Genomic DNA, 71,714 nt, shown 5'->3' with positions numbered 1-71,714 from the left:
CTCTGCCCCTATTTCACACTATTTTTATCTAATCTTTAAAAAACGGGGTGATAGGTTCCCTTTAAGTGTAAAATAAAGAATCAAAATAAAAAATATTGATATACTCACCCTCGGACGCGCCCTGGTACTAACTGGCAGCCTTCCTTCCTAAGAATGAGCGCGTGAATGACCTGCGGTGACGTCGCGGCGGTCGCGACCAATCACAAGCCGCGACGTCATCTAAGGTCCTTCACGCGCTCATTCTTAGGAAGGAAGGCTGCTGGAAAGAAGCAGGGCACGTGAGTATATTACTATTAGGTATATACTCACCCTCGGATGCGCCCTGTTTCTTTCCGGCAGCCTTCCTTCCTAAGAATGAGCGCGTGAAGGACCTTAGATGACGTCACGGCTTGTGATTGGTCGCGACCGCCCATGTGACAAGCCACAACATCACCGCAGGTCATTCACGCGCTCATTCTTAGGAAGGAAGGCTGCTGGAAAGAAGCAGGGCACGTGAGTATATTTCTATTAGGTATATACTCACCCTCGGATGCGCCCTGCTTCTTTCCGGCAGCCTTCCTTCCTAAGAATGAGCGCGTGAAGGACCTTAGATGACGACACGGCTTGTGATTGGTCGCGACCGCCCATGTGACAAGCCACAACGTCACCGCAGGTCATTCACGTGCTCATTCTTAGGAAGGAAGGCTGCCAGTTAGTACCAGGGCGCGTCCGAGGGTGAGTATATCAATATTTTTTATTTTAATTCTTTATTTTACACTTAAATATGGATTCCGATACCGATTCCCGATATCGCAAACATATCGGAACTCGGTATTGGAATTCCGATACCAGATTCAGAAGATCGCCGACCTCATGGCCGACCCCACACAGGTGTCGGGTCGGGTGTCATGAAACCCGACTTTGCCAAAAGTCGGCGACTTCTGAAAATGGCCGACCCGTTTCGCTCAACCCTAATGATGAGTTCTGATTTGTCCACATTGAGAGGAGAAGAAGGATATGGATGATATGCACTCTGGGATTCTGGACAGCAGAGCGGTGACGTCTGGGCCAGAGAAGTAGATCTGAGTGTCATCAGCATAGAGGTGGTACTGGAATCCATGGGACTCTATGAGTTGTCCCAAGCAAAGTGTATAGATTGAGAAGAGTAGCGGTCCTAGAACAGAGCCTTGGGGAACTCCAACAGAGAGAGGGTGGGATGAGGAGGTAGTGTGGGTGTGGGAGACGCTGAATGCGCGGTTGGAAAGGTACGAGGAGATCCAGGATAGGGCGAGGTCTTTGACACCAAAGGAGGAGAGGATCTGTAGTAGGAGGCAGTGGTCAACTGTGTCAAAAGCAGAGGACAGGTCTAGAAGGAGGAGTACAAAAGTATTGTCCATTAGTTTTAGCGGTAAGTAGGTTGTTAGTGATTTTGGTCAGGGCTGTCTCAGTTGAGTGATGGGGCGGAAACCAGATTGTAGATTGTCAAGTTAGATGAGAGGTGGGAGGAAAGTTCAGCGTGGATGTGCTGCTCCAGGAGTTTGAAAGCGAATGGGAGCAGCGATATTGGGCGATAGCTAGATATAGCAGTTGGATTGAGGGTTGGCTTTCCAAGGATAGGTGTGATTGTGGCATGTTTGAAAGCCGAAGGGAACGTGCCAGAAGTTAGTGATAGGTTGAAGAGGAGGGTTATTGATGGCATAAGTGTGGTGGTGAGGTTGGGGAGGAGGTGGGATGGGATGGGGTAGAGCACACAGGTGGTGAGGTGCGATTTGGAGAGGAGACAATTAAGCCCCCCTTCAGTGATGTTGGATAGGGAGGTTATGGGTTTGGGCATTGGTCTGGTACACAAAGGGGTTGTGGTGGTTGAACAATGAAGACTTGCCTTGTCTAGTCGATCTTATTTTTAAAGTGTGTGGCAAAGTCTTCAGCAGAGATGAGGAAGGTTGGAGGGGGCAGTGGGGGGTGGAAGAGGGAGTTAAAAGTTTTGAATAACTGTTTGTGGTTGTAAGATAGGCTGTCATGTTCTCAATGGCAAGAGAACATAGCATCAGCATATATAGGAACTAGCTCTTGGAAGATGGGAACTGAGCTGACCATGAACTAAACCTAACGCACAACTAGCAGTGGCCGGGTAGCATGCCTACGTTGATTCTAGATGCCCAGCACCAGCCGGAGGACTAAATAATGCTAGCAGAGGAAAATATTAGTCCTAGCTCACCTCTAGAGAAATACCCCGAAAGGAGACAGAGGCCCCCCACATGTATTGGCGGTGAATCAAGATGAAATAACAAACGTAGTATGAAAATAGGTTTAGCAAATTTGAGGTCCACTTACTACATAGCAGAAGACAGAAAGGACACTTTCATGGTCAGCTGAAAACCCTATCAAAATACCATCCAGAAATTACTTTAAAACTCTGGCATTAACTCATAACACCAGAGTGGCAATTCCTGTTCACAAGAGCTTTCCAGACACAGTAACGAAACTACAGCTGTGAACTGGAACAAAAATGCAAAAACAAACATGGACAAGAGTCCAACTTATCTAGTAGTTGTCTAGGAGCAGGAACAAGCACAGAGAGGCTTCTGATAACATTGTTGACCGGCAAGCAACTAACAGAGCAGCAAGGTTATATAGCGACTCCCACATCTTGATGGGAACAGGTGAACAGAGAAGATGAAGACACCAGTTCAATTCCACCAGTAGCCACCGGGGGAGCCCAGAATCCAAATTCACAACAGTACCCCCCCCTCAAGGAGGGGGCACCGAACCCTCACCAGAACCACCAGGGCGATCAGGATGGGCCCTATGAAAGGCACGAACCAGATCAGAGGCATGAACATCAGATGCATTCACCCAAGAATTATCCTCCTGGCCGTATCCCTTCCACTTGACCAGATACTGGAGTCTCCGTCTGGAAACACGAGAGTCTAAGATTTTCTCCACAACGTACTCCAACTCACCCTCAACCAACACCGGAGCAGGAGGCTCAACGGAAGGCACAACCGGTACCTCATACCTGCGCAATAATGACCGATGAAAAACGTTATGAATAGAAAAGGATGCAGGGAGGTCCAAACGGAAGGAAACAGGGTTAAGAATCTCCAATATCTTATACGGGCCGATGAACCGAGGCTTAAACTTAGGAGAAGAGACCCTCATAGGGACAAAACGAGAAGACAACCACACCAAATCCCCAACACAAAGCCGAGGACCAACACGACGGTGGCGGTTGGCAAAAAGCTGAGTCTTCTCCTGGGACAACCTCAAATTGTCCACCACCTGCCCCCAGATCCGATGCAATCTCTCCACCACAGCATCCACTCCAGGACAATCCGAAGATTCCACCTGACCAGAGGAAAATCGAGGATGAAACCCCGAATTACAGAAAAACGGGGACACCAAAGTGGCAGAGCTGGCCCGATTATTGAGAGCGAACTCTGCCAATGGCAAAAAAGCAACCCAATCATCCTGGTCAGCAGACACAAAACACCTCAGATATGTCTCCAGGGTCTGATTAGTCCGCTCGGTCTGGCCATTCGTCTGAGGATGGAAAGCGGACGAAAAAGATAAATCTATGCCCATCCTAGCACAGAATGCCCGCCAAAATCTAGACACGAATTGGGTCCCTCTGTCCGAAATGATATTCTCAGGAATACCATGCAAACGAACAACATTTTGAAAAAACAGAGGAACCAACTCGGAAGAAGAAGGCAACTTGGGCAGAGGAACCAAATGGACCATCTTAGAGAAACGGTCACACACCACCCAGATGACAGACATCTTCTGAGAAACAGGCAGATCTGAAATAAAATCCATCGAGATGTGCGTCCAAGGCCTCTTAGGAATAGGCAAGGGCAACAATAATCCACTAGCCCGAGAACAACAAGGCTTGGCCCGAGCACAAACGTCACAAGACTGCACAAAGCCTCGCACATCTCGTGACAGGGAAGGCCACCAGAAGGACCTTGCCACCAAATCCCTGGTACCAAAAATGCCAGGATGACCTGCCAACGCAGAAGAATGAACCTCAGAGATGACTCTACTGGTCCAATCATCAGGAACAAACAGTTTATCAGGTGGGCAACGATCCGGTCTATCCGCCTGAAACTCCTGCAAGGCCCGCCGCAGGTCTGGAGAAACGGCTGACAATACCACTCCATCCTTAAGGATACCTGTGGGCTCAGAGTTACCAGGCGAGTCAGGCTCAAAACTCCTAGAAAGGGCATCCGCCTTAACATTCTTAGAACCCGGTAGGTATGACACCACAAAATTAAACCGAGAGAAAAATAATGACCAGCGCGCCTGTCTAGGATTCAGGCGCCTGGCGGTCTCAAGATAAATCAAATTTTTGTGGTCAGTCAATACCACCACCTGATGTCTGGCCCCCTCAAGCCAATGGCGCCACTCCTCAAAAGCCCACTTCATGGCCAAAAGCTCCCGATTCCCAACATCATAATTCCGCTCAGCGGGCGAAAATTTACGGGAAAAGAAGGCACAAGGCCTCATCACGGAGCAGTCAGAACTTTTCTGTGACAACACTGCCCCAGCTCCGATCTCAGAAGCGTCGACCTCAACCTGAAAAGGTAGAGCAACATCAGGCTGACGCAACACAGGGGCAGAGGAAAAACGGCGCTTAAGCTCCCGAAAGGACTCCACAGCATCAGGGGACCAATCAGCAACATCAGCACCCTTCTTAGTCAAATCGGTCAATGGCTTAGCAATATCCGAAAAACCAGCAATAAATCGACGATAAAAGTTAGCAAAGCCCAAAAATTTCTGAAGACTCTTAAGAGAAGAGGGCTGCGTCCAATCACAAATAGCTTGAACCTTGACAGGATCCATTTCAATGGAAGAGGGAGAAAAAATATATCCCAAAAAGGAAATCCTCTGTACCCCAAAAACACACTTAGAACCCTTCACACACAAAGAATTAGACCGCAAAACCTGGAAAACCCTCCTGACTTGCTGGACATGAGAGTCCCAGTCATCCGAAAAAATCAGAATATCATCCAGATACACAATCATAAATTTATCCAAATAATCGCGAAAAATATCATGCATAAAGGACTGGAAAACTGACGGAGCATTTGAAAGACCAAAAGGCATCACTAAATACTCAAAGTGGCCCTCGGGCGTATTAAATGCGGTTTTCCACTCATCCCCCTGCCTGATTCGCACCAAATTATACGCCCCACGAAGGTCAATCTTAGAGAACCACTTGGCCCCCTTTATGCGAGCAAACAAATCAGTCAGCAACGGCAATGGGTATTGATATTTAACAGTGATTTTATTCAAAAGCCGATAATCGATACATGGTCTCAAAGAGCCGTCTTTTTTTGACACAAAGAAAAAACCGGCTCCTAAGGGAGATGACGATGGACGAATATGTCCCTTTTCCAAGGACTCCTTTATATATTCTCGCATAGCAGCATGTTCAGGCACAGACAGATTAAATAAACGACCCTTTGGGTATTTACTACCCGGGATTAAATCTATGGCACAATCGCACTCTCGGTGCGGAGGTAACGAACCAAGCTTGGATTCTTCAAAGACGTCACGATAGTCAGACAGGAACTCAGGAATTTCAGAGGGAATAGATGATGAAATGGAAACCACAGGTACATCCCCATGAGCCCCCTTACATCCCCAGCTCAACACAGACATAGCACTCCAGTCGAGGACTGGGTTGTGAGATTGCAGCCAAGGCAATCCTAGCACCAAATCATCATGTAGATTATACAGCACCAGAAAGCGAATAATCTCCTGGTGATCCGGATTAATACGCATAGTTACTTGTGTCCAGTATTGTGGTTTATTATTAGCCAATGGGGTGGAGTCAATCCCCTTCAGAGGAATAGGAGTCTCCAAAGGCTCTAAATCATACCCACAGCGATTGGCAAAGGACCAATCCATAAGACTCAAAGCGGCGCCAGAGTCGACATAGGCGTCCGTGGTAATAGATGACAAAGAGCAAATCAGGGTCACAGATAGAATAAACTTAGACGGTAAGGTGCAAATGGAAACAGATTTATCAAGCTTTTTAGTGCGCTTAGAGCATGCTGATATAACATGAGTAGAATCACCACAATAGAAACACAACCCATTTTTCCGTCTAAAATTCTGCCGCTCGCTTCGGGACAGAATTCTATCACACTGCATACTCTCTGGCGACTTCTCAGTGGACACCGCCAGATGGTGCACTGGTTTGCGCTCCCGCAAACGCCTATCGATCTGAATAGCCATTGTCATGGACTCATTCAGACCCGCAGGCACAGGGAACCCCACCATAACATCCTTAATGGCATCAGAGAGACCCTCTCTAAATGTCGCCGCCAGGGCGCACTCATTCCACTGAGTAAGCACAGACCATTTACGGAATCTTTGGCAGTAAATTTCCGCTTCATCTTGTCCCTGAGATAGGGACATCAAAGTTTTTTCTGCCTGAAGCTCCAAATGAGGTTCGTCATAAAGCAACCCCAAGGCCAGAAAAAACGCATCCACATTGAGCAACGCAGGATCCCCTGGTGTCAATGAAAAAGCCCAGTCTTGAGGGTCGCCCCGGAGCAAGGAAATCACAATCCTGACCTGCTGTGCAGGGTCTCCGGCAGAGCGAAATTTCAGGGACAAAAATAATTTGCAATTATTTCGAAAATTCTGAAACCCAGATCTATTCCCCGAGAAAAATTCCGGCAAAGGAATTCTCGGCTCAGATACAGGTGCATGACAAACAAAGTCTTGCAAATTTTGTACCTTCGTGGCGAGATTATTCAAACCTGCAGTTACACTCTGAAGATCCATTACAAACAGGTGGACACAGAGCCAAAAAAAAAAAATCTCAGCAGACTTCTTATTTCTCTCCTTTCTCAGCCAAGGATTTTAACCCTTTAGTGGGCCGGTCAAACTGTCATGTTCTCAATGGCAAGAGAACATAGCATCAGCATATATAGGAACTAGCTCTTGGAAGATGGGAACTGAGCTGACCATGAACTAAACCTAACGCACAACTAGCAGTGGCCGGGTAGCATGCCTACGTTGATTCTAGATGCCCAGCACCAGCCGGAGGGCTAAATAATGCTAGCAGAGGAAAATATTAGTCCTAGCTCACCTCTAGAGAAATACCCCGAAAGGAGACAGAGGCCCCCCACATGTATTGGCGGTGAATCAAGATGAAATAACAAACGTAGTATGAAAATAGGTTTAGCAAATTTGAGGTCCACTTACTACATAGCAGAAGACAGAAAGGACACTTTCATGGTCAGCTGAAAACCCTATCAAAATACCATCCAGAAATTACTTTAAAACTCTGGCATTAACTCATAACACCAGAGTGGCAATTCCTGTTCACAAGAGCTTTCCAGACACAGTAACGAAACTACAGCTGTGAACTGGAACAAAAATGCAAAAACAAACATGGACAAGAGTCCAACTTATCTAGTAGTTGTCTAGGAGCAGGAACAAGCACAGAGAGGCTTCTGATAACATTGTTGACCGGCAAGCAACTAACAGAGCAGCAAGGTTATATAGCGACTCCCACATCTTGATGGGAACAGGTGAACAGAGAAGATGAAGACACCAGTTCAATTCCACCAGTAGCCACCGGGGGAGCCCAGAATCCAAATTCACAACAATAGGCCTGTTTAGCAGAGGTGAGGTCAGATTTAAAAGTCAGTGTTGTTTGTTTGAATACAGTGAAGTCATCTAGCGAGTGTGTTTTCTTCCAACGCTGCTCTGCAACCCTGGACAATTGCTGGAGCTTTTTAGTGATGTTATTGTGCCAAGGTTGTCTATTGATACGTCGCACTTTGCTATGGATGGGAGGGGCAACCGTGTCAATAGCTGATGCAAGAGTGGCATAACTGCTTACAAATATTGCTGCATTTCCCTTCCTTGACACTGAAGTCTGGTGTTGTGCTTCTGCAATGAACCTTGCCTAAGATGGACGATGTGGAACCAGTTGAAGTCATCTTCTTTCCCTTTTTAGGTGCACTTAAAGCCATATGGAACTCTCACTCACTGCTTGAGTATTGTGTCTAGTCTTTAGTCTTCTTCTAGTCTCTGCATTGTTCATATTGCTCATAGTGCTAAACATATTTTCCAGTCAATTAGAGGCTCTTTAATATTATGATTTGTGCAGCTTTTTTCTCTACAAATAAAGTTTCTTAGGAAAATGTTGCAAAGCTAGCAAAATCAAATTTCCAAAAACTTTGATCATCTTTACTTACAGTTGCAGCTCCCCTTAAATGACCTTAGATAGTCAAACCCAGATTCAGGTTCTAAATAATAATAATGGAAATACTTATGTATCAGTCATGCGTTGCCTTCTTCTACACCGTTGGATAAACCTTGTTTCCCTAATGTATAGTGGAACACTCAGGAATCTCTTGGCTTGAGACAAATAAGGCAGCTGAACCAGAGTGCAGGGTAAAGTCTGTATTATTCAGAAATAAACACAGGTGTAAGGCGTGAGCAAGTTCAAAAACACAGTAAATAAGGTGATAACAGTAGATGTACCTTTGAAGATCTGCTGCAGGCAGAGTCAGTATTTATATGCACTAACGTGGGTGCAACACATGCACAACAGTTCAAGAGCGCAGCAAACAGGGTGCTTCTTAGGAGTAGTTCATTCGCAGCTCTGCTGCAGGGAAAGTCTTATGGGCATAGCACTCACTGGGAAAATGCAGATCATAAGACACAGTTCATACAAGGGCTGACAGTCACTAGAAAAAGAGTCCGGAAGCAGTGCAGAGCTATGAGTCTAGAAACAATCAGATAAACTGGCACTGGATACCAAACAAGATTAGCTGTAGTAGGCTGAGCTTACATTTCCCATCAGGCAAGAGAAGAATGCAGAGTAACAGGCAAAACAGCTTGTAGCACGAGCACCACTGCGAGCTGGGAAGGTTTGCTGAAAAGGCAGAGCCGGAGTATCTGAAAAGTGTCTTGCAGCACAAGCCAGGAATTCTAGCAGAATACACAAGCAAGGGCTGGGAGGGGAACCAGGGTTATAAAGACAGGGAAGGTGGATCACATGAGCAGAAGTGAGGCAGCAGATGCCTTTTTGGAAAAGGGCAAAAAAGTACCACAGGTGAAACTGGGAATCCAGAGTCCTTGCACCTAAATAAGTGTTAGGGGTCGAGTTCCCGCCTCTGCACAGGGGGCATCTCAAGCTATCTCCTCTGTGGTCTCCCATTCCTCTCCAGCTGCAGTAGAGCCTGCTCAATGGAGACGTCGGTCCCAGCGTCTTGCTCAGCCTGATACTGTACGGATGGTTTCTGCTGCTTTCCCAGGCTCAGCCATTGTAGCCAGTACTGGTCAGCGGCGAGCAGATGTCTCTGGAACTAAGTCCTGCTTTTACCCTTCTGAGCATGCCCAAGGTAAGACCTCTCATTGGAGGTCAGAGGTCACATGCTCAGTACTGCTGCCGCTCCTATTGGTCCTCTAGGAAGGTCCTGAAGTTGCTCTGGTATTGTAGCAGCTCCCATTGGTCCTTTAGGAAGGTCCTGAAGCTGCTGCAGCAGCTATAAAAGGTTTGCATGGCCGCACGGCCATGCGCTACTATCACTTCATGTTATGAGCTTGCTAATTGTGGTTGCTCCTGTATGATTGTATTCAGGGATCCGGCTGAATTAAGCCCCAAGAATACCGGCACCTCTGGAGAGGAGTTTGTATGATTGTATTCAGGGACCTGGCTGAAATAAGCCCCTAGAATACCGGCACCTCCGGTGAGGAGTTTGTATGAATGTATTCAGGGACTCAGCTGAAATAAGCCCCTAGAATACCGGCACCTCCGGTGAGGAGTTTTTGGGTGCTTCTCTGTGTGCGTGACCACTGACTGCCATCAGCTCAGCAGTTAGCTGTGTTCCCCTATAATGCTAACAGGGCACAGCGTGTTCTTTTCTGTGTGACTCAGTGAAGCAACTGAGTTCACTTATACTGCCATATAGTGCCGTCATTTTCTAGCAGCAGGTTATCTCCTGCACGGTGGACCCCGGACTGCGAACGCACCAATTATAACATCCATATTAACTCGGTGCATTCCACCAGTCCTCACAATAAGCTTCAAAGTCATTGTCCTATGCTGCTTTTCTACATTTTAAAACTTGGAAAAACAATTCTATGTTTGTAAATTAAAATTAGACTTAAAGGCTTCTTTTGTGATCCTCTAATAGCACTGAACTGTGCAGTTAACTAAATTAGTCCTTCTCTGCCTCCATGACAAGTAATTTTTTCAATTGTTTCACCAATGTCCAGACCATACAACTGGCACTTCACAATACATAATCACCTTATTCGGACTTACCTATATAAATAGCTGAAATGAAGAGATCCAGAATAAAATAAAATGATACAATGCTTTATTAATAAATAATTTAAAAAATTACAACAATGCAGTATAATACAAAAGCGCCCTATCCAAAAGTGGGACGCTGAGTAATGTCAGGTAATCGTTTGGCAATCTTTTCGGTCACGTTACTCTTATTCTTCTATTCATTGGTGCCAGTTTGCTATAAGAACCCTGCATGTGACCACCCCAGACACGTCCCCCCGAAGAAGCTGGTTGCAAAACGTGCGTTGGGGTGAGGTGGGACGCTGTATTCGCTACAAGGTAGCTATTCATCTGGTCTTTGCTTCTGCTTACATATATTTTTATTCAATGTACTTGTGCATACTGAGGTAGCCTGCATTGAGGCAGATAGCGTAGACTGGTATACTTACCTTATGAAATGTACTTGATCTTGATATGGGTTTTTAAAACTGAATATAGTTACTCAGCATCCCACTTTTGGATAGGGCACTTTTGTATTATACTGCATTGTTGTAATTTTTTAAATTATTTATTAATAAAGCATTGTATAATTTTATTTTATTCCGCATCTCTTCATTTCGGCTATTTCAATTTGTAAGTCTGAATATTGTGATTAATTTTTTCAGTTATAGACTTCCGATTCCACAAATAAAGCCCATATCTTTCCTTCACTGCTAAATCACTTCACTCAGAATGCTAAGGAGGGTATTTCACTATTTTTCCACAAAATACATTAAATGAGAATAATTATTAAGTTATAAGTGCCACTTCTACACCATTTTTATCTTCCTTCTTTAATTCTGAAGTCTCTTTGAACGAGGGTATGTACAGACAATCAGTAATCGCTGCGGGTTGGACGTTGCGTACTTGTTCAGCATCCAACCCTCAGTGGCCAGATGTTACAGAATAGTGGATGGGATTTTGTGAAATCCAATGCCCAATATTCGTCCACAGATTCTCACGGCTCACCCGCGGAGACTGACATTCAGCACCTTTCCAAAACCGCATCATGTTAATTTCTCTTGTGGAGATGCTAGTCTCCGCAAGAGGACTTTCACCCATAGAATGTATTTAGCATGGTGAATCCTCAAGGTTCAGTTAACAGATGTGGATTCACCTGAGTTCAAAAGACAGAACATGTGCTGCGTCCAAAGCGCTGCTACTTCTGGATCGTGTGCACATTCGCTAACAGTTCTGGTGATAGGCAAAGCTGTAATATTAGTAGGACGATAAAGGTCGACACAAGTTATGTTTTCACACCTTCATCTATCAGTGGTTTGTTCTGGAGTTCACATTGTTATCATTATTTTTGCATATAGAAATAACAGAGCACAGTGAGTGTCATGATGCTGAGGTCTGGAGTGAACTGAGATCATTTGGAACTGATTAAGGAGGTGAGAAGGAGAGGGAGGAAAATGAGCAGCTAATTGCTGTCAACAATTTAATGGACTGGAGAGACTTGGAAGAAATGTTAGGAGTTAACTCTTCTACTCAATTATAACTACTTTGCACTCAACCAAAAATTGGTGGCCAAGATTCATAGAAATCAGCCGTAAACTATAAAATATTAAGATGTCATTGTGGGAGAAAGGCTACTTTCACACTGGCATTAACTGCATTACGTCGCACTCGCAATGCGTCGTTTTGCCGAAAAAACGCATCCTGCAAAAGTGCTTGCAGGATGCGTTTTTTCTGCATTGACTAGCATTAGTGACGCATTTGCGACGCAATGACACACGTCGCAACCGTGCGACGGTTGCACCGTGCTGTGGCGGACCGTTGGGAGCAAAAAACATTACATGTAATGTTTTTTGCTCCCGACGGTCCGCTTTTTCCGACCGCGCATGCGCGGCCGGAACTCCGCCCCCACCTCCCCGCACTTCCCCGCACCTCACAATGGGGCAGCGGATTCGCTGGAAAAATGCATCCGCTGCCCCCATTGTGCGGTGGAGACAACGCTAGCGTCAAGAACCTCGGCCCGACGCACCGCGATGGGCCGAGCCCAATGCTAGTGTGAAAGTAGCCAAAGACAGCAAGTAGAAAAAGCAAATCAATTGCAAAATTGCTTATGTTAATGCTTTTAAACAGTTCAAGCAACTTAACCCTAGAACGCATACCTGGGGCCTCGCAGGCCTGCCAGGTTACTTGTTTTCTATTTTCTGTAAAAGTACTTTAGTTAGAATTTTGAAAATCTAGGTAATCCTCAGGTATATAGTTGTTAGTAATTTCCAATTATTCATATATTTTTATGTTACAGACATTTCGGTATAACAAACTTTTTTTGGGACTACCCCATATTCACGCACCTGGGGCCTTTTAGGCCTGTACTAGGTTTACATGTGATACTCAGTCTTTTTGTCTGTATTGTTGCTGGGGAAGAACTTTTATGACTCTGCTATTCCTGGGAAGAGTGTGGATTCTGCATGACAACATTAAAAATAATAAAAATAATAAAAATAAGAAAAAAAAAGAATAAAAATATTACAATGGATAATTACTTTACCAATTTTGAAATGGCCACATTTTTGCTTCAAAAGCAACTCACACGTGTTGGTACTATGAGGCCAAACCGCCGCAAAATTCCTCCAATCATGAAGCACAATGCACAGCGAACAATCTACGAGAGTGTATTCGGTTTCTGCAATCAAGTAACAATGGTGTCTTATGAACTTTTGATGCCTACTATGATGGAGAGAAGCAGCATGATATGCTTATCAAGGCAAATTACGGAGTTAATGATCCGATGTGGAATACGCTTTCTGGAACATCCAGAGCAAAGAGAAAAAAAAAGAAAGCGCTGCTATATTTGTCCAGCAAAGAAGGAAAGAAAATCAGAGCGCTTCTGTTCTACTTGCGGACAAAATGTATGCAAGGAACATTCAGCCGAAAAAATAATATGCGAGAATTGTCGGGGGAATATGTAAAGTTACAAATAAATATTCCTGCACCAAGTTTGCTACAACCAAAAATGTTTTCATAAAAAAATTGCATATAGAATGCCTATATTTGGCGTGCCCGTTTACTTACTTTTTTGTTGTTTTATGCACATGATTATGTTTTGAAATATACACATCTTAGGCTGTGTTCCCAGTAGCGCTGGGGTCCGCCAGAAAGGGAACCATAATGGATCTGACCTCCTGGTATCTCCAGCTAAGGCTGACGCAATGGCGGGATTCCGCCAGCCTTAGCTGGGGTCACCAGGAGGTCAGATCCATTACGGATCCCCTCCTGGCGGACCCCTGCGCTAGTGGGAATGCATCCTTACTTTGCAATAAACTTTAACCCCTTAACGACCGCCGATACGCCTTTTAACGGCGGCCGCTAAGGGTACTTAAACCACAGCGCCGTTAATTAACGGCGCTGTGGAAAAAGTGAATAGCGCCCCCCAGAGTCGGATTTTCTCTGGGGTCTCGGTTGCTGAGGGTAGCCGAGACCCCAGAGAACATGATTCGGGGGTTTTTTACCGACCCCCGAGTTGCGATCGCCGGTAATTAACCGTTTACCGGCGGTCGCAACAAAAAAAAAAAAACGCGATTTGCCGTTTAATTTCTCTGTCCTCCGATGTGATCGCACATCGGAGGACAGAGAAATGTGGTCCCCGATGGCCCCCAATAGCCCCCCAATACTTACCTACCTCCCCCGGTGCTCCTCGTGTCTCCCCATGGGCGCCGCCATCTTTTTTCCGGGAAAAAATGGCGGGCGCACGCGCAGTGCGCCCGCCGCCCGGCACCCGGATGTTCTTTGGGGTCTCGGCTGCCGGGGGTAGCCGAGACCCCAAAGAACATGATCGGGGTCGATTTGCACCGACCCCTGCTTTGCGATCGCCGGTAATTAACAGTTTACCGGCGACCGCAAAAAAAAAAAAAAAAAAAAGCTATCAGTTATTTCTCTGTCCTCTGATGTGATCGCACATCAGAGGACAGAGAAATAGGGGGATTCGGGGACCCTATCATACTCACCCGGGGTCCCTGGGTCCTCTTCTGTCTTCTCCTGCCAGCCGGCTTTTTCATCATGGCGGGCGCATGCGCAGTGCGCCCGCCATCTGCTGCCATCTGCCGGCCGGCAGGAGAAGACAAGTTGGGGCTAAAATTAGGGTTAGGGTTAGGGTTAGAGTTAGGGTTAGGGTTGGGGCTAAATTTAGGGTTAGGGTTAGGGCTAGGGTTAGGGTTAGGCTACTTTCACACTAGTGTTTTTTGGCTTCCGTCGCAATGCGTCGTTGGAGAAAAAACGCATCCTGCAAAAGTGCTTGCAGGATGCGTTTTTTCTCCATTGGCTTGCAATAGCGACGCATTGCGACGGATTGCCACATGTCGCATCCGTCGTGCGACGGATGCGTCGTGCTTCGGCGGACCGTCGACACAAAAAAAACTACATGTAACTTTTTTGTGCGACGTGTCACCACATATTTCAGTGCCACGTATTTAAGTGACACGTGCCACGTATCAAAGTGCCACGTGCCACATATTTCAGTGCCACGTATCAAAGTGCCATGTGCCACGTATCAAAGTGCCACGTGCCACGTATCAAAGTGCCACGTGCCACGTATCAAAGTGCCACGTGCCACATATTTCAGTGCCACGTGCCACGTATCAAAGTGCCACATGCCACGTATCAAAGTGCCACGTGCCACGTATCAAAGTGCCACGTATCAAAGTGCCACGTGCCACATATTTCAGTGCCACGTGCCACGTATCAAAGTGCCACGTGCCACGTATCAAAGTGCCACGTGCCACATCTTTCAGTGCCACGTGCCACGTATCAAAGTGCCACGTGCCACATATTTCAGTGCCACGTGCCACGTATTTAAGTGACACGTGCCACGTATCAAAGTGCCACGTATCACGTATTTCAGTGCCACGTATTTAAGTGACACGTATCACGTATAAGTGCCACGTGTCACGTATTTAATTGCCACATATTTAAGTGCCACGTATCAAGATTTTCCATGGAGAACAGACACATCCAGAGATATGTCTGCTCTCCACGGCTGCAGCAACACACTGACAGGAGCCATAGTTCCTGTCGGTGTGTCACTGCGCATGCGCGAGCGAGTTTACCGGCGGTCATTGACCCCGGCACTCTCGCTTAACGGCAGTGCTGCGTGGGAAAGTTCAACGCAGCTGTACTGCTGTTAACCGAGACGCCGGAGTCATTGAACTCCGGAACAGTACGCGATACACTGCTAGGAGCTTCGCTCCTGGCAGTGTATCGCCGGAGAGCAGCCGATCGGCGTGGGACACTCGTTTTATGGATTCTGCGGACAGGGAGTATGAATTTGGTTTATTATTTTTGGATTTTTTCCTGGAGGATCGAGGGCTTCGCCTACAAGTGTGCTGTTGGTGAGTATATACTCTGTGTTATATGTTGTATGTACTGTGTGTCATGTATGTGTATTGTGTGTAGGTGTTTTGTGTAACTTTACAATTGTGCTAAGTCGCCGGACACAGGGACAACTCTCCCATCCTAATACCGGATGGGAGTAGTAGTCCCATACGGCGACTTAGCACAATGGTGGCACTAGCGTCGCATGGGGACACACACACGCACACACACGCACACACACACACACAGAAGGACTCCATGCTGCTTCACTGGGGGGCGGGGGCTTCCCTCTTCCTGTCCGACGTCACGTCCGGTCCTGGGTGTCAACCCCTCCGTACAAAGACGCCGACACCCAGGACAAAGGCGCTGTGTGTGGAAGGTAATATGGGGCCCTAGGGGGATACGCAGACACGCCGCTGCGTAAAGAATTGACATGTCAATTCTTTTTACGCCGGCGTGTTTGCAGACAAAAGCGCCGCGTTTTTTTTGCGGTGTGTCTGAACGGCAAAGTGAATTTCTCATTCACTTTGCCGGCAGACGAAAATGACATTGCGCATTTTTGAAAAGCGCCCGCAAAATAGCGCTCAAAAATGCGCTATGTCTGAAAGTAGCCTAAGGCTTCTTTCACACTTGCGTCGGTACGGGGCGGTCGCAATGCGTCGGCCCGATGTACCGACGCACGTTGTGAAAATTGTGCACAACGTGGGCAGCGGATGCAGTTTTTCAACGCATCCGCTGCCCAGTCTATGTCCTGGGGAGGAGGGGGCAGAGTTACGGCCACGCATCCGCGGAAATGGCGGACGCGACGTACAAAAAAAAGGTTACATTGAACTTTTTTTGTGACGACGGGGGCTAAAGTTATGGTTAGGGTTGGGGCTAAAGTTAGGGTTGGGGCTAAAGTTAGGGTTAGAGTTGGGATTAGGGTTAGGGTTTGGATTAGGGTTGGGATTAGTGTTACGTTTGGGATTAGGGTTGGGATTAGGGTTAGGGTTGGGATTAGGGTTAGGGGTGTGTTGGATTTAGGGTTTTGATTAGGGTTATGGTTAGGGTTGAGATTAGGGCTGTTTTGGGGTTAGGGTTGTGATTATCGTTAGGGTTGTGATTAGGATTATGGATCGGGTTGAGATTAGGGTTAGGGCTGTGTTGGGGTTAGGGTTGGAGTTAGAATTGGGGGGTTTCCACTGTTTAGGTACATCAGGGGGTCTCCAAACACGACAGCCAATTTTGCGCTAAAAAAGTCAAATGGTACTCCCTCCCTTCTGAGCTCTGCCGTGCGCCCAAACAGTGGTTTACCCCCACATATGGGGCATCAGCGTACTCGGGATAAATTGGACAACAACTTTTGGGGTCCAATTTCTCCTGTTACCCTTGTGAAAATAAAAACTTGGGGGCTAAAAATCTTTTTTGTTGGAAAAAAATATATTTTTTTATTTTCACTACTCTGCATTATAAATTTCTGTGAAGCACTTGAGCTTTCAAAGTTCTCATCACATATCTAGATAAGTTCCTTAGGGGGTCTAGTTTCCAAAATTTGGTCACTTGTGGGGGTTTCTACTGTTTAGGTACATTAGGGGTCTGCAAACGCAACATAACGCCCGCAGACAATTCTATCAAAGTCTGCATTGCAAAATGGCGCTCCTTCCCTTCCGAGCTCTGCCGTGCGCCCAAACAGTGGTTTACCCCCACATATGGGGTACCAGCATACTCAGGACAAATTGGACAACAACTTTTGGGGTCCAATTTCTCTTGTTACCCTTGTGAAAATAAAAATTTGGGGGCTAAAAAAATCTTTTTTGTGGGAAAAAAAATATTTTTTATTTTCACTACTCTGCATTATAAACTTCTGTGAAGCACTTGGGCATTCAAAGTTCTCACCACATATCTAGATAAGTTCCTTGGGGGGTCTATTTTCCAAAATGGGGTCACTTGTTGGGGGTTTCTACTGTTTAGGTACATTAGGGGTCTGCAAAGGCAACATAACGCCCGCAGACAATTCTATCAAAGTCTGCATTCCAAAATGGCACTCCTTCCCTTCCGAGCTCTGCCATGCGCCCAAACAGTGGTTTACCCCCACATATGGGGTACCAGCATACTCAGGACAAATTGGACAACAACTTTTGGGGTCCAATTTCTCTTGTTACCCTTGTGAAAATAAAAACTTGGGGGCTAAAAAATCTTTATTGTTAAAAAATATATATTTTTTATTTTCACGACTCTGCATTATAAACTTCTGTGATGCACTTGGGCATTCAAAGTTCTCACTACACATCTAGATAAGTTCCATGGGGGGTCTAGTTTCCAAAATGGGGTCACTTTTGGGGGGTTTCTGCTGTTTAGGCACATCAGGGGCTCTCCAAACGCGACATGGCGTCCGATCTCAATTCCAGTCAATTTTGCATTGAAAAGTCAAATGGCGCTCCTTTGCTTCCGAGCTCAGCCATGCGCCCAAACAGTGGTTTACCCCCACATATGGGGTGTCGGCGTACTCAAGACAAATTGTACAACAGCTTCTGGGGTCCATTTTCTCCTGTTACCCTTGGTAAAATAAAAATTTGGAGGCAAAAAGATCATTTTTGTAGAAAAAATGCGATTTTTTTATTTTCACGGCTCTACGTTATAAACTTCTGTGAAGCACCTGGGGGTTTAAAGTGCTCACCACACATCTAGATAAGTTCCTTAAGGGGTCTAGTTTCCAAAATGGTGTCATATGTGGGGGGTCTCTACTGTTTAGGCACATCAGCGGCTCTCCAAACGTGACATGGCGTCCGATCTCAATTCCAGCCAATTCTACATTGAAAAAGTAAAACGACACTCCTTCTCTTCCAAGCTCTGCGGTGCGCCCAAACAGTGGTTTACCCCCATATATGGGGTATCGACGTACTCAGGAGAAATTGCACAACAACTTTTGTGGTCTAATTTCTCCTGTTACCCTTGTGAAAATAAAAATTTGGGGGCAAAAATATCATTTTTGTAGAAAAAATGAGATTTTTTATTTTCACGGCTCTACGTTATAAACTTCTGTGAAGCACTTGGGGGTTCAAAGTGCTCACCACACATCTAGATAAGTTCCTTGGGGGGTCTAGTTTCCAAAATGGTATCACTTGTGGGGGGTTTCCACTGTTTAGGCACATCAGGGACTCTCCAAACGCGACATGGCATCCGATCTCAATTCCAGCCAATTCTGCATTGAAAAAGTCAAACGGTGCTCCTTCACTTCCAAGCTCTGCGGTGCGCCCAAACAGTGGTTTACCTCCACATATGGGGTATCGACGTACTCAGGAGAAATTGCACAACAACTTTTGTGGTCTAATTTCTCCTGTTACCCTTGTGAAAATAAAAATTTGGGGGCAAAAAGATCATTTTTGTAGAAAAAATGAGATTTTTTATTTTCACGGCTCTACGTTATAAACTTCTGTGAAGCACTTGGGGGTTCAAAGTGCTCACCACACATCTAGATAAGTTCCTTGGGGGGTCTAGTTTCCAAAATGGTATCACTTGTGGGGGGTTTCCACTGTTTAGGCACATCAGGGACTCTCCAAACGCGACATGGCATCCGATCTCAATTCCAGCCAATTCTGCATTGAAAAAGTCAAACGGTGCTCCTTCACTTCCAAGCTCTGCGGTGCGCCCAAACAGTGGTTTACCTCCACATATGGGGTATCGACGTACTCAGGAGAAATTGCACAACAACTTTTGTGGTCTAATTTCTCCTGTTACCCTTGTGAAAATAAGAATTTGTGGGCGAAAAAATCATTTTTGTGAAAACAAATGCGATTTTTTATTTTCACGGCTCTACGTTATAAACTTCTGTGAAGCACTTGGGGGTTCAAAGTGCTCACCACACATCTAGATAAGTTCCTTGGGGGGTCTAGTTTCCAAAATGGTGTCACTTGTGGGGGGTTTCCACTGTTTAGGCACATTAGGGGCTCTCCAAACGCGACATGGCGTCCGATCTCAATTCCAGCCAATTCTGCATTGAAACAGTCAAACGGTGCTCCTTCACTTCCAAGCTCTGCGGTGCGCCCAAACAGTGGTTTACCTCCACATATGGGGTATCGGCGTACTCAGGAAAAATTGCACAACAAAATTTGTGGTTAAATTTCTGTTTTTACACTTGTGAAAATTAAAAAAAATGGTTCTGAAGTAAAATGTTTGCAAAAAAAAGTAAAATGTTCATTTTTTTCTTCCACATTGTTTTAGTTCCTGTGAAGTACGTAAAGGGTTAATAAACTTCTTGAATGTGGTTTTGAGCAGCTTGAGGGGTGCAGTTTTTAGAATGGTGTCACACTTGGTTATTTTCTATCATATAGACCCCTCAAAATCACTTCAAAGGTGATGTGGTCCCTAAAAAAAACATGGTGTTGTAAAAATGAGAAATTGCTGGTCAACTTTTAACCCTTATAACTCCCTAACAAAAAAAAAAATTGTTTCCAAAATTGTGCTGATGTAAAGTAGACATGTGAGAAATGTTATTTATTAACTATTTTTTGTGACATATCTCTCTGATTTAAGGGCATAAAAATACAAAGTTTGAAAATTGCAAAATTTTAAAAATTTTCGCCATATTTCCATTTTTTTCATAAATAATCGCAAGTAATATCGAAGAAATGTTACCACTAACTTGAAGTACAACATGTCACGAAAAAACAATCTCAGAATCAGCGGGATCCGATAAAGCGTTCCAGAGTTATAACCTCATAAAGTGACAGTGGTCAGAATTGTAAAAATTGGCTCGGTCATTAAGTACCAAATTGGCTCTGTCACTAAGGGGTTAAAAAGTATTTTTATTTGAGTTATTCCATGATAATTGTAAACAGGCCTAAAAGGCCCCAGGTGCGTGAATGTGTAGATTTCTATGGGTATGCGTTCTAGGGTTAATAACTTGAGATTACCCATATACGAGACTGTTGAAATGGCTTAATAACAATTAGTACATTTAACTCGCTTTGATTAAAGTCTACTTTGGTCTTAAATGTCAAATCTTGTTCAATCAGATCATACAATTTAATATTAGGTACAGTAAAATGTTGCCTCAAAGAGTAACTGCATGAACCTGATTAAGCAGGCGTTAGACTCTTATTCCCACCTTCCTAATAATTGAGAGGATCTAGATCTAGCTGCCTGTATTATTGAAATCCTCAGGAACTTGGAGATTGGCGATTATATGCTATTTTTTGTAATTTTCTAGAGATTGGAGCCAACACCATGATCCAATATTCTACTTTTATGTGACATGAATTTTATAAAATATGGAATACCCCCTTTCTGACCAGGTAATTTTTAGTTTTTACACTTTTGCTTTTTCTTCTCTGCTTCCAAAAGCCATAACTTTTTTGTTTTCCCATTGACGTAGACATATTAGGGCTTGCTTTATGATGAGTATTGAATGACATCTAATCATTGCATTCACTAGAAAACAGAAGAAACAGATTCAACTGGGCTGAAATTGGGAAAAACAAATACAATTCAGAAATTATCTTTTTGGGTTTTGTTTCTATATTGTTTGAAAAAAAATTACTTGCGAACATCTGACTCCAAGTCATTGTGATTATGGCGATACCAAATTTGGATAATTTTTTTTTAAATGGTGGAAACAGACAAGAAATTTGCAAACAAAAAAAAAGTGACTTTTCTAATTCCTTGTTTTAATTTTTTGGTTAATGGAGTCGTGTTGTGTAAGGATTTTTTTTTATGTTGGGCAATCTGACATAATCATCTATGCGACATTGGGCTAAATACCACATTTTGACTGACTATTTTTGCATTTTAATGAAAAAAGGAAAACCCTCAATTTTTCCATTATGGTGTTTACCGATTGAGCTAATTAATTTTGCATGTTTATAGGTTGTATTTTTACATACGAATCAATGCAATATATATAGATAATGATAATAATAATTATTATTATTATTTGAAATGGGGTTTCATTTCATCTGTTTAGCAGTAAAAATTAGGACAGAGGTGTATTACACAAAATGTTTCCAGTTGTTTGTGATGTATGAAGAATAAAGAAAAAGGCTGGTATTAAGGTGCTGTTACTCTACTATTTCGCAGAAATATCAATTACCAATCACATTGAGTGACTATAAAGCAGCAGAACCTTCCCATCCTCGCATATCAAATTGTAAATTGCAAAAATTTTTGGGGACATGAAAATTGCTAAAATTCTTGGGGACCTGTAAATTTACGGAAACTCAACTCTGTGGATCAATCCACTCATCCCTAGTCACATAGCAGATGATAGCTCATTTTGGAGCTTCACTTAAATGTCAAGGAAATAATCCCATCTTCTCACATAATCTTAGAAATGGGAACAGAATAAATACAGAAGGGACTGGACGAGCAGCGCTCAGGGGCCCAATTACACATGGACAGAATTTAGCCATACAGTATTAACAAAAAAGATGTGTTGAATATTCCAAAAAAACAGATGAATTTCTGTGCTGATTTATCTGGATGATATTATAGTCGGTTTTGAAGGAGAACAGGATAAAACAGGAATGAAACAAATTTTGAATCAGAATTTTGAAACCGATGATCTTGCAAATCTAAACCATTACCTGGAAATTCAGATAGAGTCGGGAATAAAGCAGATTTCATCTGAATGTAAAGCACAAAATATAAGATATAAGATACTAAATGGAAGTATCGAAGAAAACCTGGTGCTTGAGGAAAATCATCATCCAAAATAATAATGACAGAGTACAGTAAGACAAAAAGGAATATTTCAAGAATTTAGATATTGTTAACCGTGCTGTTCACACCTCTAGGACATCAAGGCAAAGAGATACATATGCAAATACATATAGAAAGAAAGCAGCCCAAGACAAAAAACACCCCTGATGTGTATTACTAATGAGACTAAAATTAAAGAGAAAAATGTCTCTGCGCTACATAGTGTGTGTATATGAGCGGTAAATAGTCCTATAAGATACCATCCACACTAATCCCCATCAATTGTACAAATGCCGGCTAGATAAACTGAATTGTCAGTCACACAGAGCAAATTGCAATAAAAAAGGATATAATCAAAGCAATAAGCACATATAGTTAAACATCATACACCATGCAATAAAAATGTGTTATTCAGTAGCTGAAATTGTTAAAGCGAACACCACGGTTGGCAGACACAGTTTGTTATTTACCGAGACCATTGGTTAATGAAGGAATATTTCAACCCATCACCACTGCTAGAAGACTGGCATGACAGAATAGGAGGATGGAAATTGTCTATTGAAGAAGACATCAACTCTAATGACATCTACTGGAAGGAGCAATATTAAAAGTCAATATAGACCCCATAATGAGCCTTCACACATGACTTATGATGAAAGACAAACCAAAGACTCAATTTGCTGAAACAGTGTTTGGAGGTTTTGCCCCTCCTCAGCGCAGAACATGAGATCTGATTAGACTGCATAAGAGGCCACTGACGAAAGGAAGGTGAAGTAGGTATAAAAGTAGAGTAGAAACACTCTTCAGACACAAATTCAGTAATGCATACAACGTACTGAATAGTTTACAAAATCCACAGTTTTCTGTACGGCTTTTCTAATATCTGCATTTCTCAGACTGTATATAATAGGATTGATCAAAGGTGTGAACACAGTATATAGCAGAGATAGGATCTTACTTTTAGTAAGTGTTCGGCCTTTTGTTGGGACTATATAAACTATGAATATTGTCCAGTAATATATGGAGACCACAGTGAGGTGGGAGCTATAGGTGGAGAAGGCTTTCTGTCTACCGGTACTGGATGAGATCTTCAAGACTGTTAAAACTATATTAGTATAAGACATTACAATGATTGTGGTGGGAATTATTAATATTGGAATACTCAGTAAATAAATCTCTAGGTGAACTACAAATGTGTCAGAACAGGAAAGTTCTATCAAAGGAACAATATCACAGAATAAATGGTCAATGATATTATGTTCACAAAAATCAAGCTTTGCTGTTTCTATAATGTAAATTAAAATGAAAAACCACCCAAACATCCAACAGATGACAGTCAGTATGATGCAATGTCCACCCGTCATTATAGAGGTATAATGTAGGGGATTACAGATGGCCACGTATCTGTCATAAGACATCACTGTCAGAAGAAGACATTCTAAAGTTTCTGAGGCACCAAAAACATAGAGTTGAAAAATGCAGTTATTAAAAGTAATGGTTCCACCATTGTTCAGTAGGATATGGAGCATGTTGGGGACAATGTCTGTGGGTAGGATTATGTCACTGATGGACAGTTGTGAGATGAAGAAGTACATTGGAGTGTGGAGGTTCTTGCTGGTGGACACCAGGGAGATGATCAGGAGATTCCCACATATTGTCCCACAGTAAATGACGAAGAGAAGACAGAACAGTAAAATTCTTATACGTTGACTGACTTGAAATCCTAAGAGAAAAAATTCTGTGATCACAGTCAGATTGTTTTCCTGTGATTAGAACAAAAAGCTGTGAGTCTACTTTGTGTCATTTATATGGAGCCTCTGAAATAAGAAACTGATCCAATAGACTTACAGACGTAGACAAATGTAACTGTGCAAATAACTCACCATACTGATAACTTCTCACTTACACATGCTGTATTTCCCATATTTCTCAGGAACATTCACCCCGTAACTGTGCATTGTTATACATTACTACATCTATTGGCAAAGTGTCACTTGTAAATATAAGAATGTAAAACTATCATCTTTTAATAACATACATTTAATTACTATATTTCAGAATTTTAATAATAATTTTTCTGTACTAAATAATTTAATTTAAGATACTAACACCAGATATTTCTTTGCCCCTGTAATTCATTTTGAAATCAATATTTCTCCCCTTCCCTTCAGTTCTCTGGGGGTTTAATGATGATGTCAGGCAGCAGCGTGGTCCATGTCCAGAGTCAAGTGAGGCTCCTTGATGCTTCCTTGGATATTTATGCAGGATCAGAAGACAAGGTACAGTGTAGAACAACTCCCAGCAGTTATTACTGCTACAAACTTACGAGTCTCTATTGCTCTTGTCTTTGGGGAAAAACTAAAGAAAAATAAAAAAAAAAATATTTCAATGTCAATTAATTTACTTTTAAGAATAAATGATACAAAGTTTAACTATAAGTGACATCATTGTGGAGTTGGAAAGTTTCACAGTTAAGGAAAAAAGAAAAACAGGTTAGTAAGAGAATATAAAATACATTATACATAGACTGTTCTATTTAGAAGTAACATAGTTACAATATATATATATGTACTCTAAATATGTTGATTAGTGATGGGCGAACACTAAAATACTCGATCCGAGCAATGAGCCTAATGCCAGTCTATGTGTATCTATTTAGAGTCTCGTGCTTGGGTGCAAGGAAGTCACAGGAGACACAGGTTTAGTTAGGACTTGCTTGTATTATTTCATACAAGTATGCCACAGAGAAACAGGTTTTACATAATTGCAGGTACAGAGGTCCAGAGGCTGGAGACACGGCGGGCGACACAGCAGCCCAGAGTAAACCTGAAGTTCAGCATTAAGCACAAAACAGGTTCAGAATATCTCTGTTACTTCCCTGGTAATTGTTGTTTAACATGCAGCAGAGTTCCAGTGTCCACAAGTCTTCCAGAGATCCACAGTAGGAGATGGCTGAATTACTAAGTCCAAGACTTTCAGGAGCAGGTCACAGGCTGACTGCAGACATGATTCAGAAGCACTGATTGAACAGCTGAGGCTGCTTATAAAGGCAAGAGGCAGAGAACAGAGCAGAAACATAGAAGCTACAAACTCCATACTGACTCAGGGCAAAGTAGCTGCAGGCAAGACAAAGCAAAATGGCCGACGGAAAAACCAGGTTACAATAACAGAAAATCACAGCAGATATAGCAAAGAGACTGAGAGCCTTACACTATGCTAAACCCGAGTATTTCTACTGTGATCCCCCGGGGGTCCTTTTAAGGTCTAAAAACATCAAAAAATGATGGAAACACTGCTCAAATGACACAGAAACATCATGGGGATCACCCCTGGAAGCATTCCTGACTCCTAGGTCACAGCTGTAAGCATTGTTGTCAGAGTTTCACACCATTTTTAGGCGCACCAACAAACATACAAAAACTAAACCAAAATGGATTTTGCTGTGATATATGTTAAGGTACATCCTTTCCAGGCTAATGACTTGTATATGTGTCCTGCATTTTAAACTGCGCAAGCCCGGCCATAACTCCACCCTCTCCTCCCTAGGAGATTACTATGGGCAGCGGACATGTTGAAACACTACGTCCACTGCTCACGTTGTGCAGAAAATCACCACTGTCCGACGGTATGCTTTGTGACGGCCCCGTACCGACGTAAGTGTGAGAGAAGCCTTAGAGGTTATGTTTCGCTGTTTTCACTTGGTGGTGTACAGAAGTCTTGCCCAATCCAGACCTTGTTCATTTTTATGAGTCAGCCAGTCAGCATTTTCAGTTGACAGGCAGATGCGCTTATCTGTTATAATTCCACCAGAGGCACTAAAAACCCACTCTGACAGAACACTAGCAGCAGGGCAGGCCAGGACCTTCAAGGTGTAGAGAGCCAGCTCAAGCCACATGTCCAGCTTGGATACCCAATAATTAAAAGGCACAGAGGAATCCCGGAGGACGTTTGTACAATATGCAAGGTACTCCCTCAGCATCTTCCCAAACATTGCACTTCTTGTGACAGCACCCCTTGCCTCTGTGCTTGCACGATGGGAGGGTCTGAGAACACTGTCCCAGAACTTTTCCATTGTTCCCCTGCCTGAGCTGGATTGTATTTCAGTCTCTGTCACTTGGACTCCTTGGTTGTACAGCAAATTCTGACGTCTGCTGCCAGTGTTCTCACATGGAAATTTCCTAAGTAATTCCGCTACAAGGACCCTCTGGTACGGCAACATTTTACTACACCTCTCTGCCTTTGGTAGAAGAGATTGAATGTTCTCCTTGTAGCATGGCTCTAGAAGTCTCACAAACCAGTAATGAGTGTAATCAAAAAAATTTTGAAAGCAAGGGTCACTTGAAATGCAGTGCAACATAAAGTCAGCCATGCGTGCCAGACAGTTAACAGGCAAGACTTCCGTGTCCTCACCAACAGGACAACTTACCATGCTATCCTCCTCCTCATCCTCATCTTCCTCCTCCCTGTCCTCAGGCCATGCCATCCCCACTAAACAGATGGTATGACAGCTTTTCTTGTAGCACCGTCTATAACACATGAAAGTAGCTCCTGTTTTTCCTCCTCATCATCCTCCTCATTCCCTACCAATCCCCATTGGGAAGACATGAGGAGGGGCTGAGTGTAATCCCCTTGTATGATTCTTTGATCCATGTCCTCATGCTCTGCCTGCAATGCATCCTCTTTAATTGTGAGCAGAGAGGATTTCAGAATGCTGAAAAGTGGGATGGCAACACTAATTATGGCGTCATCACCGCTCACCATGTTGGTACAGTACTCAAAGTTTTGCAGGATGGTACATATGTCTGACATCCATGTTCACTCCTGAGGTCTTATGTGTGGAGTCTGAAGTAAATATTGATGGCCTTGATGATGTTGGTAGTCAACAACTGCCCTCTTCTGCTCACAAATCCTTTCCAACATGCAACGCGTGGGGACATCACACACCAGTCGATGAGCAGGAAGTTGCAAACGCTGCTAAAGCACGGCAGGCAAGGCTGAAGCTGTAGCTGACTTTCCAAAATGGACAGAAAGATGGCGTATTTTGAACCATGAGGTTAAGCACATGGGCCAGGCAAGGTATGTGAGTGAGCTCACCTTGCCTCAGAGCCACCACCAGGTTCCTGCCATTGTTACACACGACCATGCCTGGCTGTAGGTCAGCGGCGTCATCCAACTATCTGACTGCTCTTTCAGCTCTGTCCACAACTCTTCTGCATTGTGCGGTTTGTCACCTATGCAGATTCGCTTCAGCACAGCCTGTTGCGGCTTGGCTGAGGCAGTGTTGCAGTGCTTCCAGCTTCTGACTGATGTGTTGATTTCAGAGATGGAGGCTGAAGTGGAGGAGTAGGTGCAGGAGCTGTACACTGTTGGGGCAACCCTGATTGATGTAGGGCCTGCAATCCTCGGCTTGGGGAGGATGTGTTCCATCCCAAGGTCTGACTGGGTCCCGGCTTCCACTATTTCAACCCACAAGCACTTGTCCATGTGTCTGTGGTTAGGTGGACATTCCCAGTAACAGCATTGTTGAGGGCATGGGTAATGTGGGACACAGGCTGGTGTAATGCACGTATGGCACACTTGGAGAAATAGCGGCGTCTGGGGACCGAGTACTTTGGGACAGCTGCCACCGTCAAGTTGCGGAAAGCTTGTATCTCAATTAGCCAAAAAGGCAACATTTCGAGCACAAGCAGAAGAGAAATGTTAGAATTTAGGACTGTGACCTGTGGGGCATTGGCTGGGTAATTCCGCTTGCATTCCAATGATTGGGGTATGGATAACTGAAGGCTGTGCTGGGACAAGGACCTGGACGGGCTTGATGATGATGCTGCTAGACTGTGGGCAACAACAGATGCAGGGCTAGAGGCATCTTCACATGCAAGGTGGACTGGGTATTGGCTTCTATGCAAAACAGTGGAATGAGGAGTGGTGTCACCTGCACACAGTGTTCCAGGAGCCTGGGGTTAAGCCCACAATGTTGGGTGCTTTGCTGCCATGTGCTTGATCATGCTGGTGGTGGTCAGGCTGGTAGTCTGCTGAAGCGGGCATGGCAGGTGCTGCAAATGGCCTGTTTGTGGTTATCGGCAGAGTTTTTAAAAAATAACCAGACTTGAGAAGATCTAACAGTTGGAATGGCAACTTCCTTCATGTTGGTGTTATGGGGAATGAATGCACGCCTTCTGTCTGTGGCCACCACACTGCTTCTTCCTGCCTGTTGGGGTGATATGCCTCCTTCCCCAAGTGTGCTGCTGTCCTAGCTCTGCATGTCCTCCTGCCAGGTTGGGTCAGTCACTATGTCATCCACTACTTCGTCTTCCACATCTGCACCTGGCTCCTCCAACTGACTTTCTGGCAATTGTGTCTCATCATTGTCCTCCTCTTGTGACACTTTCCCATCATCGCCTTTTTGTGACCGTGGCTGTTCAAAGCTTTGAGAATCTCTACATGAGATCTCATCTGGCCCCTCTTTAAGTTGACTGGCCGAGAGTCTAGAATCTTGAAAGGGAAAACTGAACAGCTCTTTGGAGTGTCCAAGTGTTTGATCAGTTGTCTCAGGGCACTTGGCATGGTGGGAGGAAGGAGTATCAGGCTGAGGAATATCCAGTCCACACTCACGGCTACTTAGACTTGACCATGTGGAAGACATTGTGGTGGTGGTGGCTAAGTTACTGGAAGCATTATCCGTTATCCAACCAACAACCATTTAACACTGCTCTGGCTTCAATAGTGGTGTGCTGCGGTCACCTATAAACTGGGACAGGAAAGTCGAGAGAGAAGATGTGGTTCTTTGGTGTGGCCCACTTTCAGGTTGGCAACGTCCTAGTCCTCTGCATGCACCATTACCATCAGATTTGGTTTCCATAGCAATGTGTTCAGATTTATATGTGATTGGTTGTTTGTCTGACATTGTGATTTTTTGTAAAATTTCTTGTTGTATTTTTTTCTTTTTATGTGTCTTACGCTAATACTGTATTTGATTATATAGTGGGAATAAGGAGTTTGGAAAAATAATTGCTTATTATGTGTATATTTGTATTAAAGTAAAGTGTGCAGTACATTGTGAGTTATTGGTGTGCATGTGCCATCACACTATATAAGGCTGCCATTTTATGTTTTGTATATGCTTGACAAAGACCTATTATGGTTGAAATGTTGCATGATGGCAGAATAAAGCTTTTTTTATCTTTTATAATCTGGATGGGATGCTGTTCCTTTTTTTTACTGGACTTTGACTTCTCTCCAATAGGGTCATTGGATTGGAACGTGCATTCCTGCGCTGAAGTTCTCTCGGCTACAATTTATTTCTGTTTGAACTCTTTCCTTTGCGTCCTTTGGTCCACATTGAGTGTGATACACACAATGGGCTCGATTCTATAAAGTTCGTTTCTTTTTTTTCCGCATGCGAGTTTCATCTCGCATGCGAGCTGTTCTCGCTTGCTCGCGTGATTCTTAGAAGCTTGCGAGTTTAATTCCCTTGTTCGAATGGTTGCGGAAGTCGTTGCGAGATTTTGAAACTCGCTTGCGGAAATCGGTGCTTTTCATGCGAGTTTGCGAGTTCCGATGCGGATTTACGTCACAAACTTGCGTATTTTTCTGTGCAGGAAGCTGCTGGAGTCTCGTGTGTGGACAGGAAGTGCGCCCCTGCGGGAACAGCTTTACACTTGTGCATGCGCATCACACATCTGGTTTGATAGGAGAGAGAGAGAGATAGGTAGGAGATAGAGATAGAGATAGGTAGGAGTGATAGGAGAGAGATAGGGGAGTGAGGTTAGGTTTATAGTGCTCCTGCCCGCAGCTGTTGCCTGTGTATTAGCTGCAGCAATCAGTCACCTTTTGGCATGTCTTCCCACAGACATAATACACACAGAGAGCGCTCACATGCTGCAGGGAGACAGACTCAGCATGGGCACGGCAGTTCACGCCGCCGTAGTATCTCCAGGCATATAAGACACAGTGGAAGTAGCAGGAGACAGGAGTCACATGTCAGTTTGCCTAGCAACTCAAGCTCACGGAGCCACAGTCCTAGGCCCTCCACAAGCAGGGCAAGCACCAGCAGGGTACAGCATTCCTCTAGTCAGGCCAGTGGTGAAGTGCAGGCTGCTGGAGATCAAACACTGCATACTGACAGACCTGTCATGAGGCCAGAATCCTGCGCTTCCACTCCTTTGAGCCACTCATCACCTGCAAGCCATCAGTCTGAGGAGCTAGGTTCCAATTCCCCAGAGGAAAGCATGGAGGTTCGTTCAGCTGAAGAGCGAAGTGGTTCTATTCAAAAATACACCCGTTTTTCTCAGATCGAGAATCTTGTTTTGGCACAAAAAATTACGGAGCATTTCGATAAATTAATGGGAAGGCTGTCAAACCGGACTGAAATGTCCGTGAAAGCAAACCTCTGGGGTGATGTTGTCGATGCCGTAAATTCCGTTGGGAGGCAAAGAAGGAGTGTTGCGAAATGTAAAAAGAGATACCAAGATCTAAAAACACAGGTCCGTAAAAAGGTCTCAGATCTACGGAAGTACAGGTGAGCAAAGTTCACTTCAGTTGCTTAATGCGGATGTTCCGGCCAACAAACCAAATACTCGGTTCCCCTCCCCCAGCTGCGGGGCATCCCCTTAAGGGGTCATTGTGCAGGAGTATATGGACGCAGAACGTCCATAGACTCCTGTGAGGTGACGTCACCAGGGGATGCTGCACTTGGAGCATAGGCCCCGGGGGCTTAGGGCCGTGGGGCATCCCAAAAGGGGATACCCTGCGGCAGGGGTGGGTTTTTTATTTTGGATTTTTGGGTGGATCTTCCGCTGCAATGATCATGGTTATTCCTTCCTGCTGTTTGGTTATTCATTTTTCTAAATTTTTACGCTACCACAGTTGTTGCACTAAAAATGCTGGCTGCAGGGGTGCACCGTGCCTTGCAGATGCCAGTGGCAAGGAAAAGGAAGGTGTCCAATTTTTTTTCCGGGGGGGGAAGCCCAGGCTTAGAGGCTGTCATGGGCCCCATAATTCCTAATGGCAGCCCTGCCTGCGACCATGGCACACACACACACGTGCAGATATATCTGTCACCAACTGTCATAACTGGTGCTGGCTGCTCCACGTTCTAAATGCGAGCGTACATGCTGTTCTATATTCTTACCTTTGCATTACAGCACCGGCACTGGTGGAGGTTGCCCTCGGCGGTTGCTTTTGACCGACGCAGAGAAGCTCATTGAGGGCCTAATAAATCCGGCGACCTTGATTGGTCTTCCGCACACCATAGACACCGATGGTCCTGATGTTGCAGTTGCAGGTATGCTGTGCCCCACTGATCATCCTTTTAATCAATTATGCCATTGCAGTTATCCATATGCAGGAACATGATACATTTCTGATGATGTAAGACAGGCTGCTACTCGGCCAGAGTATGGCTTTTTTACCATGGCGCTTGGCCACTTTAGCTCTCCTTTCACACAGTGGACTGTTCGTTCCACATGGGCGCAACCTTGACACCCATAACCTGCCCCTGCAGTAGAGGCACTTGCAAATATTCTCAAGTCCGCAGCAGATGCAAGCACAGCAGACAATGCACCACTTACCTGGTGAGCGAGTCTACGCCGCTTGGCAACATCACAAGTGTTTTCCCGTGGCGTACCATGCGCACGACAGACTAGAGGGAGGGCCTGGGTGGGGGAATACCTCCTAGGCTGTCCCTCTACTCAGATGTCATTGTATTACGTTAGAGGAACCCACTGGCAGAGGCGCCGCCCAGCGCATACTCTGGCGGCGGGAAAGTGGTCTCTGTGCTTGCAGCCATGGCGGCAGGGCGAGAAAGTTGGGGCACTGCCACAGACGCTGCCTCTACTGCCCTGTATGCTGCTGGTGCTGGATGACAGCATTCTTTTTAACCGTTGTCGTTTTTTTTGCATAGGTCCGGTGCAGGAACATGTACAGGACAGTAACACGCCTTCAGAGTTGGACATTCCACCAGAACTGTCGTCCCAGCAGGACGAACGGGAAATTATTCTGCCCGTGGAGTTCATAGATGGGGACCAATGTGAGGTGCAGCGTCTGAATGAAGAACCTATTGCTGCACCCACCACATCCACCCCTGTAAGTAACACACGTAGGGGTGCGGTTGGCAGAAACCGAGCTGACCGTAGTGCTGGCCCCCCACCTAGTTTGCAAATGCAGTCGAGCTGTCGTTTCTACAGGATGCAACAGCAGCACCGCAAAATGTTGCAGCGGCAGCTTAACGGTATCCGGCAACAACAGATCGCTACGAACCTGCAGCTAACCCAATTGAACGAGCATTTTGGAACCTTGAACAGTTTGATTGGCCTTTTTTTGGCCGATCAAGCAAGCCGTTCTGGCCAGCAGTAAGTGCAGCTTGGAACTGGTTACCCCTACTTTTTTCTAAAGATAATTATGTTAACTGCTGCTGCATACTGTGCTTTTGGTGTCTTGGACGTCTTGTTTAATTGTTTGTGTTATGATTCATGCATGTCTCTGTTTTGTGTTTAAAACATGCATTTTTTTCAAGTAATTGTTTGCGCACAAAATGCCATTTCACAATGTTGTGAACCTCAACTTGGGGTAGTTATGCCTTAAAACATTAAAGTATCTCTGTGAGGTCCATATTAAATCCTGTAATGGTCTGGTCTTTCTAATCCCCAACTCAGGCAGCAGCATGGCCCGGTGCACCCCTGGTCATACTTCAAATTACAAATGGTAACGTGCAAATAGTGTGGGCAGTAACTCTGTCCACACATCTGACATCCACATTGTTCCTAAATTGCTGACCAAGATTAAACACTAGGAAGTTGTTAAACAGACATTACACTTTTTTTTTTCAACTGCAGTTGCTTATTTTTGAAAAAACAAAAAAAAAAAACACTGCTGCAGCACATAAACGTTTGGAAGGTGGGCTGTAATTCTGATGTGCAGAGCATTAACACTGTTATTTATCTTTAACTGACACATGTACATGTTTAGAAGTGGATCACCATTGGCCAATGTGATCGGATACTTTGCTCAGGGATAAACAAGGCATAAGAATTAATTTTTGGGGCCGTTTTTATACAAAAAAAAGATACTTAATAAGCAAAGAACCGATTGATCAGTTGTGCTCTTACAGAATTTCCCTGGTCATTGGCTGGTCCATCATACTGCAAGGCATGGATGTTCTCCACCATGCCCTCTTCCTCAGCAATGTAGTCCTGAACCCTGTGCTTAATTGCCAGATTGTGCAGCACCACACAGGCTCCTACAATGTCAACTACCTTGGGAGGTCTGTATTGTAAATAGCCACCGGACTTATCAAGGCACCGGAACCGTATTTTTAGTAGTCCAAAAGCCCGTTCCACCACTGCTCTGGTCTTCTTGTGGGCCCTGTTATATGTGGTTTGCGCTGCCGTGTCCTCACGCAGCATTGGCGTCATCAGCCACGGTAAGCAGGGATAACCAGAATCACCTAGAAACATATCAGGTTGTTAGCAACATTGTTTAGCACAATCGGAGAACACCACATGAATAACTTACCAAGCAGCCATCCTTCAGGGAGATTGCCATCCTCAAACTTGGTATATAGGCCAGAGTTCCGCAGAATGTGGCTGTCGTGACAGGATCCTGGGAACCCTGCCACTAGGCTCATGATCTGCAGATCAGGCCCAGCGACCATTTGAATGTTCATCGAATGGCCCATCTTCCTGTTACGGTAGATGTGTTCCTCCTCCACTGGTGGAATAAAATTGACGTGCGTACAGTCTATTGCCCCGAGGACATTGGGCATTTGTGCGATTTTATACCACTTAGTTTTCATGTGGCTAACCTCTTGCTCAGATGTGGGGAAGTACACAACTGTGGGCAGAATGCGTCGCATCCCCTTCAGAAAGTCGTCCAATGCCCGACACATTGCCGGCTGTGACATGCCCATGCACAATGCTCCCAGCCGCTGGAACGACCCATTGGCCAAAAACTGAATGCTTGCCACCATCTTAAGCATCCCAGGTAAGGCATGATTACGAGCGGTGATTGGCTCCAGGTCCTGTTGGAGAAGGCCATATAGGTAGGTGAGGGCACTGCGGTTGAGTCGGGTCAGCTCATATATGCTCCTCTCCGATAAATTAGCGATGTCCAACCTATCCCGATATATTCTGGGTCGGGGTACCGGCCGTGTTCTGGCATTTTCAGCCAGAATGCGCTCAAAATCCACACAAACAGCTAGAAAAGGCTCCATGATGCTCCTGAGGTAACTAGTTCTCTCCACAAACAACCAACTGTAATTTTCTCCCACATAACTGTCGAGATTTGCTCGCCAGAGAGAGGGGAGTTTGGTTATAGGATCGCACTAGAATTTCTCGAATTCGCATAGCCATTGTGAGTTTTTCTCGCATGCGAGTTTTTTTGCGAGTTTGCACTCGCACTTGCGAGTTTTTTTCGCAAAAACTCGGCAAAATCGAGAATGACTGTATAGGATCGCACCTACATTGTTTTCAGAGCGAGAATTACATTTTAACGCTAAAAACAGGCGAGTTTCCCATTTTCGAACTTTATAGAATCGAGCTCATGGTCACCAAACAGAACATTGAGTATCTGTAGCCCTACACACAGGTCCACTCACTGATTCCAAGATTATAGACACCTGTTATGTTAGTTAGTGAACGTACCTTGATTTAGCATGTCCCTTTTGTTACATTATTTTCAAGGGTACAATCATTTTTGTCCAGGCCTATTTCATGAGTTTACATTTTTTTTAATTTTGTGGATGCATGGTTGAACAGCAATGTCTGACTTTAATTTGTTCATTGTCATAGAACTTTTATTTATTCTTACTTTTGTCAGATTCAAGTTATTTCTGTGACCATTGTGGGTTTTTCTATCATTAAATGAGGGGTACCAACACTTTTGACCACATGTTTAGATAACAAGGCTCTGTTTATTTAACCAATAGAAAATTATTTTGTTTTTTCATCACCTTTATGATACATGACAAGAGCAGACCCAGGGAAATTACTGGTAAATAGTGATTTTGCGTATCTCTGCAGGTTTTGCGCAAGCTGCACAACTGCTAGATAAATATATTCTACTTATTTAACCAATAGATTTTTTTTTTTCATATCACCTTTATTACACACGGCAACAGCAGACTCAGAGAAATTAACGCTAAATAATGACATTTGCATATCTCTGCAGGCTTTTCACCAGTTGCATAAGTAATAGATAAATATAAGCTATTTCAGCAATAGATGAGAAACATTATTTATCAATTAGCTTTAAAAAAATATGTTTAGTATATGCTGGCACTGAGGACTAGGGTTGAGCGACCTTTACTTTTATAAGATTGGGTCAGGTTTCACGAAACCCGACTTTTTCAAAAGTCGGGTCGAGTGAAATCGGCCGATCCTATTAAAAAGTCGGGGTCGGCCGAAACTCGAAACCCAATGCAGTGCATTGGGTTTCCAATGGTTTCCAGGGTCTGAAGGAGCGGAAACTCTCCTTCAGGCCCTGGGATCCATATTTAAGTGTAAAATAAAGAATTAAAATAAAAAATATCGCTATGCTTACCCTCTGATGGGCCCTGGTACTAACCGGGAACCTTCCTTCCTTAGAATCAGCCTTCCAGGACCTAGCGGTGATGTCGCGGTGACGTCGCGGCTTGTGATTGGTCGCGCGGCCGCCCATGTGACCGCTGCGTGACCAATCACAAGCCGCGACGTCACCGTGACGTGACCGAAGGTCCTGGAAGGGCTGATTCTTAGGAAGGAAGGCTGTCGGAAAGAAGCAGGGCGTGTCCGAGGGTGAGTATATACCTAATAGGAATATACTCACCCTCGGCTTCATTCCGGCAGCCTTCCTTCCTAAGAATCAGTCATTCCAGGACCTACGGTGACGTCACGGTGACGTCGCGGCTTGGGATTGGTCGCGCGAGCGGTCACATGGGCGGCCGCGCGACCAATCACAAGCCGCGACGTCACCGCGACGTCACCGAAGGTCCTGGAAGGGCTGATTCTTAGGAAGGAAGGCTGCCGGAAAGAAGCAGGGCGTGTCCGAGGGTGAGTATATACCTAATAGGAATATACTCACCCTCGGCTTCGTTCCGGCAGCCTTCCTTTCTAAGAATCAGCCCTTCCAGGACCTACGGTGACGTCACGGTGACGTCGCGGCTTGTGATTGGTCGCGCAGCGGTCACATGGGCGGCCGCGCGACCAATCACAAGCCGCGACGTCACCGCGACGTCACCGCAAGGTCCTGGAAGGCTGATTCTAAGGAATGAAGGTTCCCGGTTAGTACCAGGGCCCGTCAGAGGGTAAGTATAGCGATATTTTTTATTTTAATTCTTTATTTTACACTTAAATTTGAATTCTGATACCAATTCCCGATATCTTAAACATATCGGGAATCGGTATCGGAATTCCGATTCCAGATTCAGAAGATCGCCGACTTCATGGCCGACCCCACACAGGGGTCGGGTCGGGTTTCATGAAACCCGACTTTGCCAAAAGTCGGCGACTTCTGAAAATTGCCGACCCGTTTCGCTCAACCCTACTGAGGACTATTAATTAGCTGAAAAAAAAAATGTTAGCTATACACAGGAATATTATGTAGCTCCAAAAATATTTGTTTAGTATATGCTGGTAGTGAGTAATGTTATTTGGCTCTAAAAATAGCTGTTTACTATTCTGTATTATGGTACAAAATATGAAACCCTGCCTCTCTCCCAAATCTTACAGTCTGTTTCTACATTATACAACACAATGCAAAGTAGCAGAGATCTACAGCATGTTCTTGCAATTATAAGACCCACGTGCCTGCATTTCCTACTCCCTTTTATTAAATCTCTCCCTACGCTGACTCTACCTAAAAGAGAACTAATCTTCACTCTTAGTAGCTCTTAATTGAGCTTTCTGTAATCACAAACTCTCCCTATATGCTGCATTCAGTCTCCCTAAGCTCACACTACGTTGTTTCCGGCTGTAATATGTACAAAATGACACCAGTACGGAGTAAACATAAACTAAAATGCTGTAGGGCCAGACAATCACAGTCATTCCACAGCAAAGATGGTAAGCAAGCCTAACATATTCATTGGCTGTAACTAAAGTTCCAAACATTCTGGGCGGGTCACTCGAATATACCGAGGCGAATAGCTAATTACTCACAGAGTAACAAATAGCCAAAATAGCGTACTATTCATGCGAATAACGAATAGTGTTGAATGTATTTTCTCATCAATATGAAAAACAACACCATCGCCTAGTCTTCCCAATCTGCTACTGGGGTGTTGTGATCCTAATGGCAGAGGATCTCAGGGTCTTCAGCAAAGTCTGCAAACATAAAAACTAGCTCTTAGGGAGGTGGTAACTGAGCTGACCACATACCTGATCCTAGCCCACAACTAATAGCAGCCGGGGAACGTACCTACGTTGGTTCTAGACGTCTCGCGCCAGCCGGAGATCTAACTAACCCTTTCAGAGAAAATACAGACCTCACTTGCCTCCAGAGAAAGTTACCCCAAAGTAGATACAGGCCCCCAACAAATAATAACGGTGAGGTAAGAGGAAAGGACAAACGTAAGTATGAACTAGATTCAGCAAAGAGAGGCCCACTAAATAATAGCAGAAATATAGAAAGCGGACTTATGTGGTCAGCGAAAAACCCTACAAAAATATCCACGCTGAATATCCAAGAACCCCCGTACCGACTAACGGTATGGGGGGAGAATATCAGCCCCCTTAGAGCTTCCAGCAAAATCAGGAATCACATTATGAACAAGCTGCACAAAAAACAGAATAATACAAATAACAAAGAAAACAAGAAAGCAGGACTTAGCTTATGTTGCAAAAATCAGGACCAGTAGACAAGAGCAACCAGACAAGGACTGATTACATTGATGCCAGGCAATGGACTAAGACTCCAGGAAGTTTAAATAGAAACACCCAGAGTCTTAACGAACCAGGTGACTACCAACCTGGGGAAAGAGAATCCAAGAGCCATACCGCTAGTGACCACAAGAGGGAGCCAAAAGGTATAGTTCATAACACTGGGGTGCAAAAGTCATTGGAGATGCATGATGTGGAGGCACAGCATTGTTAATTAACTAGATGACTATTTTTAGCAAACCTAGAAGAATAGACTGTTATCTGTATGTTGACTTTTGAATTGTGTGCGAGTAACCAATAGTGGTGAAAGTACTCTCTCATCACTAGTTACAGACAGTATGCACACTGATCAGCCATAGTAAAAAGCAGATAAAGAGAACATCAGTAATGATCTGCTGACAAATGGTTGTATTCAGGGCTGGCTTTAAGGTAGGAAAACTAGGTATTTTCCTAGGGCCCCATTCACCAAGGGATCTTTTATTTTCCTTGCTTTTGCACTATGCATGTATCACAAGTAATTTGCACAATACAAACTTGATCAGAGGGAATTAAGATGGAGAAAGTGAGGGCAGTCCTCCAATTAGAGTGCTGTGAGTGAGTCATGTGACCCTCTTCTGCAGTCCTTGGAGGTGAGGGGGACGACAGAACACTCCCCAATCCTGGCTCAGCGCGATCTTCTTCACAGCTCCCTCCAGAGAAGTCACCAGCTGTAGCAGCAACCGGGACAACTCAGATTTCTGCTTCTGACTGGGAGGAACATTACACAGCGGAGGAGGAACAGCCGCCAGGACTAGAGGACGCAACAGTATGTAAACAGCACAGCAAACAAGCCGGAAGTAACAGGCTAATAGGAAAAGACAGTAGAACACAGGCAAAGGTGCTGGATCACAAGAAAGATGGACACAAGGAGTGACAGACAGATAACAGAGAACACTAGACCACAGGCACAAGGGGTGGATGACAAGCAAACGACAGAGCACAAGCACAAGGGTTGGGAGGCAGACAACAGAGGAAAATAGCTCACAGAATGTAACAGATGACAAGGGATGCTAATACACAGAGTGAGAAGCAAATGAGATCACGAACAACTTAATAACTTGAGATTACCCATTTACGAGTCTGTTTAACCCCTTCCCGACCTGTGACACAGCGCATGCGTCATGAAAGTCGGTGCCAATCCGACCTGTGAAGCATATGCTGTGTCACAGAATGATCGCGTCCCTGCAGATCGGGTGAAAGGGTTAACTCCTATTTCGCCCTATCTGCAGGGACAGGGGGAGTGGTATTTCAGCCCAGGGGGGGTGGCTTCACCCCCCCGTGGCTACGATCGCTCTGATTGGCTGTTGAAAGTGAAACAGCCAATCAGAGCGATTTGTAATATTTCACCTATGAAAATGGTGAAATATTACAATCCAGCCATGGCCGATGCTGCAATAGCATCTGCCATGGCTGGAGACCCCGATCTGCCCCCACCCCACCCCACCGATCGCCTCCCCAGTCGTCCTTTTTGCCCCGATCTCCTGTCCGCTCCCCTCCTCCCTCCTGTCGGCTCCCCCGGTCCTCCTGTCCGCTCCCCAGGTCCTCCGATCCCCCCCCCGTGTTCCGATCCCACCCCCCATACTTACCTAGCTCCGATGTCCCTCCCAGTGTCCGGCCGTCTTCTTCATGGGCGCCGCTATCTTGGAAAATGGTGGGCGCATGCGCAGTGCGTCCGCCGAATCTGCCAGCCGGCAGATTCGTTCCTGCACATTTTGGTCGCTGTGATAAGTTCTATCACAGCGATCAAAATAAAAAAAATAGTAAATAAATCCCCCCCTTTATCACCCCCATAGGTAGGGACAATAATAAAATACAGAAAATATAATTATTTTTGTTTTTCCATTAGGGTTAGGGGTAGGGTTAGGGTTAGGGGTAGGGTTAGGGGTAGGGTTGCACTTAGGGTTGCACTTAGGGTTGCACTTAGGGTTAGGGTTGCACTTAAGGTTGCACTTAGGGTTGCACTTAGGGCTAGGGTTGCACTTAGGGTTGCACTTAGGGTTGCACTTAGGGTTAGGGTTGCACTTAGGGTTGCACTTAGGGTTAGGGTTGCACTTAGGGTTAGGGTTGCACTTAGTGTTGCACTTAGGGTTGCACTTAGGGTTAGGGTTGCACTTAGGGTTGCACTTAGGGCTAGGGTTGCACTTAGGGTTAGGGTTGCACTTAGGGTTGCACTTAGGGTTAGGGTTGCACTTAGGGTTGCACTTAGGGCTAGGGTTGCACTTAGGGCTAGGGTTGCACTTAGGGTTGCACTTAGGGCTAGGGTTGCACTTAGGGTTGCACTTAGGGCTAGGGATGCACTTAGGGCTAGGGTTGCACTTAGGGCTAGGGTTGCACTTAGGGCTAGGGTTGCACTTAGGGCTAGGGTTAGAATTAGGGTTAGGGTTAGAATTAGGGTTAGAATTAGGGTTGCAATTAGGGTTAGAGTTGGAATTAGGGTTAGAATTAGGCTATGTGCACACGGTGCGGATTTGGCTGCGGATCCGCAGGGGATTGGTATCAGTTTTCCATCACGTTTACAGTACCACGTAAACCTATGGAAAACCAAATCCGCTGTGCCCATGGTGTGGAAAATACAGCGCAGAAAAGCTGCGTTGTATTTTCCGCAGCATGTCAATTCTTTGTGCGGATTCCACAGCGTTTTACACCTGCTCCATAATAAGAATCCGCAAGTGAAATCCACACAAAAAACACTGGAAATCCGCGGTAAATCCGCAGGTAAAGCGCAGTGCATTTTACCTGCAGATTTTTCAAAAACTGTTCGGAAAAATCCACACAAATCCGCAAGGTGAGCACATAGCCTTAGGGTTAGGGTTGGAATTAGGGGTAAGACTAGGGTTAGGGGTGTGTTGGGGTTAGGGTTGTGGTTATGGTTGGGATTAGAGTTAGGGGTGTGTTGGGGTTAGTGTTGGAGTTAGAATTGAGGGGTTTCCACTTTTTAGGCACATCAGGGGGTCTCCAAACGCGCCACGGTGCCACCATTGATTCCAGCCAATCTTGCGTTGAAAAAGTCAAATGGTGCTCTCTCCCTTCCGAGCCCCGACGTGTGCCCAAACAGTGGTTTACCCCCACACATGGGGTACCAGCGTACTCAGGAGAAACTGATCAACAACTTTTGGGGTCCAATTTCTCCTGTAACCCTTGGGAAAATAAAAAATTGCGGGCTAAAAAATTATTTTTGAGGAAAGAAAAATGATTTTTCATTTTCTCGGCTCTGCGTTATAAACTTCTGTGAAACACTTGGGGGTTCAAAGTGCTCACCACACATCTAGATAAGTTCCCTTGGGGGTCTAGTTTCCAAAATGGGGTCACTTGTGGGGGGTTTCTACTGTTTAGGCACATCAGGGGCTCTGCAAACGCAACGTGACGCCCGCAGAGCATTCCATCAAAGTCTGCATTTCAAAACATCACTACTTCACTTCCAAGCCCCGGCATGTGCCCAAACAGTGGTTTACCCCCACGTATGGGGTATCAGCATACTCAGGAGAAACTGGACAACAACTCTTGGGGTCAAATTTCTCCTGATACCCTTGGGAAAATAAAAAATTCTGGGCTAAAAAATTATTTTTGAGGAAAGAAAACGTATTTATTATTTTCATGGCTCTGCGTTATAAACTTCTGTGAAGCACTTGGGGGTTCAAAGTGCTCACCACACATCTAGATAAGTTCCTTTCGGGGTCTAGTTTCCAAAATGGGGTCACTTGTGGGGGGTTTATACTGTTTAGGCACATCAGGGGCTCTGCAAACGCAACGTGATGCCCGCAGAGCATTCCATCAAAGTCTGCATTTCAAAACGTCACTACTTCACTTCCGAGCTCCGGCATGTGCCCTAACAGTGGTTTACCCCCACATATGGGGTATCACCGTACTCAGGAGAAACTGGACAACAACTATTGGGGTCAAATTTCTCCTGTTACCCTTGGGAAAATAAAAAATTCAGGGCTAAAATAAATTTTTTGAGGAAAGAAAATGTATTTATTATTTTCACGGCTCTGCGTTATAAACTTCTGTGAAGCACTTAGGGGTTCAAAGTGCTCACCACACATCTAGATAAGTTCCTTTGGGGGTCTAGTTTCCAAAATGGGGTGACTTGTGGGGGGTTTATACTGTTTAGGCACATCAGGGGCTCTGCAAACGCAACGTGACGCCCGCAGAGCATTCCATCAAAGTCTGCATTTTAAAACGTCACTACTTCCCTTCCGAACCCCGACGTGTGCCCAAACAGTGGTTTACCCCCACATATGGGGTATCAGCGTACTCAGGAGAAACTGGACAACAACAATTGCAGTCAAATTTCCCCTGTTACCCTTGGGAAAATAAAAAATTCAGGGCTAAAAAAAATTTTTGAGAAAAGAAAAATTATTTTTTATTTTCATGGCTCTGCGTTATAAACTTCTGTGAAGCACTTGGGGGTTCAAAGTGCTCACCACACATCTAGATTAGTTCCTTGGGAGGTCTACATATGGGGTATCATCGTACTCAGGACAAACTGGACAACAACATTTGGGGTCCAATTTCTCCTGTTACCCTTGGGAAAATAAAACATTCTGGGCTAAAAATCATTTTTGAGGAAAGAAAAATTATTTTTTATTTTCACGGCTCTGTGTTATAAACTTCTGTGAAGCACTTGTTGGTTTAAAATGCTCACTATGCATCTAGATAAGTTTCTTGGGGGGTCTAGTTTCCAAAATGGGGTCACTTGTGGGGGAGCTCCAATGTTTAGGCACACAGGGGCTCTCCAAACGCGACATGGTGTCCGCTAACGATGGAGATAATTTTTCATTCAAAAAGTCAAATGGCGCTCCTTCCCTTCCGAGCATTAGCATGTGCCCAAACAGTGGTTTACCCCCACATGTGAGGTATCAGTGTACTCAGGAGAAATTGCCCAACAAATTTTAGGATCCATTTTATCCTGTTGCTTATGTGAAAATTAAAAAATTGAGGCTAAAATAATTTTTTTGTGAAAAAAAAGTACTTTTTCATTTTTACGGATCAATTTGTGAAGCACCTGAGGGTTTAAAGTGCTCACTATTAGTGTTGAGCATTCCGATACCGCAAGTATCGGGTATCGGCCGATACTTGCGGGTATCGGAATTCCGATACCGAGATCCGATACTTTTGTGGTATCGGGTATCGGTATCGAAACAACATTAATGTAAAAATGTGTAAAAGAGAGAATTAAAATAAAAAATATTGCTATACTCACCTCTCCGACGCAGCCTGGACCTTACCGAGGGAAGCGGCAGCGTTTTTTGTTTAAAATTTGCACGTTTACTTCCTTACGTGAAGTCCCGGCTTGTGATTGGTCGCGTGCCGCCCATGTGGCGGCGACGCAACCAATCACAGCAAGCCGTGACGTAATTTCAGGTCATTCAGTATTTTAAAATTACGCTCCGGCTTTGTGATTGGTTGCGTCGCAGTCACATGGGCGACGCAACCAATCACAGCAAGCCGTGACGTAATTTCAGGTCCTTAAGGATTTTAAAATTACGTCCCGGCTTTGTGATTGGTTGCGTCGCAGTCACATGGGCGACGCAACCAATCACAAGCCGTGACGTCACGGGAGGCTGGACACGCGCGCATTTTAAAATGCGCGCGTGTCCAGCCTCCCGTGACGTCCCGGCTTGTGATTGGTTGCATCGCGGTCAACCAATCACAAGCCGGGAGGCTGGACACGCGCGCATTTTAAAATGCGCGCGTGTCCAGCCTCCCGTGACGTCCCGGCTTGTGATTGGTTGCGTCGCGGTCAACCAATCACAAGCCGGGAGGCTGGACACGCGCGCATTTTAAAATGCGCGCGTGTCCAGCCTCCCGTGACGTCACGGCTTGTGATTGGTTGCATCGCGGTCACATGGGCGGCACGCAACCAATCACAAGCCGTGATGTAATTTTAAAATGCGCGCATTTCCTGCCTCCCGTGACGTCACGGCTTGTGATTGGTCGCGTCGCCCATGTGACCGCGACGCGACCAATCACAAGCCGGAACGTAATTTTAAAATCCTGAATGCCTAGAATTAGGCATTCAGGACCTGAAAATTACGTCACGGCTTGCTGTGATTGGTAGCGTCGCGGCCACATGGGTGGCACGCGACCAATCACAAGCCATGACGTCACGGAAGGAAGTAAACGCGCGCATTTTAAGCAAAGAACGCTGCCGGTTCCCTCGGTGAGGTCCAGGCTGCGTCGGAAAGGTGAGTATAGCAATATTTTTTATTTTAATTCTTTCTTTTACACATTAATATGGATCCCAGGGCCTGAAGGAGAGTTTCCTCTCCTTCAGACCCTGGGAACCATCAGGGATACCGTCCGATACTTGAGTCCCATTGACTTGTATTGGTATCGGGTATCGGTATCGGATTAGATCCGATACTTTGCCGGTATCGGCCGATACTTTCCGATACCGATACTTTCAAGTATCGGACGGTATCGCTCAACACTAACCGTTACGCTTTTGGTAAAATTGATAAGTCAGTTTTACTCTTCGGGTTAGTACGATTACAGCGATACCTCATTTATGTCATTTTTTATGTTTTTGTGCTTTTATACAATAAAAATATCAAGGCAAAGTATCAGAAGAAACCACCAGGTGGCACTTCCCAGTGGTTTATGCTGCCTTGACAGTGAGAACCCGGGGCCTCAGACAGCCTGTGACAGCTTTACTCACAGCGCCCGAGAACTGGGCAAGAAAACACCAATACAGCAGAGCTGGAGTGAGCGAACGCCTGATGGTGAGTGTACTGACAAGACCTGGCAAGGGGCAGGGTTTAGCTTCCTGTAGATGGAGTATGCAGGACACTACAGGGCAGAGGAGAAGAGAAAGGGAGTAACCGGACACTAAGGAAAGGATGGGGCAACAGAGGGAGATGCAATCCAAGACAAGCCAAGGTCAGTAAATGAGAGAGGTAATGTGGTACACAAGGAGCAGGGTAATCAAGAATAGTCAGGGATGTGGCAAGAGTCAGAAAACCGGAGAAGCAGATACACAGTACAGAATCAAAAAGGCAAAATCACACCGGGGAACAGAACAGAACTGAGTCAGAACCATACAAACAAGCTAGATAACAGGCACAAGTCACAAGCATTCAGGGGTCAACACACTGAGCAAATAGCAAAAGTATAACTGACAGAGACTGGGCTTCCCAGGGCTGTAAGAAGCTCCCCTAACCAAAGAGAGGACAATAATAAGCCCCAGGTGTGCAGGTAAAACCCTGCACTGGGATCATGACAGTACCCCCCTCTCAACGATGGGCCTCTGGACCCCCAGGCTTCCCTGGGTACCTGGCATGGAAAGCCTGAACCAGGCGATCCGCATGAACCGAGTGAGCAGAAACCCATGAACGATCTTCCGGTCCATATCCCTTCCAGTGGACCAGGTACTGCAAGGAACGGTGCACTCGCCGAGGGTCCACAATATGTCCGACCTCATACTCCCAGTAACCCTCCACTAACACTGTAGGAACAACAGACTCCGAGTCCTCCTTGACAGTTCCCATGGGTTTCAACAAGGATTTATGGAACACATTAGATATTTTTAAGGATGCAGGAATACGCAACCTATATGCCACTGGATTGACTATCTCCACAATCTCGTACGGACCGATGAACCTCGGTCCCAATTTAGCTGATGGTACCTTCAAGTTGATGTTACGTGTGGAAAGCCAAACTTTCTCCCCCACCTAAAACATGTGTCCCAGGGCTTTCTTCCTGTCCACAAAATATTTATAGCTCCCCTGGGCCCGAGAGATATTATGCTGGACTTCAGCCCAGATATTTTTGAACAGATCCCTCCACACCTGGACAGCCGGAATCCAACCGAGAAAACTCCCCAAAATGGGGATAAAACCCATAATTGATCAGAAATGGGGACATGTTGGTGGATTGACTCACCCGGTTGTTAAAAACAAATTCCACCAACGGTAACGCATCACATCAATCCTCCTGTTTGGTGGATGGCAGACACCTGAGAATATGTTCCAGGGATTGATTGGTGCGTTCCATCTGACCATTGCTTTCCGGGTGATACACCGACGAGAAGGAGAGAAGGAGAGTGAGATGACCAATTTCTTACAGAGTGCCCTCCAAAATTTGGTCACAAACTGCACCCCTCTGTCAGACACAACATTCAGGGGTACCCTATGCAAACGGACCACATGCAGCACAAACAACCTTGACAACGTTTCTGCTGAGGGTAATGCTGCCAAGGGAATGAAATGGGCCTGTTTGGAAAACCTCTAAACCACCACCCAGATTGCGGTATTTCCCCTGGAAGGTGGAAGACCGGTAATAAAGTCCATGGAGAGATAAGTCCATGGCCTATCAGGAACAGATAAAGGTATGAATTCCCCAGCCGGCCGCTATGCGAGCTTTTGGAATGGGAACAAACACCACAAGCAGAAATGAATCTCTTAACATCAGAACCAAGTGAAGGCCACCAAAACACCCTGGCTACTGCCTCTCTAGTGGCCGTGATACCGAGATGAGCACTCAGCCTAGACCCATGAAATTCTAGGCCGCAATAAATCTGGAACAAACAATTTATCCCCTGGTCTAGCCGCCAGAGCTAGGAACTGAGCCCTCAAAATTTCTTTTTCCAACTCTGAGTAGATCCCCGCTACTACCACCACCGGGCGAAGAATGGAGGACGGCGGTTCGGGGGGAGACACCGGGTCAAAACTTCTGGACAGGGCATCCGCTTTTACATTTTTGGACCCTGGTCGAAAAGTAGTGGAAAAATTAAACAGAAACAGAACTGAGTCAGAACCATACAAGCAAGCTAGATAACAGGCACAAGGCACAACCATACAGGGTTCAACACATTGAGCCAATAGCAATAGTATAACTGACAGAGATTGGAGCTTCCCAATAATAAGCCACAGGTGTGCAGGTAAAACCCTGCACTGGGATCGTGACAAAAAACTATTTTATATAAAAATTATTATTTTTGTATTGCTGTATTCTGAGGGCTATAACTTTTTTGTGTTGTTGCTGATATTGCTGTGTGGTTGCTCATTTTTTGCAGAACAAGATGACGTTTTCAGTGGTGCTATGCTTGTTTTTATCTGTCTTTTTGATTGCGTGTTATTTCACTTTTGTTCAGCGGTATGATGATAAAACATTTTTTTTTGCCTTGATTTTTTTTTCACGGTGTTCATTGAAGGGGTTAACTAGTGGGAAAGTTTTATAGGTCGGGTTGCTAAAGATGTGGTGATACTAAACATGTGTACTTTTATTGTTTTTTTATTTACATAAAAAATGTATTTATTGGAACAATATTCATTTTTGTTTCTTTATTTAAGATTTTTTGTTTTAAATATTTTTACACAGTGTAATATTTATTTATACTTTTTTACATTGTCCCAGGGTGGGACATCATTATATAGTGTCAGATCGCTGATCTGACACTTTGCAGAGCACTGTGTCAGATTAGCGATCTGACAGGCAGTGCAGGACTCCTGTCGGCAAGCCACCTCAATGGAGGACCCGGAAGGACCACGTGGCCATCTTGGATCCGGGGGCCTGCAGGGAGGAGACAGGAGGAGACCCTCGGAACAACGCAATCACATCCTGTTGTACTGAGGGTGTCAGGGAAGCAAGGAGGGAGCCTCCTCCCTGCTCGATGCTTCCCTATGCCACTGGAATGCTGTGATCTTGTTTGATCTGGGCTGAGTGTAATCACCCAGTATGATTCCTTTATCCATGTCCTTATGCTCTGCCTGCAGTGCATCCTCTTTAACTGTGAGAAGAGAGGTTTTACAGAATGCAGATAAGTGATATGGAAATGCTAATTATGGCATAATTGCAGCTCACCATCTTGGTACAATCCTAAAAGTTTTTGAGGATAGTAAGTATGTCTGACATCCATGTCCACTCCTGAGGTCTTATGTGGAGTCTGAACTGAATAATGATGGCCTTGTTGATGCTGGTAGTCAACAACTGCCCTCTTCTGCTCATAAATCCTTTCCAACATATGCATTGTAGAGTTCCAACGTGTGGGGACATCACACACCAGTCACTGAGCCAGAAGTTGCAAACAACTGAATCACGGCAAAGGCAGCTGAAGCTGTAGCTGACTTTCCAAAATGGGCAGAAAGGCAGCATACTTTCACTAGCATATCTGGCAGTTCTGGGTAGCTTTTAAAAAAATGTTGAGCGATGAGGTTAAGCACATGGGCCAGGCAAGGTATATGTGTGAGCTCACCTTGCCTTAGAGCCACCAGAAGGTTACGACCATTGTCACACAAGAACATGCCAGGCAGTAAGTTCAGCGGTGTCATCCAAATATCTGACTGCTCTTTCAGCGCTGTCAACAACTTTTCAGCATTGTGCGGTTTGTCACCTAAGTAGATTAGCATCAGCACAGCCTGTTGATGCGTGGCTGAAGCAGTGCTGCACTGCTTCCAGCTTCTGACTGATGTGCTCTTCATAGATAGAGGCTGAAGAGGAGGAGTTGTTGCAGGAGCTGTAGACTGTCGGGGCAACCCTGATTGACTTAGGGCCTGCAATCCTCGGTATGGGGAGGATGTGCTCCATCCCAAGGTCCAACTGGGTCTGTATTTCACTATGTTAACCCAGTGTGCCGTTAGTGAGATGTACTGTCTCTGCCCATGAGCACTTGTCTACATGTCTGTGGTTAGGTGGATTTTCCCAGTAACAGCATTGTTGAGAGCACGTGTAATGTTGTGAGACACATGCTGGTGTAATGCCGGTATGGCACACCAGGAGAAATAGCAGTGACTGGGGACCAATTACCTTTCAATGGCCGCCACCATCAGGTTGTGGAAAGCTTCCATCTCAATGAGCCTAAAAAACAGCATTTCGAGTGCAAACAGAGGAAAATTGCGATAATGTAGTACTGTGGCCTCTGGGGCATTGGCTGTGTATTTCTACTTGCGTTCCAATGACTGGGTTACAGACAACTGAAGGCTGCTCTGGGACAAGGATGTGGACGGGCTTGACGATGGTGCTGGTTGACTGTAGCAACAACAGGTGCAGGGCAGGAGGCATTTTTGCATACACCGTGGACTGGGGATTGGCTTCTATGCAAAACAATGGAAGAAGCAATGGTGTCACCTGCAGACAGTGTTCCTGGAACCTGGGGTTCAGCCCACAAAGTCGGGTGCTTTGCTGCCATGTGCCTGATCATGCTGGTAGTGGTCAGGCTGATAGTTTTGCTACCCCTTCTGATGTGGGCATGGCAGGTACTGCAAATGGCCTGTTTGGGGTTATGGGCAGAATCTTTAAAAAATAACCAGACTTGGGAAGATCAAACAGTTGGAATGGCAACTTCCATCATGTTGGTGTTACGGGAAATAGATGCATGCCTTCTGTCTGCGGCCACCACACTGCTTCTTCCTGCCTGTTAGTGTGCTATGCCTCCTTCCCTATGTGTGCTGCTGTCCTTGCTCAGTATGTCCTCTTACCAGGTTGGGTCAGTTACTATGTCATCCAATACCATGTCTTCCACATCTACACCCTGCTCCAACTCCTGACTTTCTGGCAATTGTGTCTCATCACCATTCACCTCTTGTGGCACTTTCCCACAATTGCCTTCTCATGACTGGCTGTTCAAATCTTTGTGAATAACTGCATGAGATTTAATCTGGTCCCACTTCAGGTTGACCGGCCGGGAGTCCAGAATCTTTAATGGGAAAACTGAACAGCTTTTCGTAGTGACCAAGTGTGGGATAAGTTGTCTCAGGGCACTTGGTATGGTGGGAAGAAGGAGGATCAGGGTGAGCAATATGCTGTCCACACTCACGGCTGCTCTGACTTGACCGTGTGGAAGACATGGTGGTGGTGGCTAAGTGACTGGAAGAATTTTCTGCTATCCAACCAACAACTGTTTCACACTGCTCTTGCTTGAATAGTGGTGTGCTGCGGTCCCCTAGAAACTGGTACAGGAAGGTCGAGTGAAAAAATGTTATTTGATGTTGCCCACTTTCAGCTTGGCCACGGCCTCGTCCTCTGCATGCACAATTAGCATCACATCCACTTCCCCATCCCTTGCCTCATTCCTTGCCCATTTTAAATGGACTACTGAAATATTTTAAAAGTTCAATACAAATGGATCAATTTTAAGAAACATTATGTGTGATAAGTATGCCTGAAAAGCAAGTATTTGGAGACCACAGATACACTGGGTGTCTGACGGAGATAACAGACTGTTTAGATATGTGGCTTCTTAAAAAAATATAAACCACTTAATACTGAGTAAACCAAGGTTAGCAGACAAAAAATAAAATGTATGCCTGCAAAGCGTGGATTTTAACATCACAGATACACCAGGTGTCTGACGGAGATAACAGACTTTTTAAATATGTGGATTTTTTAAAAAAAATTTTAAACCACTAAATACTGAGTAGACCAAGGCTAGCAGAGAAAAAAATACAATGTATGCCTGGAAAGCGAGGATTTTGACACCACATATACATTAGGCATCTGACAGAGATAACAGACTGTTTAAATATGTGGCGTTTTTAAAAAAATAATTTTTTTCAACCAAAAATAAAGAGTAGAACAAGGCTAGCAGACAAAACAATGTAGTGTATGCCTGCAAAGTGAGGATTTTGACACCACATATACACCGGGCATCTGAAAGAGATAACAGACTGTTTAAATATGGCGCCTTTAAAAAAAATAAATAAATAAACCACAAAATAATGAGTAGAACACGGCTAGCAGACCTAAAATATGCAATGTAGGCCTGAAGTTGGAGACCACACATAGTGTTAGGGCTAGCGGAACACACCGAGTAAATATAGAGGTTTTATTATAATTGATGCTTTCGCAGCCCATGGTCCACCGTGCAGGAGAACCTGCTGCTAGCAAACGGCAGAACTATATGGCGGTATGAGCTAACCCTGTTACTTCACAGAATAGCCGAAACTCAAAGCACTGCGCCCTGTTAACGTCACAGTGGCACAGGCTAACTACTCAACTGAGAGCAGTCAGTGGTCATGCATGCACACAAACTCCTCGCCGGAGGTGCCAGCATTCTAGGGGCTTATTTCAGCTGGGTCCCTGAATACAAACTCACATGACCATGCTGGCGCAAAGCACATAAAATAGAACAATACTAGCGCATGGCCATGCGGCCATGCAAGCCTTAAATAGTTGCAGCACATACAGGACCTTCCTAGAAGGACCAATGAGAGGCTGCCACAGAGCGTGAGCACCTACAGGACCTTCCTGAAGGACCAATGGCCTTAGCCGCAGTACCTGATCATGTGACCCTTGATCTCCACTGAGAGATCTTACTCTGGGCATGCTCAGAACGAGAAAAGCAGGACTTAGTCCCAGAAGCGTCTGCTCGCCGCTTCCCAGCACTGACTTCCATGGCAGAAGCAGGAAAAGCAGCAGTAACTCTTTGTACAGAGTCAGACTGGGCGAGACGCTGGGACCGATGTCTCTGCTGAGCAGGCTTCACTGTGGCAGAAGAAGAATGGGAGACCGCAGTGGAGATGGCCTGAGATTCCCCTGTGCAGAGGCGGGAAGTCCACCTCTAATACATAGTGCAGGCGTCTGACGGAGATAACAGACTGATCAATATGTGGCCTTGATTTTTTGGGGCCCACCAAAATTGTGTCAATAAGTTGGCTATGACCCAAAAAAGAAAAATTGGAGTACTAAAATTGTAAGATATTTAGCGCAATGATATGTGATGCGTGTGGCGTACAAATCACAGTGATACACTGTGTGCAGAATTATAAGGCAAGCTGTATTTTGATCACATGATACTTTTTATACATGTTGTCCTACTCCAAGCTGTTCAGGCTTGAGAGCCAACTAACAATTAAGTAAATCAGGAGATGTGCATCTCTGTAATGAGGAGGGGTGTTGTCTAATGACATCAAAACCCTATATAAGGTGTGCGTAATTATTAGGCAACCTCTTTTCCTTTGGTAAAATGGGTCAGAAGAGAGATTTGACGGGCTCAGAATAGTTCAAAATTGTGAGATGTCTTGCAGAGGGATGCAACAGTCTTGAAATTGCCAAACTTTTGAAGCGTGATCACCGAACAATCAAGCGTTTCATGGCAAATAGCCAACAGGGTCGCAAGAAGCGTGTTGGGCAAAAAAGGTGCAAAATAACTGCCTATAAATGGAGGAAAATCAAGCGTGAAGCTGCCAAGATGCCATTTGCCACCAGTTTTGCCATATGTCAAAGCTGCAAGGTTACTGGAGTAACAAAAAGTACAAGGTGTGCGATACTCAGGGACATGGCCAAGGTAAGGAAGGGTGAAAAATGACCACCTTTGAACAAGACGCATAAGATAAAACGTCAAGACTGGGCCAAGAAATATCTTAAGACTGACTTTTTAAAGGTTTTATGGACTGATGAAATGAGAGTGACTCTTGATGGGCCAGAGGCTGGATCAGTAAAGGGCAGAGAGCTCCACTCCGACTCAGACGCCAGGTGGAGGTGGGGTACTGGTATGGGCTGGCATTATCAAATATGAACTTGTGGTACCTTTTCGGGTTGAGGATGGAGTGAAGCTCAACTCCCAGACCTACTGCCAGTTTCTGGAAGACAACTTCTTCAAGCAGTGGTACAGGAAGAAGTCGGTATCGTTCAATAAAAACATGATTTTCATGCAGGACAATGCTCCATCACATGCCTCCAACTACTACACAGCGTGGCTGGCCAGTAAAGGTCTCAAAGAAGAAACAATAATGACATGGCCCCCTTGTTCACCTGATCTGAACCCCATAGAGAACCTGTGAGATCTACAGGGAGGGAAAACAGTCCACCTCTCGGAACAGTGTCTGGGAGGCTGTGGTGGCTGCTGCACGCAATGTAGGTCGTAAACAGATCAAGCAACTGACAGAATCTATGGATGAAAGGCTGCTGAGTGTCATCATAAGAAAGGTGGCTATATTGGTCACTAATTTTGGGGGGTTTTGTTTTTGCATGTCAAAAATGTTTATTTCTAAATTTTGTGCAGTTATATTGGTTTACCTGGTGAAAATAAACGAGATGGGAATATATTTGATTTTTATTACATTGCCTAATAATTCTGCACAGTAATAGTTACCTGCACAAACAGATATCCTCCTAAGATAGCCAAATCCTAAAAAACCCACTCCAACTTCCAAAAATATTAAGCTTTGATATGTATGAGTCTTTTGGTTTGATTGACAACATAGTTGTTGATCAATAATAAAAAATAATCCTCTAAAATACAACTTGCCTAATAATTCTACACACAGTGTAAATATAACAACTGTAGCTAAATATTTTTGGGCCAGCTGCAGATTTTGGGGTCAGCAAAATGGTGTCCAAAAATGTTGTAAGACACTCCAAAAAATAATACAGTACCAAAAAAAGGCCAGATTTATCTGCGCACTCATATCTGATGCCTGGGACAAAAAAAAAAAAAATTGTTAGTAGTGTTGAGCATTCCGATTCTGCAAATATCGGGTATCGGCCGATATTTGCTGTATCGGAATTCCGATACCGAGTTCCAATATTTTTGCGATATCGGAAATCGGAATCGGAAGTGTGCGGTGCGTATGGTTCCCAGGGTGTGGAGGAGAGGAGACTCTCCTTCAGACCCTGGGATCCATATTCATGTAAAAAATAAATAATAAAAATAAAAAATATTGATATACTCACCCCTCCGGCGGACCCTGGCTCTTAGCGGTGCCTCCGTTCCTAAGAATGCAGGGAGTGAAGGACCTTCGATGACCTCGCGGCTTGTGATTGGTCGCGTGAGCGGTCACATGAGCGGTCATGCGACCAATCACAAGTCACGACGTCATCGAAGGTCCTTCACCCTGCATTATTAGGAACGGAGGCAGACGCTTGGACCGGTGAGAGCCGGGGCCGTCGGAGGGGTGAGTATATCAATATTTTTTATTTTTATTCTTTATTTTATACATGAATATGGATCCCAGGGCCTGAAGGAGAGTTTCCTCTCCTTCAGACCCTGGGCACCATTCCGATATTTTGTGTCCCATTGATATGCATTGGTATCGGGTATCGGTATCGGCGAGATCTGATATTTTGCCGGTATCGGCCGATCCAATCCGATACCGATACCTTTGCATATCGGAAGGTATCGCTCAACACTAATTGTTAGATTTCCACGCTCTTGTATTGCAATGACCTGTCTGCAGCATGACCAAGCAAATAAATGTAGAAAAAAGGGGGCTATGGATAGCTTTCTAATAAAATCAGCAGGTATAAGCTGCGAAAAAAAAAAATTGCCACAGAGACCTGCAGCTACGTATATATAAAATACAAAGCAGCAGACAGGAATGGAGCTTTTTGAGCTATGCAGTGAGATCTCTGTATCACATACAGTGCCTGACGACCTTACACTTATGTGGATATGTGTACATAGACTCCCCTGCCTACCTAGCGCTGCAATCTATGTACCCCGCGAATTAGCCCTAAAAAGGACTCGTGGTTTATCAGGATTTGTGTAATGAACACTAGTAGACCCACACTAACTAATAAAAGAAAGAATCTGCCCCTATCTCAGCAGCAGCTCTCCCTACACTAGCTGAGTCCGGAGCAGAATGCGGCAAGCAGGGAGGCACCAGGTCACTTATAGAACAAAGATGGCTGCGGCATTACAGTGCATTGCAGACAATCCATGCATGCTGACTGGTGCTCTCAAAAGCACCAAAATTAACAGGAGAGTCAAGCTCCCGCCAAATAATCCCAGAAATACTCGGGGCTCGCCGAGTACTCCGAGCATAGTGATGCTCGGGCGAGTAACGAGAAGTGGCAAGCATGTTTGCTCATCATCACTAGTAAGGAGGCTTAAAAGACTGTGCAATGCTCATCTGGGAAATCAAATGAGCAAACTGTCTCTTTAAAAAGGAAGTGAGTAGGAAAAGAGAAGTAGAGCTGAAACACTCTTCAGACACAAATTCAGTAATGCATACAATGTACTGAGTAGTTTACAAAATCCACTGTTTTCTGTACGGCTTTTCTAATATCTGCATTTCTCAGACTGTATATAATAGGATTGATCAATGGTGTGAACACAGTATATAGCAGTGATAGGATCTTACTTGTAGTAAGTGTTTGGCCTTTTGTTGGGACTATATAAACTATGAACATTGTCCAGTAATATATGGAGACCACAATGAGGTGGGAGCTACAGGTGGAGAAGGCTTTCTGTCTACCAGTAGTGGATGAGATCTTCAAGACTGTTAAAACTATATAGGTGTAAGATATTACAATGATTGTAGTTGGGATTATTAATATTGGAATACTCAGTAAATAAATCTCTAGGTGAACAATGAAGGTGTCAGAACAGGCAAGATCTATCAAAGGAACAATATCACAAAATAAATGGTCAATGATATTTTGTCCACAAAAATTCAAATTTGCTGCTTCCATGAAGTCAATTAAAACTATAAACCATCCAAACATCCAACAGATGACAGTCAGTATCATACAATGTCCATCTGTCATTATAGAGGTATAACGTAGGGGATTGCAGATGGCCACGTATCTGTCATAAGACATCACTGTCAGAAGAAGACATTCAAATGTTTCTGAGGCACCAAAAACATAAAGTTGAAAAATGCAGTTGTTAAAAGTAATGGTTCCACCATTGTTCAGTAGGATATGGAGCATGTTGGGGACAATATCTGTGGGTAGGATTATGTCACTGATGGACAGTTGTGAGATGAAGAAGTACATTGGGGTGTGGAGGTTCTTGCTGGTGGACACCAGGGAGATGATCAGGACATTTCCACATATTGTCCCACAATAAATCACGAGGAGAAGACAAAACAGTAAAATTCTTATACGTTGACTGACTTGAAATCCTAAAAGAAAAAATTCTGTGATCACAGTCAGATTGTTTTCCTGTGGTTAGAACAAAAAGCTGTGAGTCTACTTCATGTCATTTATATGGAGCTTCTGAAATAAGATCCAACAGACTTACGGATGAGGACAAATGTAACTGTGCAAATAACTCACCATACTGATAACTTCTCACTTACACATGCTGTATTTCCCATATTTCTCAGGAACATTCACCCCATAACTGCAAATTTTTATACATTACTACATCTATTGTCAAAGTGTCACTTGTGGTAAATATAAGAATGTAAAACTATCGCCTTTTTAGAAAAATACATTTGCTAATTAAATTTCAGACTTTTAGCAGTAATTTGTATGTACTAAACAATTTAGTTTAAGAGACTCACACCAGATATTTGGTTGCTCCTGTTATTCATTTTTAAATCAATATTTCTCCTATTCTCCTCAGTTCTCTGGGGGTTTAATGATAACGTCAGGCATCAGCATGGTCTGTGTCCAGAGTCAAGTGAGGCTGCTTGATGCTTCCTTGGATATTTATGTGGAATCAGAAGACAAGGTACCGTTTAGAATAATTCCCAGCAGATATTACTGCTACAGACTTACGAGTCTCCATTGCTCTTGTCTTTGGGGAAAAAAAAATAAAGAAAAATAATTAAACATTGTTTTAATAAATGTTAATTATTTCATTTTTAAGAATATATGATACAAAGTTTCGCTATAAGTGACATCATTGTGGAGTTGAAAAATTTCACAGTGAAGGGAAAAAGGAAAAACAGGTTCGTAAGAAAATATAAAATACATTATACATAGGCTGTTCTATTCTTGAAATGACAGTGATATATGTGCAGCCTAAATATGTTGATCATTCCATTTCTAAATCGTTGGTTTTACGAGTGAGGATCTGTCGGGAGTCGACTTCTCGAAAAGGGTACCTCAGATGGACTTAGTACACAGTGCTCCAAACAGCAGGACCCCGGGGAACATTGACCTTCAACTTTGAAACACTTTATTGTAATGTACATTTACAAGAAGACTTCCAGTGTTACTTTAAAAAAATAATTTCTGGTCTAGAAGAACAAGTAGTTTGAGACAACAGTGCTTAAAGTTTTGTTGTACATGAGAAGCGTTACATACAAAATACAAATATAAAACACGGCAAACAAACTAACATTAACAGACTGGTACAGAAAGAGAGAACCCTGCTTACAGTCTACAAGAAATGGAAAAGGAGACAGTATGTGTTGGGGATTTCAGTAGCTTCAGTGTTGGTGAGAAGAGATGAGTGAATTTGTTTGAAAAACGATCGCCAAACATGATTTCGGCACAAATATGGCACATTCGGATTCGTGCTCGGAAACCCTAGCAAAAGTTTTTTTAAAATCGGTAAAAATCGGTAAATGTGCTTGAAAATATTTGCGGTGTAACAAAAATAATTTCAGCACTTAAGCTACGATAATGGTGGTGTTTTCTGAACGTTTGGCATGTGTTTGATGAGGAGAGGGGGTTTGCAGAGCTCAGAGGCTCCATGTTCTTGGAAGCACAGCAGTCATTTTTTCCTCTAACTTTATGTGTGCACATTGAAGCTAGCCAATCAGGGAACAAGAAACACCCACAATATCCTGACACCACAGCTTGCGTCTTTGGCTGCTGAAATCACATGTCCCTCTCCATATAAATATCTGACATTTTGGTTTAGCGCCACTTTGATACTGTAACAGTGCAGAGAGTCTGCTTCTGATGCTGCCACTGTTCCTATCAAGATTACAGCTAGGCAGTTATATATCAGTCAGATAGTGTAGCTAGATAGTGTCCAGTGTTTTTGAGGGCATCATTGCTGAGGTTCTCAGACAAAGCTTGCAGGGCACATGTCCTACAAGTGTGTTGTGCACAACTTCTATAGCTCTGCATGCATGAGTATAGTATTCTAAATTATATTGTTTCAGTAGCTAAATATGAAAAAGCTTGCTCTATCCCGCATGTTAGCTAGTAAGATAAGTGGTTGCATATCAGTCAGATAGTGTAGCTAGATAGAGTCCAGTGTGGCTGTAAAATTTACCTTCTGTATTTTCTTTTGGACTTGCATTTCTGGTGGTTCTTAGATAAAGTCGCCAAGGCAGATGTCCTAAAAGTGTGTTGTGCACTGCTTCTATTGTGCTCCATAGACAAGTATAGCATATTAAATAGTATTTGTTCACTAGCTAAATGTGAAAAAGCCTGCTGTATCCCACCTCGTCATTTATTGCTGTGGTGATATGAAACTGTCGTCAGACATAAGGCACATTACAAAAAAAGAAGAATTTTTTTCTGTTGATGAATGTGATACAGCCCACCGTATTACACATTGTTATGTTGTGGTGGTGATATAAATCTGTCTGCAGACCTAACATGCATTATTATTATTACAATTATTATTCATGATTATAGCACCACTTATACCTTGGCGCTTTACATGTGAAAAAGGCGCATACATAGATACACTAGGAGAGGGTTGAGCTGGTCACAAGGCAGTTCAGTAGACTGAGGATCACTGCAGGTTGTATGCTTGCTGGAAGAGGTGGGTCTTCAGGTTCCTTTTGAAGGTTTCCATGGTAGTCTAGAGTCTGATGAGTTAGGGTAGAGAGTTCAAGATCAAGAGTATTGGGGAAGCACTTGAGAAGTCCTGTATGCAGTTGTCAGAAGAAAATATAAAAGAGGAGTAGAGAAGGAGATTTTGAGAGGATCAAAGGTTATGTGTAGGTAAGTATTGGGAGACCACATCACAGATGTATGGAGGCAACAGGTTTTGGATGGCTTTGTGTGTCATAGTTAGTGTTTTGAATTGGAGCCTCTGAACAATACGAAGACAGAGAAGAGCTTGACAGAGAGGAAAGTCTGAGGAATAACAGGGAGACTATTGGATTAGTCGGAATGCAGAGTTTAGGATAGATTGGAGTGATTAGAGTGATGCAAGAGTGCTAGAGGGGAGCCCAGAGAGTAGGAGGTTTCAGTAGTCGAGTCGGGAGATGATTAGGGCATGAAAGAGCATTTTTGCAGTTTCTTGGTCAAGGAATGTACAGATCCGGGAAATATTTTTGAGTTGGAGTCGGCAGGAGGAGGCAAGTGCTTGGATATGTGGCTTGAAAGAGAGGGCAGAGTCGATGATCACCACAAGGAACCGAGCATGCGGGGCTGGGGAAAGCAAGCAGCCATTGACATTGATGGATAGGTCTGGTGGAAAGGTTGAGTAAGATGGGGGAAAGATGATGAATTCTGTTTTGTTCGTGTTCTCTTTTATAAAGCGCGCAGAAAAGAAAGATGAAATAGTGGCCAGACCTTGTGGGATTTTGGTCAGTAAGGAGGTGATGTCAGGTCCAGAAAGGTAGATCGGTGTGTCATTGGTGTACAAATGATACTGCAAACTGTGAGATTCTATGTGCTGCCTCAGGTCAAAGGTGTAGATGGAGAAGAATAGGGGTCCATGAACTGAGCCTTTGGGAACACCGACAAACAGAGAACAAGGTGAAGAGGTGGTGTGAGAGAGGGACACACTGAAAGTCTGGTCTGTTAAATATGAAGAGATCCAGGATAGGGCCAAATCTGTGATCCCAAGAGATGAGAGAATCTGTAAAAAGAGAGAATGGTCCACAGTGTCAAAGGCAGAAGACAAGTCTAGGAGAATGAGGACAGAGTAGCGTTGTTTTCTCTTGGTGGTTAGTAGGACATTGATGACTTTAGCTAGGGCAGTATCAGTTGGGTGATGCAGTCAGAAGCCAGATTGTAACCGGTTAAAGAGGGAGCAGGAGGACCGGTGGGAGGACAGTTCTAGATGGACATGCTATTCCAGTAGATTTGAGGCATAATGGAGAAGTGATATCGGGCGATAGCTAGACACAAAGGATGGGTCAAGGGAGGGCTTTTTGTGGATGGGTGTGATTGACACATGTTTGAAGGATGAGGGGAAGACACCATTTGAAAGTCAAAGGTTGAAGAGATGTGTTAGGTGGGACAGGAGTGGGTCAAGTGGTGAGATGAGATCTTGACAGAAGGTTGGAGACCTGATCTTCTGTCATGGTGGAGAAACTGGTGTTGGAATAACAAGGCTGAGCAGTAAAGAGGAGGGGCATTGGGGGCTGTGGGCCAAAGATTTATCTGATGTTATCGAACTTCTCCTTAAAGAAAGAGTCAAAGTCTTCAGCAGAAATGAGAGGAGAGGGAGGTGATGCTGGGGATGGAGTAGAGAATTGAAAGTATTTAAAAGTTGTTTAGCATTGTGAGACAGGGAGGATATGAGAGATAAGAAGTAATTTTGTTTTACGGCAGTGAGCGTGGACTTGGAACTGTCGAGGGACTGCTTGTATGTGAGAAAGTGCTCGGAAGAATAGGATCTCTTCCATCTCCCCTCAGCAACCCTGGAAACCAATCTCAGTTCTTTGGTCAGGCTGGTCTGCCAGGGTTGCCTGTTGATTGTACAAGTTTTGCTGTGCAGGAGGCGGGCGCCAAATTGAGTGTTGCTGTTATTGTGGTGTATAAATTGGCAGCAGTATCTGTGTCATGTAAGGAAGCTATGTCTGTAAGAGGGAGAAGGGACTCAGAGAGTGAGTGTAAATTGAGATGTTTGAGATTTCTGCAAGGGTGAGTGAATTTGTGGAGTGGAGATTGCACACTAGGAGAGGAGAGGGAAGATAATTTCAGTAGGTTGTGGTCAGATGGGGGAGGGGTGAGTTAGTGAGATTAGTAAGGGAACAGAGACACGGGATGATAAGGTCCAGCAAATTAAAAAAAAAATCAATTTTTTTCTCTTGCTGAATGTGAAACAGCCGCCATATCACACATTGTCATGTTGTGGCGGTGATGTGAACATGTCTGCAGACCTAACGAGCATTAAAAAAAAATTGTATTTTTTTCTGTTAATAAATGCAATACAGCCTGCTATATCCAACCTTTTCATTTAGTGCTGTTGAAATTCTTCTGTGTGCAGCACTGTTGCACATACATTTTTGTATGACAAATGTGATACAGAAGGCGAGATCTGAGTTTGAAATTGTTTGGAGGCTATCTTTTAGATTATGTGCTTCTATGGCATCCAATTTCTCACAGGCATCTTTTTTATCTAGCTTGAGGCACGCATCTGTTACACCCATCTTCTGATGAGCTTCAAGTGCTCTCTGGTAATTGGTGTTGGGTAGATGAGTAGTAGTTGTAAACTGGATCCTGGATCTTGTACTTCCCATAACTGCCCTGTTATTGACCCTGTTGTACGTTTCCATTTCCGCCAAAAAAATCTTCTGTTACTAACATCATACAGTAGGGATCATGTCACTTTTAAACTGCTTCAAGCATCTAGTCAATCTTATACAGTCCTTATTGACAGGCCCAAAACAATTCTTCTATTATTATGGTCAAACAGGAGGGGACATGTCACTTTAAAATTGTTTGGAGCATCTAGTTAATCTTATACAGGATTTATCAACAGGCCCTAAAATAATTCTTCTGTTACTAACTAGTGATGAGCAAGCACTAAAATGCTCGGAAGCTAGTTGCTCGAGTCAAGCAAATTGGAATACTCGTGTACTCGACCCGCGCACCGAGTACTATGTAAGCCTTTGGGAAACCCGAGCATTTTTACCGCAATCCCCCCAGGGGTCCTTTTAAGGTCTAAAATTATCTGAAAATGATGGAAACAGTGCTCAAATGACACAGGAACATCATGGGGATCGCCCCTATGTCACAGCCGTAAACAATGTTGTCAGAGTTTCACGCCAGTTTTACAGGCACACCAAAAAACATACAGAAACGAAACCAAAATGGCTTTTGCTGTGAAATATGTTAAGGAGCATGTTTTCCAGGGTAATGAATTGCATAAAGCAAAATAACTAACCCTAACCAAAAATGTTCCTCCACCACGTGAACTATGTTCTCACGCAGCGTTTTTGATGCGTTTTTGAACTTTACCATTGCTTTCAACCTTTACAAATCCATTCACTGTAAAATGTCATTGTAACTTTGAACAACCCTAGCTGGCCATGTGGTGTGTGACACATAAGCAGACCCATCTTGTTTCACTTATGAAGGAGGGACTCTTAAAGTCACAGAGCCTATTTTTCGAGGGGCATCAGATGGCATTAATGTTCTTAAAGGGCCATTAAACAGTGGGTCTCCTATACTGTTATTGTCTATGCAGTGAGTGGCTGGCCTGCCAAAAATTAAGACGAACCCTGATATCCCTTTCACGAGACATACAGGAGGGCCTTCTGAAAAAATGTTGCATTGAATACAAGACCTGCCCTGCCTCAAAGTTACATGCACCCCAATAACCATTTCTGCAGACATACTTGAGATTCTCATGTCAAAATTGTTCCCATTAGAAGAGAGTGTGTCTCCTATACTTTTTGCTTATGCAATGAATGCAAGGCCTGCCCCGCACCAATGTTACATGCACCCCAATAACTGTTTCAGCAGACTTACTTTATGGCCTCATGACAAAATTGTTCCCATTAGAAGAAAGTGTGTCTCCCATACTGTTTGCTTACACATTGAATGCAAGCCCCGCCCTGCACCAATGTTACATGTACTCCAATAATCTTTTGAAACCATGTACTGGATGGCCACATGAAACAAAAGTTCACATTATTATTTTTTGTATAATTATTACCATAAACTTTAGCCATGAAAAGAATGCAAGGCCTGGCTGTAATTGGCATGCACCACGATCCCCCTTGGAAGAAACGTGGAGGAGGGTTTCATAAAAAAAATTGTCACATTGTCACCTATACTTGGAATGCCCATACACTAAGTGTTTGGACTAACAAATATTTCCCCCTCGGCGGTACACCTTTTTAAAAAAAATTATTTAAGGGCACCATAAACACTCTTTCCAAAAAATAGGGTGACTTTTGCATCAAGGAATCCATTCACCCTTGTGTTCTAGTGGTGGTGCCTGAAGAGACATGGAGGATGTCCTCATATGTCTCTATACCCACTGAGTTTATGGGCTGACAAACAGTTTCCCCTGGGGGAGTAAAATTATTTTTTGTTTCAAATTAGTAACGGGCATCATAAAAACAACCTTGCACAAAAATTGAGTGAATTTTGCATCACGGAATACAATCACTCTGGTGTTGTAGCAGTTGTGGATGATGAAGATGAGGATGAGGATAAGGAGGAGGATAACACCTAATAGACAAAACCATATGCGGTTGTGAAGAGGTGCATGAGAACACACCTCCCCAAAAATGACAATGTATTTGAGGTTATAATAATAACAGTAATAATAATAGTAATATTAATAATAATAATCTTTATTTATATATCGCCAACATTTTCCGCAGTGCTTTACAGTTTAACAGTTTCAAACACAACAGGCATAAGAGGTTATGTTTCGTTGTTTTAATTCGGTGGTGTAAATAAGTCTTTACCAATCCAGCCCTTGTTCATTTTTATAAGAGTCCACCTGTCAGCTGTTTCAGTTGACAGGTGGATGTGCTTATCAGTTATAATTCCGCCAGTGGCACTAAAAACAAACTCTGACAGAACGCTAGCAGCAGGGCAGACCAGGACATCCAAGGCATAGAGAGCTAGTTCATGCCATGTGTCCAGCTTGGATGCCCAATAATTAAAAGGCACAGAAGAATCACAGAGGACATTTGTGCGATCAGCAAGGTACTCCCTTAGCATCTTCCCAAACATTGCACTTCTTGTGACAGCACCCTTTGCCTCTGTGCCGACGTGATGGAAGAGTCAGAGAAATCTGTCCCAGAACTTTGCCATTGTTCCCCTGCCTATGCTGGATTGTACTTCTGTCTCTCTTGCTTGTACTTCTTGGTTTTACAACAAACTCTGAAATCTGCTGCCAGCATTCTCAGATTGGAATTTTTTAGTAATTCCGATACAAGGGCCCTCTGGTACTGCACCATTTTAGTACACCTGTCTGCCTCTGGAAAAAAAGAATTAAAGTTCTCCTTGTAGCATGGGTCTAGAAGTGTTACCAACCAGTAATGAGAGTCACCAAAAATGTTAATAATGCGAGGGTCACGGGAAACGCAGCACAAAATAAAGTCAGCCATGTGTGCCAGACTGCTAACAGGCAAGACTTCTGTGTCCTCACCAACAGGACGACTGACCATGCTGTCCTCCTCCTCATCCTACTCCTCCTCCCTGTCCTCAGGCCATCCACGCTGAACAAACAGTATGACAGTTGTGCTTGTAGTACCATATTTAGGGCATGAAAGTATCTCCTGTTCTTCCTCCTCCTCCGCTTCCTCATTGTCTACCAATCCACATTGAGATGACATGAGTTTGGGCTGTGTGTAATCTCCATGTGTGGTTCCTTGATCCATGTACTCATGCTCCGCCTGCAATGCATCTCTCTAAAATTGAGAGCAGAGAGGTTTTCAGAATGCAGAGAAGCGGGATGGTGACCCTAATTATGACATCATCGCCGCTCACCCTCTTGGTGCAGTCCTTAATGTTTTTTAGGATGATACATACTGTATGTCTGACATACATGTCCACTACTGAGGTCTTATGTGTGGAGTCTGAACTGAAAAATGATGGCCTTGTTGATGCTGGTAGTCTGCCCTCTTCTGCTCACAAATCCTTTCCAACATATGCAGGGTAGAGTTCCAAGACGTGGGGACATCACAAACCAGTCAGTGAGCCAGAAGCTGCAAACGCTGCTGAAGCATGGCAAGGGCGGCTGAAGCTGTAGCTGACTTTCTGAAATGGACAGACAAGTAGTGTTCTTTCACTAGCAGATCCAGCAGCTCCAGGTAGCTTTTGAGAAAACATTGAACCACGAGGTTAAGCAGATGGGCCAGGCAAGATACGTGAGCTCACCTAGCCTCTGGGCCGCCACCAGGTTCTGGCCATTGTCACACATGACCATGCCTGGCTGTAGGTTCAGCGGTGTCAGCCAAAAATCTGCCTGCTCTTTCACCACTGTCCACAACTCTTCAGCATTGTGCAGTTTGTCACCTAAGTAGATTAGCTTCAGCACAGCCTGTTGCCGAATGGCTGAGGCAGTGCTGCAGTGCTTCCAGCTCCTGATTGATGTGCTCAATTCAGAGATAGAGGCTGAAGAGGAGGAGGAGGAAGTGCAGAAGCTGTAGACTGTGGGGGCAACCCTGATTGATGTAGGGCCCACAATCCTAGGCATCGGGAGGATGTGTTCCATCCGAAAGTCTGACTGGGTCCCGGCTTCCACTATATTAACCTAGTGTGCACTTAGTGAGATGTACTGCCCCTGCTCACAAGCACTTGTCCACACATTCGTGGTTAGATGGATTTTCCCAGTAACAACATTGTTGAGGGCATGGGTAATATTGTGGGACATGTGCTGGTGTAATGCCTGTAGAGCACACCAGGAGATATAGTGGCGACTGGGGACCGAGTACCTTGGGACAGCCGCCACTATCAGGTTGCAGAAAGCTTCTATCTCAACGAGCCTAAAAGGCTACATTTTGAGTGCAAGCAGTCGAAAAACTTTATAATTTAGTACTGTGGCCTGTGTGGCGTTGGCTGCGTATTTCCGCTAGTGTTCCAATGACCGGGGTACAGACAGCCGAAGGATGCTCTTGGACAAGGAAGTGGACGGGCTTGATAATGGTGCTTGTTGACTGTGGGCAACAACAGGTGCAGGGCACGAGGCATCTTCGCATGCACTGTGAACTGGGGATTGGCCTGTACGCAAAACAGTGGAAGAAGCAGTGGTGTCTCCTGCAGACAGAGTTCCTTGAGCCTGGGGTTTGGCCCATAAAGTTGGGTGCTTTGCTGACATGTGCCTGATCATGCTGGTGGTGGTCAGGATGGTAGTTTTGTTTTACTGCCCCTGTTGATGCGGGCATGGCAGGTGCTGCAAATGGCCTGTTTGGGGTTATCGTCAGCATCTTTAAAAAATAACCAGACTCAGAAAGGTCTAACAGTTGGAGTGGAAACTTCCATCAGATGGTGTTATGGGGAACGGATGCATGCCTTCTGTCTGTGGCCACCACATAGCTTCTTCCTGCCTGTTGGGGTGACATGCCTCCTTCTCCATGTGTGCTGCTGTCCTCTCTCTGCATGTCCTCCTGCCAGGTTGGGTCAGTTGCTATGTCATCCACCTCCTCGTCTTTCACATCTGCACCCTGCTCATCCTCCTGACTTTCTTGCAATTGTGTTTCATCATCGTCCACCTCTTGTGGCACTTTCCCACCATCATCTCTGTGTGCCCGTGGCTGCTCAAAACTTTGGGCATTGCTACATGCGATCTCATCTTGCCCCACTTCAACTTGACCGGCCGAGAGTCCGGAATCTTTAGAGGGAAAAGTGAAAGCACTTTGGAGTGTCTAAGTGTGGAATCAGTTGTCTGAGGACACTCAGCATGGTGGGAGGAAGGAGGATCAGGGTGAATAATATGCGGTCCAGACTCACAGATACTCAGACTTGACCATGTGGAAGATGTGGTGGTGGTAGTGGCAAAGTGACTGGAAGCATTATCCGCAATCCAACCAACAACCATTTTACATTGCTCTGGCTTCAATAGTGGTGACTTAAAGGGCCACTGTCACCCCCTCCAGCCGTTATAAACTAAAAGAGCCACCTTGTGCAGCAGTAATGCTGCATTCTAACAAGGTGGCTCTTTTAGTTTTTGCTTCTGTTATTGCCTCAATAAAGCGTTTTATAATTTTCCCCAAATACCTGTCTTTGTACCTGGAGGCGGGTCTGAAGCCTCCTCTGTGAAGCGCCCAACTCAGATTACTGCTTCTGACTGGGAGGAACATTACAGTGGAGGAGGAACAGCAGCCAGGACTAGAGGACATGACAGTATGTAAACAGCACAGCAACCAAGCCGGAAGAAACAGGCTAATAGGAGACAGTAGAACACAGGCAAACGTGCTGGATCACCAGAAAGACGGACACAAGGAGTGACAGACAGATGACAGAGAACACTACAACACCGGCACAAGGGGTGGATGACAGAGCACAAGTATAAAGGTACAAGCAGACAACAGAGGAAAATATCTCACAGAATGAAACGGATGACAAGGATGCTAATACACTGAGTGAGAAGCAGACGAGATCACGAGCAACTTAATAATTTGAGATTACCCATTTATGAGACTGTTTAAAACTCTTAATCACAGCTTGTCCATGTAACTCTGTTTGATTAAAGTCTATTTTGATCTTAAGTGTTAAATCTTGTTCAATCAGATCATACGATTTAATAATAGGTACAGTAAAGTGCTGCCTCAAAGAGTAAGTGCATGAACCTGATTAATCAGGCGTTAGACTCTTCTCCCCATCTTTGTAATAATTGAGAGGATCTTTGAGGAACTTGGCGATTATATTCTATTCTTCATAATTTTCAAGAGATTGGATCCACCACCATGATCTAATATTCTTCTTTTATATTACATTAATTTCATCAAATACGGATTACCCCCTTCCTGACCAGGAAATGTTTAGTTTTTACGCTTTTGTTTTGTCTCTCCTTCTTCCAAAAGCCATAACCTTTTTTGTTTTTTATTGATGCAGACATACGAGGGCTTGTTTTATGATAAGTATTGAACGACACCCAATCACTACATTCACTGGAAAACAGAAGAAACACTTTCAACTGGGCTGAAATTGTGAAAAACAAATACCATTCAGAGATTATCTTTTTGGATTTTATTTTCATATTGTTTGAAAAAAATTACTTGAGAACATCTGTCTCCAAGTCAGTGTGATTATGTTGATACCAAACTTGGATATTTTGTTTTTTTAATGGTGAAAATAAATAGATTTGTAAAAAAAATGTTTGTATTCTAATTCCTCTAAACTTTACATTCTTGGGTTAATGGAGTTGTTTAAGTTTTTTGTAATGTTGGACAATGTGAAATTATTTTCATTGCCATATAGGGCTAGATACCACATTTTGACTGCCTACTATTGCATTTTAATGACTGCAAAAAAACTACAATTTTATCATTTTAATTTTTTCAATTATGGTGTTTACCAATTGGGTTAATTAATTTTGCATTTTTATAGGTTGTATTCTTGCAAACAAAGCAATGCAAAATACATGTATATGGATATTTATTATTGTTACTTTATTTGGAATAGGGTTTCATTTCATTTGGTTAGCAGCAAAACTTAGGACAGATGTGTAATACACAACCTGTTTACAGTTGTTTGTGGTGTGTGAAGAATCAAGAAAAAGGCTGGTATTAAGGTGCTGTTACTCCAGGATTTCTCAGAACTATCATTTCCCAGTCTCATTGAGTGACTATATTGTTTCCCCATCCTCGCAAATCAAAGTATAAATTGCTAAAATTCTTGAGGACCTGCAAATTGCTAAAATACTTGGGGATCTGCAAGTTTCTAAAAAATGTTTTGGAGACCTGCAAATTGGTAAAATTTTGGAGGATCAGCAATTGCTAAAATTATTGGGGATCTACAAATTCCTAAAATACTTGGGGATCTGTAAATTTGGTGAAATTCAACTTGAAGTTGATCCTCTGTGGATCAATCCACTCATGTCTAGTCACATGACAAATGATAGAAAGCTAATTGTGGAGCTTCACTTAAATGTCAAGGAAATAATCCCATCTTCTCACATCACTCAGTTGCCCAATTAAACATGGACAGAATTTTGCCATTCTGTATTAACAAAAAAGATGTGTTGAATATTCCTCTTCCAGAAAACAGACGGATGAATTTCTGTGCTCATTTATCTGGATGATATTGTAGTCGGTTTTGAAGGAGAGCAGGTGAAAACAGAAATGAAACAATTTTGAATCACAATTTTGTAACCGATGATCTTGGAAATCTAATCCATTACCTGGAAATTCTGATAAAGCTAGTAATAAAGCAGTTTTCGTCTGAATGTAAAGCACAAAATACAAGAAATAAGATGCTAAATGGAATCTTCAAAGGAAACCAGGTACTTGAGGAAAATCATCATCCAAAATATTTTATTTCCAAATGACAGAGTATAGTAAGGCAAAAGGAATATTCGAACCCATCACCACTGCTGGAAGACTGGCATTACAGCAGCAGGAGGATGGAAATTGTCTCTCTATAGAAGAAGACTTCAACTCTGGTGACATCTATTGGAAGAAGCAATACTAAAGACCCTTCAATTTGTAGACACAGTGTTTCGAGATTTTGCCCCTCCTCAGTGCAAAACATGAGATCTGATTTGACTGCATGAGAGGTCTCTGACTGGGATGTAAGAGGTAATGTTTCTCCTTATAAAGAGTGACATGCCAGGGTAAGGAGGCTTAAAAGACTGGGCAATGTTCCTCTGGGAAATTAAATGAGCAAACTGTCTCTTTAAAAAGGAAGTGAGTAGGAAAAGAGAAGTCGAGTAGAAACACTCTTTAGGCACAAATTCAGTAATGCATACAATGTACTGAGTAGTTTACACAATCCACAGTTTTCTGTACGGCTTTTCTAATATCTGCATTTCTCAGACTGTATATAATAGGATTGATCAATGGTGTGAACACAGTATATAGCAGAGATAGGATCTTACTTGTAGTAGGTTTTCGGCCTTTTGTTGGGACTATATAGACAATGAATATTGTCCAGTAATATATGGAGACCACAATGAGGTGGGAGCTACAGGTGGAGAAGGCTTTCTGTCTACCGGTGCTGGATGAGATCTTTAAGACTGTTAAAACTATATTGGTATAAGATATTACAATGATTGTAGTTGGAATTATTAATACTGGAATACACAGTAAATACATCTCTAAGTGAATAATGAAGGTGTCAGAACAGGCAAGTTCTATCAAAGGAACAATATCACAGAATAAATGGTCAATGATATTTTGTCCACAAAAATTCAAATTTGCTGCTTCCATGAACTCAATTAAAACTATAAACCATCCAAACATCCAACAGATGACAGTCAGTATCATACAATGTCCATCTGTCATTATAGAGGTATAACGTAGGGGATTACAGATGGCCACGTATCTGTCATAAGACATCACTGTCAGAAGAAGACATTCAAAAGATTCTGAGGCACCAAAAACATAAAGTTGAAAAATGCAGTTGTTAAAAGTAATGGTTCCTCCATTGTTCATTATTATATGGAGCATGTTGGGGACAATGTCTGTGGGTAGGATTATGTCACTGATGGACAGTTGTGAGATGAAGAAGTACATTGGAGTGTGGAGGTTCTTGCTGGTGGACACCAGGGTGATGATCAGGAGATTCCCACATATTGTCACCCAGTAAATCATGAGAAGAAGACAGAACAGTAAAATTCTTAAACGTTGACTGACTTGAAATCCTAAGAGAAAAAATTCTGCGATCACAGTCAGATTGTTTTCCTGTGGTTAGAAAAAAAGCTGTGAGTCTACTGAGTGTCATTTATATGTAGCTCCTGAAATAAGACATTGATCCAATAGACTTACAGACGTAGACAAATGTTACTGTGCAAATAGCTCACCATACTGATAACTTCTCACTGACACAAGCTGTTTTTCCCGTATATCTCAGGAACATAAACCCCTGTAACTGTGAATTACTACACATTACTAAATCTATTGACAAAGTGTCATTTGGAGTAAATATAATAATGTAAAACTATCACCTTTTTATGAAATACATTTACTAGTTAAATTTCAGACTTTTAGGAGTAATTTCTATGTACTAAATAATTAAATTTAATATACTCACTCCAGATAATTCTTTGCTCCTGTTATTCATTTTTAGATCAATATTTCTCCCATTCTCCTCAGTTCTCTAAGGGTTTAATGATAACGTCAGGCATCAGCGAAGTCCGTGTCCAGAGTCAACTGAGGCTCCTTGATGCTTCCTTGGATATTTATGTGGAATCAGAAGACAAGGTACCATGTAGAATAACTCCCAGCAGATATTACTGCTACAGACTTATGAGTCTCCATTGCTCTTGTCTTTTGGGGGAAAAATAAAGAAAAATAATTAGCAATTTCATTTAAATGACAACTAGTTTATTTTTAAGAATATATGATGCAAAGTTTAGCTATAAGTGACATCATTGTGGAGTTTAAAAGACTCACAGTTAAGAGAAAAAGAAAAACAAGTTGGTAATAATATATAGAGTACAGCATACATGTGATGTTCTATTCTTGAAAAACACACAGTACAGATCAACAGTTCGGACACACCTTCACATTTAAAGGTTTTTCTGTATTTTCATGACTATGAAAACCACTGAAGGCATCAAAACTATGAATTAACACATGTGGAATTATATACTTAACAAAAAAGTGTGAAACAACTGAAATTATGTCTTATATTCTAGGTTCTTCAAAGTAGCCACCTTTTGCTTTGATGACTGCTTTGCACACTCTTTTGCATTCTCTTGATGAGCTTCAAGAAGTAGTCATTGGGAATGGTCTTCCAACAATCTTGAAGGAGTTCCCAGAGATGCTTAGCACTTGTTGGCCCTTTTGCCTTCACTCTGCGGTCCAGCTCACCCCAAACCATCTCGATTGGGTTCAGGTCTGTTGACTGTGGAGGCCAGGTCTGGAGGTGTGTTTGGGGTCATTATCCTGTTGAAAAATAAATGATGGTCCAACTAAACGCAAACCGCATGGAATAGCATGCTGCTGGTTCAGTATGCCTTCAATTTTGAATAAATCCCCAGCAGTGTCATCAGCAAAGCACCTCCACTTCATCACACCTCCTCCTCCATGCTTCACGGTGGGAACCAGGCATGTAGAGTCTAACCTTTCACCTTTTCTGCGTCACACAAAGACACGGTGTTTGGAACCAAAGATCTCAAATTTGGACTCATCAGACCAAAGCACAGATTTCCACTG

The 71,714-nt window shown here is 44.0% G+C and overlaps 4 protein-coding genes across 4 annotated transcripts; 1 reads left to right on the top strand and 3 right to left on the bottom strand.

Moving 5' to 3' along the window:
• Window positions 1-21,003: 21,003 nt before the first annotated feature.
• On the bottom strand, window positions 21,004-24,209 carry LOC143774701 (olfactory receptor 1496-like). Its single transcript, XM_077262465.1, has 4 exons — window positions 24,192-24,209; window positions 23,122-24,048; window positions 22,171-22,210; window positions 21,004-21,050 (listed from the first exon to the last, which is right to left on the bottom strand). Exons 1-4 carry the CDS (start codon window positions 24,207-24,209, stop codon window positions 21,004-21,006), a joined length of 1,032 nt encoding a protein of 343 aa, XP_077118580.1.
• Window positions 24,210-29,968: 5,759 nt separating this feature from the next.
• LOC143774203 (uncharacterized) lies at window positions 29,969-32,965 on the top strand. Its single transcript, XM_077261579.1, has 3 exons — window positions 29,969-30,803; window positions 31,429-31,568; window positions 32,187-32,965. Exons 1-3 carry the CDS (start codon window positions 30,121-30,123, stop codon window positions 32,636-32,638), a joined length of 1,275 nt encoding a protein of 424 aa, XP_077117694.1. The 5' UTR covers window positions 29,969-30,120; the 3' UTR covers window positions 32,639-32,965.
• Window positions 32,966-55,053: 22,088 nt separating this feature from the next.
• LOC143774700 (olfactory receptor 5G9-like) lies at window positions 55,054-68,199 on the bottom strand. Its single transcript, XM_077262464.1, has 3 exons — window positions 68,083-68,199; window positions 67,024-67,158; window positions 55,054-56,001 (listed from the first exon to the last, which is right to left on the bottom strand). The coding sequence occupies exons 1-3, from the start codon at window positions 68,197-68,199 to the stop codon at window positions 55,054-55,056; spliced, it is 1,200 nt and encodes a 399-aa protein (XP_077118579.1).
• Window positions 68,200-68,561: 362 nt separating this feature from the next.
• Window positions 68,562-70,617, bottom strand: LOC143774699 (olfactory receptor 5G9-like). The gene is made up of 3 exons (XM_077262463.1): window positions 70,588-70,617; window positions 69,324-70,238; window positions 68,562-68,777 (listed from the first exon to the last, which is right to left on the bottom strand). Exons 1-3 carry the CDS (start codon window positions 70,615-70,617, stop codon window positions 68,562-68,564), a joined length of 1,161 nt encoding a protein of 386 aa, XP_077118578.1.
• Between the last annotated feature and the right edge of the window lie 1,097 nt (window positions 70,618-71,714).

Source organism: Ranitomeya variabilis, chromosome 5 (genome assembly GCF_051348905.1).
Source record: "Ranitomeya variabilis isolate aRanVar5 chromosome 5, aRanVar5.hap1, whole genome shotgun sequence".
NCBI lineage: Eukaryota > Metazoa > Chordata > Amphibia > Anura > Dendrobatidae > Ranitomeya > Ranitomeya variabilis.
Note: the sequence above shows the minus strand (reverse complement) of the source record. Positions and strands in the feature narration are given on the sequence as shown.

Coding starts and splice junctions, on each gene's coding strand:
- LOC143774701 (XM_077262465.1), bottom strand. Junction 22,211..23,121: donor TGGATTTTGTAAACTATTCA/GTACGTTGTATG, acceptor CTTTACATTCAG/ATGAAATCTGCTTTATTCCC. Junction 21,051..22,170: donor GACTCTATCTGAATTTCCAG/GTAATGGTTTAG, acceptor TCCCAATTTCAG/CCCAGTTGAATCTGTTTCTT.
- LOC143774203 (XM_077261579.1), top strand. CDS start 30,121: ATGTCTTCCCACAGACATAATACACACAGAGAGCGCTCACATGCTGCA. Junction 30,804..31,428: donor TCAGATCTACGGAAGTACAG/GTGAGCAAAGTT, acceptor TTTGCATTACAG/CACCGGCACTGGTGGAGGTT. Junction 31,569..32,186: donor TCCTGATGTTGCAGTTGCAG/GTATGCTGTGCC, acceptor TTTTTTGCATAG/GTCCGGTGCAGGAACATGTA.
- LOC143774700 (XM_077262464.1), bottom strand. CDS start 68,199: ATGGGGAAACAATATAGTCACTCAATGAGACTGGGAAATGATAGTTCT. Junction 67,159..68,082: donor TTCACACACCACAAACAACT/GTAAACAGGTTG, acceptor TCTTTGAGGCAG/CACTTTACTGTACCTATTAT. Junction 56,002..67,023: donor TTAAACAGTCTCATAAATGG/GTAATCTCAAAT, acceptor TTCTAACCACAG/GAAAACAATCTGACTGTGAT.
- LOC143774699 (XM_077262463.1), bottom strand. CDS start 70,617: ATGAATAACAGGAGCAAAGAATTATCTGGA. Junction 70,239..70,587: donor GGAGCAAAGAATTATCTGGA/GTGAGTATATTA, acceptor TTCTAACCACAG/GAAAACAATCTGACTGTGAT. Junction 68,778..69,323: donor TACAGAAAACTGTGGATTGT/GTAAACTACTCA, acceptor CTTTACATTCAG/ACGAAAACTGCTTTATTACT.